Consider the following 72,089-nt stretch of genomic DNA (forward strand, 5'->3'; position numbering starts at 1 on the left):
CCAGTATCTTTGGCCTGTTTTCTAGTAGTGTTATGTGGAAGCCATTTTTTCTAAAACGGACAGAATTTGAGTTAAACAACTAGTATGGATGTGATTGGTAGGCTGCACTAAGGCCAAGCTGGCTTCTATAGTGCAGACCTGTTTGTTCGGTAGGGTGTTTGTGGCCCTTATTAGCCAGACTCCGGTTGTGCAAAAAGGCCTGATACGGCCTGCACTAGCGGGCGCGTTTTCGGCGCTTTTTTCATTTTTATATTAAAAAAAATAAAATTTCAAAAACATATGCCGAATAGGGAAATTTTCAAAAATAGGTGCCTGTCGCCCATTAGGGGGGCGACAGGCACCCTGTCGCCCATGCAGTGGGCGACATGACCTAAATGTAAAAAAATTACATTTTGGTCCTGGCACACAGGGCGCATTAAACAGTAAACTTATAAAATTAATATAAAATCATAGAAAAATCATAAAAATACAAACTCAACTGTTCTGGATTCTATGAAACAATATCTACAACTTTTGTTACATAAAGTTTTTCATTTGATTAAAGTATCTTGCTCTATTTTAAATACCAATTTAATGCATTTTTATTTAAATCTCAAGATGCATCCTTTGGATGCATGTAATATTTGGCCAGAGTGTTGAATATGGTGAGAATAGACTTGTACAAAATTGGTAGGCCCAGAAAACATTTCTAGAATAAGTTTTTAAATTAGATCTTGCAATATGTCTAGTTTAAATAGGTTATTTATCCATGCTGCTATACTGAGTATTAGAAGCCATAACTTTTACAGTACCATTATTTTATTTCCTAAGAGCTATAAAAAAAGTTTGGTAGATTTTAGATAAGTACAACTAGACCAAATGAATTATTTTAGATTTTTCTAGGTACAAGAACTATTTTTCTTGATTTATATACATTGATCAAATGAAAAACTTTATGTAACAAAAGTTGTAGATATTGTTTCATAGAATCCATAACAGTTGGGTTTGTATTTTTCCGATTTTTTTAAGATTTTATATCGATTTTACAAGTTCACTGTTTAATGCGCCCTGAGCGCCAGGACCTAAATATAAATTTTTTTACATTTAGGTCCTATCGCCCACTGGATGGGCGACAGGCACCCTGTCGCCCCACTAATGGGGCGACAGACATCCATTTTTGAAAATTTCCCTAATCGACATATATTTTTGAAATTTTGTTTTTTAAATATAAAAATGAAAAAGGCGCGCGTTTCCAGCAGCGCACCCTGCATTGTGCCCAGGCTGACCATCGTTGTGGGCCCTCTCCTCCTGATGAGTGACTACATACTATGCATTGCATTTGATTTAAAGTATAAGGGAACGGAGAGTTTTTGTTTTAACTGATTTCACAATCCTCCCCCTAGAAATGTGGCGTAAACTTTACTGCGATAATTTTGAAACTATTCAGAATTCTCGAGAATGAGGAGACATTTATCACTTACTTCATTCACGTGAAGTTATTTTATAACTCATATGGGAGTACACTTTACTCATTCCACTTCACGAACTTAACAAAGTCCTTTAATTTATTAGCAATACTTCTGCAGTTCATACTTGCAAATTTTTCTTATCTTTTGTTTTGTATAACACTTTCTTTTTGTCCTGAAACTCATTTTAGGTCAAAATGATGGTACATGAAGGGTTTGAATTATTATTCCCGTTGGTTTCAATTTAGTTGGGAGATAAACATCATAGAAGAGGAAAACAATTATTTTTTAGAAGAAGTTCTATTTTGTAAAAAAAATTGTGTACTCGTATACTCTCTAAATAATTTATTCCATTGGTTCTAAATAAATAGAGATCAAAACTAGTCATAATTCAAAGAAAAAATTTTCTTTTTTTGTTGAGGGGGAAAGAAAAAGTTTTTGAAAAGAATAATACTAATTCTTAGGCTTCACAGTACAAGCAACCCGTTCGCTCCTTCGTGCACACGCGGCCCAGATCCCGCTCGCCTGCCCTGCCCCAGCGGCGCGCTTGGCTCGGTCGGCTCGGCGGCCCACTCGCAACAGTTCGGGTCGGCCCGGCAGCTGCCTCAGCTCCACTGCTCTGAATTAAACCTAGCTAGGTTCTCTGCAGAGAAGGGCGGGCCTGGTGCAGCGGTAGAGCCTACCGTCTGTAACCGGAAGGTTCCGGGTTCGAGCCCCAGCCTCTGCACATTTGTGTGGGTAAGGCTTGGGGCTTAAAAAACAACCCTTCCCCAGACCCCGCACAGTGCGGGAAGCCTACGGCACTTGGTACGCCCTTTAGGTTCTCTGCAGAAGGATTCTAATACCGGTTTAGCTAGGCTATTGCTATGCATAGTACGTACAAAATCCAAGCACACGTTTGTTGTCTTAGCTAGGCTATTGCTAATACAGGTTTAGCTAGGCTATTGCTATATACGTCGTCGTCGTGTTGCAGGCAGCATCAAGCCAACAAAGCTGTCTCCGTGTCTGTGGTTCCAGTGTACCCAATGATAGTAGATTCCAGTGTGGACTTTCAGAATTCAGATTACGGCGCGTCTTGGTTTGCTTCGGCTGGGAGATTCAAGGAGAAGCCACGAAGATCTCACAGATCAGCTGCTATCCTTTGTAATTACAGTAGTGTTTGAAGAGATTTTGTACAACATTTTGATGCAAATCATTTAAATATGATCAAATGAGCTGCAGAGAGTGATATGGGTCATATATTTGTATAGGGAAGCAAGAAGCTTGCATGGGCTAGCTTCACGTACGAGCATGTGGTCCAAAATACACATACTCAAACCTGGTGTCATACAAGTGGAGAAACGGTCGTATGGCCAGCCCGCGCGACAGCCGGCGCGGCCAGGAAAGTTCTAGAAGCATCAGGACGTCCCGAACTCTTTTGCCGTGATGGTGACCCAGTGCATCGGCCCACAACAAAACGAGAGAAGACTACGCGCGCACGGGCTTGGGTTTGGAATGCACGTGCACACATCATCCTTAGCTTATTAGCTTCTCACGCACGTGTGCTAGAGGTTTTCTTGTTCAAGGCCCACGATGCAGCGAGTCCGATGGCCTGCGGATATATCTCAACAAACAGAGGCGGCACTGGATGGAAAACCTAGCGAGCACCTCACGCAGGGTCCGGCCTATATAAAGACCCCGTGCGTCTCAGCCCGGGAGGCCTTCTTTTTCCTCGACGGGAGCAGCCGGGCTAGGAAGCGAGGGGGCGAGTCGCGCCCCAGCCGATCGCCATGCCGACGCCGTGCACCTCCTGCTCGCCTTGACGAGCGGAGAAGACAGGGAGGCCGGCGAGCTCGCCGTCCATCATCAGATCGCCGCCCGCCCCAGAGTCGAGAAATCGCCGGCCGCCGTCGTCCCCATCGAGCTTGCCATCTTATCCAGGGGAGAGGCACACCCCGTCCATCCAAGGTGCAGACGATGGCACCTCCTGCTCGCCCTGATGAGTGGAGAAGAAGAGCCACGGGGGGAAGAGCCACCAAGACGCCATCTACCGCTCGGCCGCCGGGCAGGGCGTCGCAGAGCAAAGGAAGATCGATCTTAAAGCAAAGCCGAGATGCAGGTTGATCTTCTACCCCCCCCCCCTCTCTCTTCTTCACAGATTTCATGCACGGAGAGACGGGTGATAGATGGACTACGACTACGAGGCTGCCATCCACGACTTGCTGGTCGATCGGCACCACACCGGCGACGCCCCCACCATCATCTTCGTCTTCCTCATCGTCTCCACCAAGCCGCCGGCGACCTCGTCCTCCTGTCAAGCCTACAAGCCCGGCCACTGGACCGGCAACGACGGCCGTCGAGGCGCGGCACGACAAGATCAAGTCTGGCGCCAAGCCAACGATGACGGTGTCGCCGCCGCGAAGACGCCGGGATGATGAGCGACGCCGAGTTGGCGAGTGGATGCCAGCACCAGGCTGCCGCAAGACGCCGTCACGCCGATGGCCGAGGGGTTGCGTGCACAAAGCCAAGGAGCCGATCTGCAACTTGGCACGTGAGTACGAGCTTCGTGCCTCCATGCAAGCCTCGGCTGCCATAAGTGCAAGGGCACTTTGCTGTTGGCGAGAAGCTAGGAAGCTACAGGGTGTTTCTTGCCTCCACGGATCGTCCACTTCGTCTACCACCTCAGCTCGGCTGCCGACTCGGTCCGGCGCCACCCCTCTGCATCGACAACCACCTCAGCTCGGCTGCCGGTGGAGCGGCACCACCACTCTGCATCGACAACCACCTCAGCTCGGCAGCCGGCAGAGCGGCGCCACCCCTCTGCATCGACAACCGCCTCAGCTCGGCTGCCAGCAGAGCGGCGCCATCCCTCATCATCGACAGCATCTCAGCTTGGCCGCCGGCGTAGCGGCGGCAACCCTCATCATTGACGACCACTTCGGCTCGCCCGCCGACGTAGCGGCGGCACCCTTCACCGTCACAACAACCGATGCCGGCGACACTGACGTGAAGACGCCGAAGCGCGGCCTGCGATGAGACCGGTGCTATACATCAAACCTGCCGCCGAACCAGGATGACGACGGCTCGGCTGCGAAGACGCCGAGATAAGAAGCGACGTCGAAACGGCGGACGATGCTCGCGGGCTGTTGCAAGACGGCCATAGAGCTATGAACAACCATGGCGCCACTGCAAGGCTATCGGAGGTGCTAAAAAATGTCTAGGCCCATCCATGTCAACAAGCACTAGGTGCTATGTACGAGCTATATACCACAAGCAAACAAAGAAGCAATGTCATGCTGCATGCACGGACGTGCGCGTGCCACAAGCTAACAAGCCGGTTATGAAGCCCTTGCTTCACGACTACCTTGACCACGACCAAGCTCTGCAACGACGTCGACTCGGTCACAGTTTCACGTGACCACGCATCGCCGACGACTTATGAGGCCAGCGCTGGCCTGGAGCCGAACCTCCGCTGACGGCGCCGCCGCGAAGGTGCCCGGGGGGACAAGACGGCGGATGACGCCGACGTCAGGCTGCCGCAAGACGCTACCGCGCCGACGACCCGAGGAGCCGTGCAGAGCCTGAGTAAGGGAGTACGTGCGCCACCTCACCAATCCACGTTAACAAGTGCATCTACGCGACATCCGACACCGGCGAGCGGACGACCCGGGCGAGCGGGTGGCGTTGATGTTCCAACCACGCCACACATGCTCATGGGTTGGCGACACTCCCTCCCTCTTCAACAACAACTTCTACCACCTCGACCGAGCTGCTGCGACATCCACTTGGTCTAGCTTCAAGTCTTCACCAAGCATCGACATCCTACTACTACGACTACAACGCCGTTCGAGACCGACGAGGCCGAACGACATGGGCGGGTGCTGCCGCTACACCGGCTCATGGACACCGATGAGGCCATGGATGACGCCGACGCCCACATCTACACCACCACCATCTTCATGCATGGAGAACGTGAAGCGAAGACTGAAGACGACCATAGCAGCTTAATCGGAGGTACTCTGACAAGCTAGACTTGCTGAGGTAATTAACCGGGAGCTTTCCGAGGCCCCGGGAACCAGAAGATCACTTTCGCCCAAGTTAGATCTGCCCAACGGCGGCAGGCTATGGAGCGCACACTCATGTATGGGAACATGTATTTGTATTTATAAAATATGAATAAAGCTTGTGTTCCCTATCTTTTGTTTCTTTTGTGTATTTTCTATATATATTGGCACGCCCGCATTCTTCTTTATTTTCCACGCAGAGAAAATCCTGTGTGATTTTTCTCTCAAAACAAGTAGATGAATACTCCCTCCGTTCTTAAATATATGACGTTTAGGACAAGCAAATTAGTTTATTTTTTAACTAAATAGGTTGTCCTAAGCGACATATATTTAAAAACGGAGGTAGTACAAAGTAATTCAAGCACGCAGTGCCAATCATCCATGACCTGTAGATTGTCCTGGCCTTAGCACTGGGGACACAATGACATCACTGTAGCTATAACACAGACCATGCATATCTGCCATAACGGACTGCAGCCACAAAATTCAATGTACGCCGTGTTTAGTTTCAAAAATCAAAATTCCAATTTTTTTTTCGGCACCTGCGAGACTTAAATCTAGACGAAATAAAAAACGCATTGCGACTGCTGCCTATAAATCGCGAGACGAATCTAATGAATCTAATTAAGCTGTAATTAGATGCTAAATTGTTACAGTAATACTACAGTAAACAACCTCTAATGACGAATTAATTACGCTCATTAGATTCGTCTCGCGATTTACAGACGAGTTCTGTAATTATTTTTATGATTAGTCTATGTTTAGTACTTCAAATGTAGAAAGATGCCATTTCAAAAACTTTACGGGAGGCAACTAAACACGGCCGTAGTAGATATACAAAAACAAACCACTGCTCCAGAGGTTATCTAGATTCCCATTTATTTAGCACTTGAATATGTATTGACATCAGCCTAGCTATTGCTGGCCCAGGCCCTGCATTTCAATCTATCGTCTCCTGCAGGCATCAGCAGATAATTTTTTAGAAAAAAAAATTGAGGATAATGTAGTGGTTTGGTTTGTGAATTTTTCGTAGATATATGCATATATGTATATGTTTTTATGAATTGAACAGTACTCAGGGAACAATATATTTAAACTAGCACTGCTACTTTATAAATCTTGGTTTCTTTGTACAGTCTTTCTTTTTAGCATGCACTTGAAGACATTATTTAATTTTGACATAGTGTAGGTGTAGCTATAGCAGACCATTTATTTCTATCTCTAACGGTGGCTTGGAAAAATGAACATAGTGGTTTGGTTTCCAAACTCTTTAGTAGATATTCATGTATCTTTATTTCCGATCCATTACTTGAATGTTAGGCCTGTCCCTACTACAGAATACATCATCGCAAACGCCCCATCACCGCCAATTCGAAACAAACCGGCGGTGATAGTCTATCACCGCCGGTTCCAAATGGACCCGGCGGTGATGCTAACATATCACCGCCGGGTCGTATTACGAACCGGCGGTGATATATTAGCATCACCACCAGGTTTTAATATGACCCCGCGGTGATGTGTTCTCCACCTATTTTAATTTTTCTCTTCCTCTCTTTCACTCATCTCCCTTAGATTTTTTTCATCTCTCTCGGACCTTCTCCTCCCGCTGAGCTCCTCCTCTCCCCCGAGGCTCCCTCTCTTCTTCTCACCTCTCCCCTCCCTTCATCCCACCGCCGCCCCCACAGCGCACGCCGCCCCTCTCCCTTCATTCCTTCTCCTCCCTCTCATTCCCCATCTCCTCCCCTCTCCCCTCCTCTCCCTTCTCTCCCCAGTGGCGGGGAGATCCACGTGCGGCCAGCCGGCCGCCGCGAGAGCTCGACCGCGGGCCGGCGTGGGAGCTCGATGCGGGAGATCCACGCGCGGGAGCTCGACTACGGCCGGCGCAGGAGCTCGGCGCACGAGGCCAGATCCACGCCGCGGCCCCTATCCTCCCTTCTTCCTCGGCGCGGTCGCGGCCGCGACCGCGGCGGCAGGCGCACGGGCCGTTCCCCGCCGACCCCTCTCCTCCCTTCTTCCTCGGCGTGGAAGCTCAACGCGCGGGTGGGCTCGGCCGCGGCCGCGGTGGCCGGCACAGGAGCTCGGCGCGGGCGGCCAGATCCATACCGCGGTGGCCGTCACACAGGGCGCCTCTGCCCACTATCCTCCCTTCTTCCTCGGCGCGGTCGCGGCCGCAACCGTGGCGGCCGGCGCACGGGCCGTTCCCCGCCGGCCCCTCTCCTCCCTTCTTCCTCGGCGTGGGAGCTCAGCGCGCGGGTGGGCTCGGCCACGGCCACGGCGGCCGGCACACGGGGTGTCCCCCCGCTGCTCCCTCTCCTCCCTTCTTCCTCGGCATGGGAGCTCGGCCGCCGCCGTGGTGGCCGGCACACGGGGCGTTCCCCACTGCCTCCTCTCCTCCCTCCTTTCTCGGCATGGGAGTGAGTGGCGGTGGGCGTGGAGCTCACCGCCGGCGCCTTTTTTCTTTTTTTTTTTGTTTTGTAACGGGGTCAACACCGCCAGTTGTTGAACCGGCGGTGATGGATTTGGAACATCACCGTCGGGTCGGGAACCGGCGGTGATAGCCTCTTCCATCACTGTCGACTTAAATCCAACGCCCCCCAAAACCGGCGGTGATAGCCATTTTGAACCGACGGTGATGGGGGGTGCTGGAGTAGTGTGTGAACAACTGAACATACACAAACACGAGCACAACTTTACAAACCTCTCTTTCTTTAGATTTAGCACTCAAAAATGGCATCAGTCCTTTTAAAACCAAAATGACACCACTCTAGCAATAGCAGACCATGCATGACAATCTCTAGTGGAAGCAATGCAATGAATTGCAGGGGAAAATTAAAGATGAATGTGGTGGTTTGTGGTTTGGAAAGTCTCTGTAGATATACGTATGTTTATTTGCATGAATTGAATTACCTATAAAAATATATACACAAATATTAGCACTACTATATGACGGACCTCTCTTTCTCTAGATTGTCGTTTTTAGCACTTAAAATGACATCAGTCTAGCTATAGCAGACCATTGCCCATGCATATTTAATTGAATGGTTGAATGTTGTAGCTGTAAGCATATAAAAATACTAGAACTACTTTATGAACCTCTCTTTCTCTAGCTTGCCATTTTTAGCACCTAATAAAATGACATCATCTTAGCTATAGCAGACCATCATGCATGTATATCTCTAGCTGTGGCAATAAACTGGTAACAATTAATGTATTGGTTGTGAAAATCTTCACAGATATTTGTATGCTTGCATGAATTAAATGCCAAATCTGAAAAGATTTCCTCATATCATATTAGCACTACTTTGTAAACCTCATGTTTTAAGATATGAATTAATGCCTTTAATTTCCAGAGCATATATCATTTCTAATCTGACAAGCAACACATTATTGCAACCAGCAGTGACGTATATCTGTTCTGTTGGTGAATTTTCTCAGCTCCTTTCGTGCCTTGCTCTCCTTGTCACTAGGGAAACACTCTTGACACGCCTCGCCGTCGAATCGATCAAAAAAAGTTCAAAACAGATGTTGGACGTATGTGCACGAACCTAAACACAATGCTTGTCAGTGTGAGGGTGAACTTTAATAGAGTACAAGAAAAGGAGTTATTTGCTAGCTAAAAGACACCAACAGACCAACAGAAAAAAGCAAGCAAAGTCTAGGAGTTATCTATCTCTAGCAGACCATGCATGTCTATCTCTAGCAGCCACAATGGACTGTAACCAGAAAATCAATGCAGCTGTGTTTAATTTGGTTTGTGAAATCTTGGTGGATATTCTTATATTTGCATGAGTCAAATGAGATCTATTTATAAGATATGCAATAAAAACTCTCCATATATAAGATCGGTTTATTTAGATTTACTTTTATTTAGCACTTGAATATATTTTGGCATATCTCTAACGTTGGCAATCAATAGTATAAAAAATAATGCATTGGTTGTGAAAATCTTCATAGATATATGTATGCTTGCATGAATTAAATGCCAAATCTGCAAAGATATGCTCATACTATCAATTAATACCCATGTAAACCTATGTGTTTTCAAGATATGAATTATTGATGCATTCCATAGTCCATATCATTTCTAATATATGACAAGCAACACATAATTGTCATTGAAAAAAAAATCTTGATATATACACCTCACCACCACATCAAGCAAAAGTCAAAACAGCCGTTACACATACTTGCTGTATGAACCTAGACACAATGCATGTCAGTGTGAGGTTTAAGTTAAACAGAGCAGGAGAAAAAAGAGAAATACTTTGTAGCTAAAAGACACTAACCAACAAAGAGAAAACGGCTGGCAAAGTTTAGGAGTTGTTGAATAGGAGTTACTGCTGCTAGTAGAAGACATTAACAGACTAACAACAAAAGGAGAGCAAAGTTTAGGCAGGAGCCTAAAAACTCCAAAACACCATAATTGAGTGAGAATCTTTCACAAAAAAACAATAATGGAGTGATAAGTTAATGAGCCCAACTCATCACCATCCTCCTCCTTTACCTCACTAACTGACGCACAAGACATGCAGGCCGCGCTCTCCCGCAGGCTGCACTGGATGAAGTGGGAGGTCTGCACCGGCTGGACGAGGCCTGCATCCACCTCCACAATGGCACCATGCCAACCGCGTCTCTAGTGACGCAACCGCGTCTCCAAGGACACAAGAGGACGATGATGGTTAGGGGGTGCTTGGACTGTAGCAAATTACCATGGGCTGCAGCTTTGTGTATCCATTCTCTAGATTTTTGCACCCAGACCCCTCTTTGCAAGGTTATTTCTTAGCAGGTTTCTTGGTTAACCTATTCACTGAATAGGGTTGGGGGGAAAACCCTGGTTGATAGCATAAGGATGGGTAACAGCGTTTGTGATCACATAGGAGCTTTGCCAAAATATTTCCATGCCAAGAGAGATGCTTCCACCTCTTTCTGATCCATTTTCCATCAAATTTAGCTGAATTATTTTGAGAACATGTTAACAGGTATTTATGCATTTTTCAATGATATGAGTTGGCAAATCTATCGCCTTTGACCGCTCATTGTCGTGTACTAGATAAAATAATTCTTCTCAATGATTGAGTGGTAACAACAACGGCGTGTCACTCTTATGACTTTAAATCCATGATTTGGTCGTTGTCGTGTATCGAGCCTATAGCGCGAGCATGTAACGTATATGCTTTGCCAATTTTGGCAATTTTGCGGAACATATAGCTAGCATGTCCCACGTGTATATGTACGGGTACCGCGCATTGCTGCGATCACTGACCATAGCATGCGATGACGACAATTAACTCGCCTCCATGTGCTCTCATCAAATAGGATTAGTAACACAGCGAATTGAATGTGTTAATGCATCGAGCTTAACAAACTTGTATATTACATTATTATTATGGGGACCGTGCATTAAGTTGCATGTTTTCCGTGCTAAGATATAACGTCCTCCGATCCATAAAACGACACGGCGAAATTCTTACGTGGCATTTATTTCCATGTAAGAGGTTTTTTACTAAACACGTACGTAGCGACACAACATAATTATTACGTTGCATGGTTTTTTCCATGCAAGATGTAATATTTTGCATGGAACGTGTAACGACGCTGCATGATCTCTACGTAGATGAATATCTATAGCTTCTGCCTTCTGCTTACCTTGTGGAACACGTAGTACTGTTGTATAGTTTTCCTATTCGTAAAGTTTAGCCCATGTGTGTTGGAATTTAACACTAAAATGCTACATTTTACTTTCTTTTTTAGTAGAAATGATAGTCACTGGTTGTTCCCATCAAATTATTTGGACAAATCCATCATTTGCTTAACAGAATATTCCCTGTTGAACAGTTACGTTATTTGCAGAGCCCAAAGAAATCACTAACTGTGTGTAAGTCACAGAGGGACTGATATATAAAATTAGAATTTTGAAAAGAGAACAAAGGAAAACTGACATGGGTAAGCACAATACTTCACAAGTTCTACACCTTCCTGACTAGTGGCATAGCCTATTTAAAGGCCCCTTGGGCTAGTCTTTTTTCACAACACCATTTCACAAATCTTCTGAAGAAGAAAGGCAAAGGCTGTAGCTTCCAGGGCCGTAGGCGACCTGAAGGGAAAAAGGGGGGGGGGGGGGGGTAAGCATAGACTCCTCCATGTGCTTACCTTGAGTTGGTAGATATATAGAGATAGGGAGAAAATTTCTCTTCTTCCTCGTACCTCCATTTTTTTTTGTCTCCAGGACCAACTGCAGGCTCTTAGAAGCCTTGCTCGTGGTTTTCTGCAAATACAAACTCTAACGGGGTTGTTGACTACTTGAAAGGACAGTGTTTTGTTGGTAGATTTATTATTTGTGTGATTATGTGATTGGACATTATTTTGTTAGTAGATTTATTATTTGTGTGTATGTGAAGGACATTATTTTTTTTGAAGGGTCAACGGAAGGGGAGAGAATCTCCCACCTGATAAAGGACAGTATTTTGTTGGTAGATTTATTATTATTTGCGTGATTATGTGAATGGACAGTATTTTGTTAGTAGATTTATTATGTGTGATTTTGTGAATGGTCAGTATTTTGTTGTTAGATTTATTATTTCTGTGATTATGTGAATATAGATAGTATTTTGTTGCAAGCCCAAAGTCCTCTCTCTCTCTCTCTCTCTCTCTCACGCTGTTTTCTCAGAGACGGGGGTGAGAAATGTCTTCCTGATTTGAGTGCTCTCACACCCGATCTGAAGCCTCTCTCTGTTTTTGTTGTTTTTTGAAACGTTGATCTGAAGCTAGCCTCTCGTGCTTTTATATTTGGCGATTGCAGGCTGCGGCATTTTTGAGGTGGTCAGGATGATCACGGACGGCATCCTCAGGGTGAAGGTGAGTTTGTTTTGCGTCTTCTCAACTCCATGCAACGCGCACACATTCAATGTTCCGTCTTCTCGTGTTCGATGCAGGCGATCTGATTTCATATCATCGATTCGCCGTGCATGTCTTTTCAATTTCAGTGACAATTTCTGTTTGTTCCTAGACCTGCGTGCTGAAGGTGGGGATCCACTGTGATGGCTGCGCGAAGAAGGTTACAAAGGTCCTCAACAAGATTGAAGGTAAGAAATAAAGCTTTTTTAAACGCAAACTGTTTCAATTTTTTGTTTACTTTAAATTTTCACTGTCAGGTCAGTCTGTTCAGTGCTCTACTTTTTCTCCCTAAGAGACTAAGAGATGTGCTGGATTGATGTGCAGGTGTGTACCTAATCAGCATAGAGAAGCTGGAGGGGAAGGTGACGGTGACCGGTCAGATGGATCTGGACACTGTCTTCGTGAAGCTGAAAAAGGCCGGCAAGCCCGCGCGGCTGTGGGGCGCCAAGCCAGGGCCAACAGCTCCAGCTCGGCGGCGGCGGCGAGGACCAGCTGCCCAAGGGTGGAGCGGGTGCTGCAAGCAGCAGCAGCGGTGGAGGAATGGCGATGCCGCAACCGACTCCGGAGCAGCTTCGCGAGCAGCTGCATCAGCAGCTGATGCAGGCGGGGATTAACCTTCCTCCTCAGCTTATGGGCATGGGCGGCAAGATGCCGCTCCCGGCGGCTGCGGCGCCGGCGAACCTCCCCAAGGCTGTCAGGTTCAACGTTCCCAACGACGGCGGCGACTCCGGCGATGAGGCCGTCGACGAAGAGGATTTCGAGGATGACGGCGCCGACGACGACACTACTAAGATGATGAAGCGTATGGCCATGCCGCCGGCCGCCGGTGGGGCCGGAGGCAGCGGTGTCAAGAAAGGCGGCATCGGCAACGTGATGCCGGTGCAGATCAAGGGAGGCGCCGGCGGCAGCGGCAAGAACGGCAAGGGCGGCGCCCCAGGCGGTGGGAAGTCCTCCGGCGCCGGTGGCCCGTCCGCAGGTGTCGGCGGCCCGATGATGGGCATGGGCGGCATGGCGCCGCCTCAGCCGCAGGCGGCCATGACGACGAGGCCGCCGAACATGATGGGCGGCGCAGCCGGCTACCCCGGTGCGGGAGGACAGATGGGCGGCATGCCGATGGGGCACCCCCACATGGCTGCGGCCAAGGGCATGCAGCCGGGGGGTGTCAACGGCATGCAGCCGGAAGGCGGCGCCGGCATGCAGATGGTCCACCCCAACATGGCCGGCAATGGCATGCCGCAGTCGGGAGGTGTCCATGGCATGCAGCCGGGAGGTGTCGCCGGCGGCATGCCGATGGGCCACCCCAACATGGCTGGCAACGGCATGCAGCCGGGAGCGGGAGGTAGCGCCGGCATGCAGGCCGGCGGCAAGCCGATGGGCTACCACGCCCACATGGGTGGCAACAGCAACGGCATGCAGACGGGCGGCGGTGGTGGCGCCGGCACGACGCTTGCGCCTGGATTCTATCATGGCGGCCATGCCGGCGGCGGCTATGGCGGAGGCATGCCTTACGGGCAGGAGATGATGCAGGCGGCCGGGAACCAGCATGTCTATGGCGGCGGCGGCGGCGGGTACATGCCCATGATGCAGCAGCAGCAGCAGCAGCCACAGATGATGATGAACGGCGGCGGCTATGGCTCCCAGGGCTACTACGGCGGCGACTATGGCTCCCAGGGCTACTACGGCGGCGACCATGTCCATGGCGGCGGCGGGTACTACCAGCAGCAGCAGATGGGGTACGGGAGCAGCAGCAGCAGCTACGGGTACGGGTACGGCGGGCAGCACCAGCAGCTGCCCTACCCGTCCTACTACCCGCGCCACCCGCATGACAACATGTTCAGCGACGAGAACCCCAACAGCTACTGCTCGGTGATGTGAGGCGCCAAGGCCGCCGCCGCCGGCCAAGCTCTCTCCTGCTGCTGAAGCTTTCAACAATGTCGACCAGAAGGAAGAAGGTGGTGGTCATCCGGCAGCGTCGTCGTCACCATGATCGAAGTAACAACCAGTAGTAGTCAGAGTATGCATAAGAATTAAACCAGTAGCAGCTTGAACCCTATCGTACACCCCCACCTCCACCCTCACCCCACCCCACCCCACCCTACCCTCATTTTATTTCGTATCGTAGCTTGTTTAATTTTCACCTCTTTATTTCGTTGGACAAAAAAAAACCTTCCTTGACGAGGAAGGTAGTTATCGTAAGTTCGTAATGTAGTGGTCGTAAGGAGTCTAAGATTTCAAGAGTCAAGAAGGTGATGCTGGTAGCTTCCCTTCTTGCTCCGTGGTGTGATGGGTAGAAGAATGCATGTGCCAAACAAGGCTAACCTCAGTGTGTGCCTTTTCCATATCTGTGGATTATTTATGAATGAAAATGAATGGTAAGGATATGGTGATGCTGATGATGGCAGAAAAGGAGGGTGACCATCAAGATTGTGGTGGTGGTTTGTAGAAAAAAAATGGTATGCACTGGTTGTGAAACCTTCATAGCTAGGTATGTGTTTGCCAACATGAATTAAATGGTATGCAGAACATATCTGGATTATTAATAGCAAACAGCAGGGACGCGTTTGTACGTCTTCTCTGCGTTTGACTGAATTTTGGGGCTACCACACCTTGTATGTGCAATCCATGGACCGACCGTTGGATCTGTGTGTTTGCGCTTGATGGCGATGCGCTAGACTGGCTCAGCTCAGCTGACATCACCGCGCGTCTCCATTGTTTTTCATGCGGTGATAGTTGATCTTCATTGTACACTCGTTCCAAATATTATATCCAAATTAGTTTACATTTTCTTTCTTTGCATTTCCGCTATAACAGAAACTTAAACAGTAAGTCTTAACAAAACCACTAGATAATCTATTGGCCAAATAAAGGCGAGTGATGTGTTCATTCTCTCCCTTCTTTTTAAGGTTACCACAGCAACATAACGCTGCTAAGAAATCTATTATCTTATTATTTGGCCAACAAACGAGCCACCACATTCGCTCTCAAGGCCTAGAAATTCTCACGTTAATCGGAAAAAATAAGAGAAATTTAAATTACTCACCACTGCCAGTATAATAAAATTAGTCAAAAATACTCCTTATCTTATTAGTCATGAATTGAAGGGGCCCATCGTCGGCTCACAAAGTCCAAATGAAGGCATAGCATAAAACAATATTTGGAAACAGAGTAAATCATTTCTTTCCCCAATTAAATTATGAACTTCATTTTTTGTGTAGCCACGCAGGGATTCCACTAATACGTAATTTGTAATATATTATGTTATAAATTCTTTGCAAACAGAAGCACCTTCCATATTTAAAACATCTTGAAGGGTATGATGTTACAATAGGCTGGTAAGATAAATAGGCTCTTCCTCTCAGATTCCCGATATAGATGAGCTAACTACGCTTCAGAAAATTCAGGCTCTTCCTCTCAGATTCCCGATATAGATGAGCTAACTACGCTTCAGAAAATTCAACGACTACCATTGCAAAAAAAAACAGGGGGTATCAATTGGGACAACTAAGGGATATGAACGAGATTGCTGGTGGTTAAAAAAATAGAAATCTTGAAAATGTTATAGGAAAGAATGCTCGCTGGACCAAACAAATGCCATAGGTCGCCACGAAGAAGCTCCTCCTACATGCTTGCCGCATCCAGATTCCCGGCCATGCTTCCTGCCCCTGCTTGTCGCGCTTCCTCGCTGCACGTGTTGTGGCCGCTCGCCACATCTTACAGCACCCGCTCAGCACACAAGCCTCCTCGCCCGCAAACCAGCCTGCCATTAGCTGCTGGACTGAGAATAAAAAATAAGACTACGGGATGCCAACGGGATAAGGTACTGGAAGACAAGGACAAATTGATGCTACTGCAGGAGTAAAATGAGCTGCAGTGGCATACTTCCCAATTTTTCTATCTGCAGTGGGGTAGAGGAGCTCCTCTATTTGTCACGCGGCCCGCCCTAGTCACCGACTGCCCCGGCTGCGCGCCACGCCGGCCGGCCCGGACGCCGCCTGACCCGGCCGTCGCGCGGCCCGCCCCGGCCGCCGTCAGGGTCCTCCGCCGCCGCATCCTGGGAGGAGCTCCGCCCGCCGGCCTCCAATGCTGCCCCCGTGCTGCCCGGAGCTACCGCCGGGGATGGACTGGGTGAAGAGGGAGAAGAGAAGAAAGCAAAGGAGAGGAGAAAATGAGAGGAGAGGAGAACGGGGAGAGGAAATGAGGTGGGGAGAAAATAGGAAAAGAAAAAGAAATAAAGGAAAAGAGAAAAGAGAAAGAAACCATTATTTTTTATTAAAAAGTTGTATTACTAAACATATTAAAATTAAAAATTATACGTAAAAAATATAGTTTGTACAAAAAGCTTAAAAAGCACAAAGTTAGAATACAAAATAAAAGATGTAACCTTATATAATATGTAGCCGCGCAAATGTTCGGGTGGCCCACCTAGTTATGTTTAAATCGCGGGTCATGATACTTAATGTAATTGTCATATAAGCTAAACCAAAGAATCTATGTTGGTGAGTTAGTTCGTAATCCTTGTGCATAGAAGATTTCATCTGAGTATCCATCCATAGACTAATGAAAGCCTCAGATAAATAAAAGAAGGAACTGCTGCTAAATCTCATTTTCCTTCTCTTTTTGTAAGGTTCAAATGGAAATTAAAGCTGTATGAAAAGATGACTGTGGGGAGAATGGTCGGTAAGGTTATTCAGTTTTGTGGCTAGTGCTACATCTAGATTTATCTTCTGGTCATCTATCTTGACGTCTGTCAGTGCTGGACATACAATTATTCACACTCGAACCTGAATATTCAGCTAGTTCTGAATCTGAATATTCAGCAAGAGAGACATGGACTTCCTTATCAGCAAGACGCCATGAAGTAGCCTTGCACAGTTGCACATGTAGAGCGACCACCATTGAGCACCAATGAATATGATTCAAGTGACGGATAGATAATTGAGAAGGACAGTGATTAGCTTATTAATAGCTGGCTCATCAGTAGTGATGCCTCGCCGGCCGCAGCCTTCACTATCGCGAGCTCGACTGGTCATCATCATCCGATCCGTCACTGTGTGGAAACACCAAGGTCCAAGGACAACCTGCAGTGCTGCTCTGTCTCTCGACGCCTGCAGAAGCTGTGCACCGACCATCCCTGCCGACGGCCGCCGGCGGCGAGCGCCGGAGCAACCAACCAGCCGAGGCAATGCTGCGCGCCAGGCTACGGGCCTCAACGAGGTGATGGGCTCAGGGAACTAGGCCTTCACTTGGCGCGGCCCAAACCAAAAGCGTCCGCTCCAGCCCGCCAGGTCCGATCCGAGCCGCACATGCGCCATCTGACGGCTAAAAATCGCTCCAGCCCGGACGGTAAACCATGCACCGTCCAGCCCAGACGTGGAACGAAATACCGTCCACCGTCCACCCCTGGTCGGGCCGGAGACGCCGTCGCACACGGCCGGCCGGCCGGCGGCGGCACGGCACGGCACGACGACGGCGCCCTGCTCCCCCGCGAACGTCTCGTACCCGCATTGCCGCAAGCTCCCGTTTCGTCGCGGCGGGGGCTCGACGACGGCTGCTGCCCGGCCCGGCCGATTTCTTTGCTTGCCGCCGCGCGCCCCGTCGCCGTGGCGAGGCTAGAAGCCGCGCGACCGACGAGGAGAGCGCCGCCACCGAGCCCGCGCTCCGGTGTCCACCTCCTACAGTCCTACCCAGAGTATCTCGGCTGAATCCTCTCCTGAATTCCATCATAACTTTGTTAAAGTTGAAAATCCTTGGGCAACTGTGTCGATTCGGGCTGCCGCGCGCCGCCGGCACTGGTCGGCGTGGGAGGAAGTACGGCAACCTGTGGCCCTGCGGAGCCTGGACGCGACGTGTGGTTTCCGTCGACGGTGAGGCCTTGGTTCTCGCGGCTGTCAAGGCCTCGGCACTTGCTTGCTGTCTGCCTGGCCACAAGGCTGCCTTGTTTCAGCTGCCGTTCTGTGTCTAAACTCTGAAAATCCTTGTGTTTCTTTCTTTCCATATCTGCCGCCAATTTTCCTGCTCTGTAGGTTGGTGTGGACCAATTCTCTTGGTTGTGCAGTCACTGTGGGGAACGCGAAGGGCAATCTGCAGTGCTTAGTTGTGCAGTGGGCGCCGGCGTTTGTTCGTGCCGACGGGCGCCGGCGGCGAGCGCTGGAGCAACCAGTCGAGGACTAGGCATGGCTGCGCGCCAGGCTACGGGCCTCAACGAGGTGTGGGCCCAGGGATGAGCGAATTGGGCCTTCACTTGGCCCGGCCCAAACCAACGCTCCGCCCCAGGCCTTTTTTATATATTTTTTAAAAATATTTTTTACAAAAATATATTTTTGGTTTCACAATTTACAATTTTATACCACTACCGCCCCCTGCCGGGCGGTAGGGACGTATATGTAATTAAAATTTGATTGCTATCACATGGAGGCCCCTACCGCCCGGTGGAGGGGCGGCAGACAGGCCGACCGCTCGGCAGGGGGCGGTAGGCTCCCCCAATATAAAAGCTGAGGTCCCCTCCCCCCACCTGCATTTGCAGCAAAACAACATCCATAGAGGGAAAAAGAAGAGACGTGGGGTGAGGGAGGGAGTTGCAACAGTGAAGCCCTGCCGGATTCCGCACTTGTGATCTGCAGGTAAGTTACGTATGAATCCATTAATATTGTAAAGCAATTTAATTTAATTAATGCTATAGTATTAAAATTTCAGTTTATTACAGACTTGTTTCTAAATTAATTATAAATTAAAATAGAATTAAGTTTTGGATAGTGAAATATAGTATTAAATTTATTTCTAAATATTGCAGCATAAGACAATGGCTGCCTCCAATTTTGGAGGATTTTCATGGACCGAAGAAAAATCTAGTATAATACTTGAGATCACAAGTGCGGAATCCGGCAGGGTTTCGCTGTTGCAACTCTCTCCCTCACCCCACGTCTATCTTTTTTCCCTCTATGGATGTTGTTTGCTGCAAATGCAGGTGGGGTGACCTCTGCTTTTATATTGGGTGGAGCCTGCCGCCCCCCTGCCGGGCGGTCGGCCTGGCTGCTGCCCCTCCACCGGGCGGTAGGGGCCTCCATGCGATAGCACTCAAATTTTAATTACATATAGGTGCCTACCGCCCGGCAAGGGGCCGGCAGCCCCGCAGACGGGCGGTAGGCCCCCTGCCGCCCTTCTGCCGGACGGTAGGGGTATAAAACTGTAAATTGTGAAACTAAAAATATATTTCTGTAAAAAATGTTTTTAAAAATATAAAAATAGAAAAAACGCCCCGCTCCAGCTCGAGAAGACCGATCCCAGCTGCACAGGTGCCATCTTGTGGCTCCAAAATCACTCGAGCCCGGACGGTATATGAAATACGGTCCTCCCCTGGTTGGTCGGGAGGGTCCTGTTCCACGTAACACGCGTTACTGGTGGAGGGATTAATTTGTGAATTCTTCTTGGGCCGGAATTTTTCATTGGGCCCATTTAGTTTCTCTACCCCGCCCCATTCCCGTTCTCAATTTATATTCAGGCAAAATATGTTGGCTCTGAACAAATAAATAAATGAAATTGTTTAATAGAAACAAAACAACATTGTGGCCGTGGAACATAAAAAATGTTTACTTGAAAAAAATTGAGTTTGTTTTCCAAAATACGGTTTATAACATAAATTTGTTTGGTAAAAATAATTGTTTAATTGAAACAAATCATCTATGTTGCCGTGGAACAAAAAGTTATTAACTTGGAACATAATAAAGTTTGATCAAAAATAAAATTTGTTCCCTCTAAACAAACAAATGAATAAAATTATTTATAATAGAAAAAACAACATTGTTACCGTGGGACATAAAAACGGGAGACGAGAAAGAAGTAGGGGGCTTACGTAAAGTTTTGGGCCGAAACTGTGGACCGCAATAAATAAAAGCAATCGAGCAGGCCGCACACGGAAAACCTCTTTTGCGACCAAACAGCAGCCACTCACGCGCGTGACTGCGAAGATTAGCGGGTCGGGACGCCGCGCGGCGGTGTGTCTCGCGACTCGCCGTGCCCGTGGCGAGGCGAGAAGCCGCGCGGCCGAAGAGCACGGCGTCGCCGCCGTCGACCCCGCGCGTCCTGGCCAGCCTCATCGCATCCTCCCTGCTCTGCATGACGCCACCGCATTGATGGCCGGGGAAGCCAGCGGCCCAGCGCAGCTGGCCGGCACGGTGGCACCGCCCGGGGCTTGTGGCTTCCTCCTCTGCTCGGGGCTCACCGTGGCTGGGCCCGCGGGCGCCCGGCGCCCGGCGCCTATTGCCTCTCCACAGGCCAGTGGGCGCTCCATGGCGAGGAATTACATCCTTCAATCTCGTGTCATATATTCAGGGGGAAATTAGCCGCTGGACACGGTTAAAAGGTGTCTTTTGCTCCAGGCCACTAAAAAATTATGACTTTGCTGGGACACATTAAAATTTTATGGTAATTTGCTACGGGACACTAGATCACTTATAATATTCAATTTTAATAAAAGGCTACTGGAACGGACTCATCTACCCTTCCCAATCTTCTTCCTGGGCTTAATGCTTGACTCAATTCCATCTCCCACCGGCCTATTCGACGGTAGCCTGAAGGAGCCCCCTCCGGAATCGAGCGCCGCGGCCGCCGGGAACAGGCTCCACTGCAGGAATCGAGCGCCGCGGCCGCCGGGAACAGGCTCCACTGCCGGAATCGAGCGCCGCGGCCGCCGGGAAAAGGCTCTATTGTCGGAATCGAGCACCGCGGCCGCCGGGAGCAGACCCCACTGCTGGGATCGAGCGCCACGGCAAGCTCGATCGGGCGCCGCATGGAGGGTCGTGGGCAAACCACCAGCGGCCAATCCCCTCTCCCCAAAACCTCTCCGCTTCATTCGTGAACTGCGCGTGTGTGTGTCGCTGGACGCCGCGCCGCGCCCCGTGAGTGCGTGTGCATCCTAGGAGGAGGCGGACGGGGGAGTCTTACCGGCCGATCCATCGATTCATCGATGGCGAAGGGCGGGCTGCGGTGCATGATCCGAAGGTGGCACTCGTCCAGCCGCATCGCGCGCGGGCCGTCGTCGTTCGGCGAGGAGGAGGTCGCCGGCGGCGGCGAGCGCGGGCCCGGCGCGTCGTTCCACGGTGCGGACGAGGTGCCCAAGGGCCTGCACCCGGTCTACGTCGGCAAGTCGCGCCGCCGGTACCTCATCGCCGAGGAGCTCATGGGCCACCCGCTGTTCTAGTCCCTCGTCCACCGCGCCAGCGGCGGCGCCGAGGCCGGCTGCACCGTCGTCGGCTGCGAGCTCCTCTGGATGGCCCTGTCCTCCTCACTCGCGCCGGTGCTAGCCGAGCCCTCCCGCGCCCGCGGATGGGCTCGAACTGCGGTCAGGGCTGGCTGCGGTGCGCGAGAGCGCCGGCCATGGCAGCGGCAAGGGTATACTTGTCCTATATGATTGTTTTGTGACTCATTTGGTTAGAAAAAAGGGTCAGTTGGATCCATGCCACTACAATTTCACGAAGTTGGATTTCATGTTGAAATCCATGCCATTGAGTGGCATGATTTTCAACGTGAAACCCAATTTCACGGAGTTGTGGTGGCATGAATCGAATTTTCCCTAGAAAATACTATTATATACACTATAGTGTCCGGTAGCAAACTACCATAGAATTTCAATGTGTCTCAGCAAAGTCATAATTTTTTAGTGGCCTAGAGCAAAAGACACCTTTTAACGGTGTCTAGCGGCCAATTTTCCCATTCAGGGGCAGTTAGAGCAACTCTAACAGATTGATTTTTCTCTTTTTACTTTTTCACCATATAGAGAAATCCCCTTTCTCAATTTCAACATGTATAGAAGAAGTGCTCCAGCAGATTGATTTTCCTCCCTTTTCATGGAAAGGGAGATGTGATGTCTCCCATTTCTATTGGGGATTGGAGAAAAATTATTGGGGATTGAGAAAAAATAAAAGAAAAAGAGAGATGAAAAATCAATCTGGTGGAGTAGTTTTTTTAACATCAATATCTTATATTGAGAAAAAATAGAAAGAGGAAAGGGGAAGATCAATCTATTGAAGTTGCTCTTAAGAATATATCATTTTAGAATTCCTCTTCCTCTGCTGCTGGAACATATGGAAACACCGAAACAGCGTGGTTACTACAAGCCTCGATCTCGTGTCAAACATACATAGAGAATATTCAACTGCAGGTCAGAATACATCGTTTCAGAATTCCTGCTATATATTTAAACATTATGAACTTTTCTCATCGATAAATGAAGAAGGGCGTAGGTTGACAATAACATAAATGAAGAACTCCGCGTGCCGCTGCTCTATTCGTATTTGCAATGCTGGCGGCGCTCCGTCGCTGCAGCCTGCAGGCGTGCGTCGACGATGAGAGCGGCGCCAACAATGGCGTCGCCGGCGCTCCGGCCTCCACCTCCTACCCAGCCTTCTTCAGAAGGCGAACGGCCGGCCAGTTCCGTGATGCTTCCTGGCATGCCGAAGCTAGATAGCGACGCCGCGCCGCGCGTTCCTCTGTGTGAGTACGTGGCTCGCGTGTTCTGCAACTGCCGGAAACGCGGCGGCTCTCCGGCAGTGGCGGACGAGGCGAGCAGGCCGCGAACGAAGCAGACAAGCTGCATGTGCTGGTATCGATGCTGAACAATTACCGACGCTGGATAAGCCGTGCGATCGACGAGGAGAGCGGCGCCTCGGAGCGCGGCGGCGGCGGGCGAGACGAGTCGGCCACGGATGAAGCAGACGAGCTGCGACCAGTGGCTCGCGTGTACGGAGCACCGATGCAGAACTGAACTGAAATGACACGGACACATGAACGCTGGCCCCCAAGCGGAAGGTGGACATGTCTGAGCTGGTCGCCTCGACCTCCTCGCCACGGACGCCTCCCTCCTTGCTGCGAGCTCATCCCCGCCATGACGACGCCGGCGGCGAGCAACCAGGGCGGTCGCGGAGGGGAACGCTGCTCGGGAGTAGGCTTCGGGCCTCACTGAGGCAAATGGGCTGAGGAAACTGGGCCGTCACTTGGCGCAGCCCAAACCAACAACGCACTCGGGCTCCAGCACGCCAGGTCCTCCGCCGATCCCCAGCCGCAGAGATCCCATCGTACGGCTCAGAATCAATCCAGCCCGGACGGGAAATGAAATACCGTCCTCCCTGGACGGTGAACCGAATGCCCGTCCACCCCCTGGCCCGGTTGTGGACGCCCGCGCACGCGGTCGGCAGGCGGCAGCGCCGCAGCGGCACGACGACGGCGCCCGCGCAGGCATGGCGTCCTCCTCCGCGCCGCGCGCGGCTGGACGAGACCCCTTTGTTTTCTCTATTCGTACTTGCATTGTTGACGGCGCTCCGTCGCTGCAGGGAGCCAGGGGCGACGACGGGCGCTGGCTTGCGGGCTGCCGGTGGTGAGCCACGATCGAAGAAGAGAGAGCGGCGCCACCGATCGCGCCGCGCGAGTCCCTGCCGGCTCCGGCCTCCATCTCCTACCCTGCCTTCACTGAACGGGCAGTTGCGTGATGCCCGCATGCGTGCGCTTCGTCGCGGCGGGGAACAGTGCTGGCCTGGACCGCCGATTGTGAAGGCGTCGGCTCATACGGTGCGCCGACTCTCGGCAGAACGCGCTCGCCGTGGCGAGGCGAGATGCTGCGGGACTCGGGGAGCGCCGCCGACCGCTGGCCATCGCGCCGGAACAAGGCGATGGGCCGAGCACGTGCACTTCGCTGCTGCTCCAGGGACGTTGTGTGGGTGGGTCGTGGGCGCGGTCCGCGAGGACTGGCAGACAGCTAACATCTTGGTTGTAACGTCGGCATGCACGTCGCGCTCTAGCGCGCGATCGTTGTACTGGATTCTCGATGACAATATAATGGCGTCTCACGGTGTCAACCTCCGCGCGCGGCTCATCGATTCGTATTGCAATGCTGGCGACGCTCCGTCGCGGCAGCCGGCAGGAAGCCAGGGATGACGATGGGCGCTGGCCGGCGTGCGTCCACGAGGAGAGCGCGGCGCCACCAATGGCGTCGCCGGCTCCGGCCTCCACCTCCTACCCAGCCTTCATCAGAAGGCGAACGGCCGGCCAGTTCCGCGATGCTTCCTGGCATGCCGGCCACCTCCACCTCCACCAATGTGTGAGTACGTGGCGCGCGTGTTCTGCAGCTGCCGGAAACGCGGCGTCTCTCCGGCGGTGGCGGACGAGGCGAGCAGGCCGCGAACGAAGCAGACGAGCTGCATGTGCTGACGTGCTGTGCTGGTATCGATGCTGAACAACTACAGATCGGATGATGTGCACGAACCTAGCTAATGGAGCAGTGTGATGCGAACCTGTGCGCCGGCCGCGCTGGCGTTGGTCGCTGACCGGGAGCCATTCATCCTCGGCGACGACCTACGAGCGCCGGAGCGACCACGGCGGCCGCCGCTGAGGCAACAACGTTCCCACGCCAGGAGACTACAGGCCGCCTCAGCGAGGTAGTCGTGGGCTCAGCGAACCGGGCCGAGCACTTGACGCAGCCCAAACAAAAAACGTCCACTCCAGCCCGCCAGGTCCGATCCCAGCCGCACAGGCACCATCCGACGGCTCAAAATCGCTCCAGGCCCGGACGGTAAACCAAGTACCGTCCAGCCCGGACGTCGAACGAATACCGTCCACGGTCCGCCCATGGCCGGGCCGGCGACGCCGCGGCGCACACGGCTGGCCGGCACGCACGACGACGGTGCTCTGCTCCTCCGCGAACGGCTCGTACCCGCATTGCCGCACGCTCCCGTTTCGTCGCGCCAGAGGGCGGCTGGACGCTGGGTGCTGCCTGGCCGGGTGGGTCGCCGGCCGGTTTCTTGGTTGCCGCCGTGCGCCCCATCGCCGTGGCTAGGCGAGAAGCCGCGCGACCGACGCGGAGAGCGCCGCCGCCGAGCCCGCGCGTCCCGGCCTGTCTCGTCGCGTCCTCCCTGTTCTGCAGCCAGTTCGTTCCGTGATGGCATGCCGGACCTTGACGGCGAGCACATTGCCGGAGCGCGCGTGTTCTTCGACTGGCGGGACGGGCTCTTGCTGCGCGGCGGGAAACCAACGAAAGAAACGGACGAAGCGTCCTCGCCGGCCGCCGCGTTGCTGGCCGGGGACGCCAGCGGCCCAGCGCAGCTGGCCGGCGCAGTGGCGCCGCCCGCGACGCTAGGATTCCTCCTCTGCTCGGGGCTCGCCGTGGCTGGGCCCCACGCGCGCCCATCGCGCGCCTATCGCTTCTCCGCGCGCGCCCCATGGCGAGGGATTACATCCTTCGTTGGTCGGCGGAGCAGCTTGAGGATGCTGGATGGACAGGCATGGAAAATTGTACTACCTCTGTCCCAAAATGGCAAAATATAAGCATGTTTAGGTTTGATCAAAGTTAAATTTGTACTACAACTTTGACCATCAATATTTTTATGAATGAATTATTTTAAATAAACACACTTATATATATTATAATAATTGCTTTCATAACGAATCTAGTTATTTTATTTTTGTCTTATAGATCTTTATAAATTATTTACTATTTATAGTCAAAGTTGAACAAATTTGATTTTGACCAAACCTAGAAATGGTTATATTATGGGACGGAGGGAGTAACAGATCCAGTCTTATCTAACGCAATGATACGTTCAGATCGGTGCAGCATTGTGCTTCGTGACGCATAGTATGGAGTAGCAAGAAATTGAAGACATGCGTGTGAATGTGATGGCCTAGCTAGACTTGGAAAAATGCAATGCCAATTCATCCATGTTGTGTAAACATAACTTACCGTATGGATCAGTACATTTACCGTATGTCGATCCTAATCTAGCTAGTTACTACAAGCCTCCATCTCGTGTCACTCGTGCATACACAATATTCAGCTGCAGTTCAGAATACATCGTTATAGAATTCCTGCTATTCGAACAATATGAACTTTTGTCATTGATAAATGAGTTCAAGAAGGGCGTAGGTTGACAATGTAATAGCATAGTTTTAATAACACAGGAAAAATTGAGAAGTAGCTACTGCTACTGCTGGTGCATCATTAGCTCTACGGGTTCAGAGATAATGCTGTATAGAAGTTATGGCATCATTAGCTCTCGTGATGCAATAGCGCAGCACGGCAGCACTGACACTGACAGGACCCCGCAAGAAGTAATAGATATGATATGATGATGATAACGAAGAGCTATCGTTAGTGCTCTATCCTCTATGGCACAAGCTTGGATAGCTTATTAATGGCTACCTCATGCCTGCCACCAAAGTTCAGAGGATCATCGAACTGAACTGAAATGAAATGACACGGATACATGAACGCTGAGCCGCAAGCGGAAGGTGGAGACGCCTGAGCTAGTCGCCTCGGCCTCCTCGCCACCGGACTCTTCCCTCCTTGCTGCGAGTTCATCCCTTCCATGACGACGCCGGCGGCGAGCAGCCAGGGCGGTCGCGGAGGGGAACGCTGCCCGGGAGGAGGCTTCGGGCCTCACGGAGGCAAATGGGCTGAGGGAACTGGGCCGTCACTTGGCGCAGCCCAACCCAACGCGCCGGGCTCCAGCACGCCAGCTCCGATTTCCAGCCGCAGAGATCCGGCCCTTTTTCATTTTTATATTTAAAAAAACAAAATTTCAAAAATATATGTCGAATAGGGAAATTTTCAAAAATAGGTGTGGGCGACAGGACATAAATGTAAAAAAATTTACATTTAGATCATGGTGCCCAGGACGCATTAAATAGTGATCTTGTAAAATCGATATAAAATCATAGAAAAATAAAAAAATACAAACTAAACTATTCTGGATTCTATGAAATAATATCTACAACTTTTGTTACATAAAGTTTTTCATTTGATCAATTTATCTAAATCAAAAAAATAGTTCTTGTACCTAAAAAAATCTAAAATAATTCATTTGGTCTAGTTGTGCTTATCTAAAATTACCAAACTTTTTTTTATAGCTCTTAGGAAATAAAATAGTGGTAGTGTAAAAGTTATGGCTTCTAATACTCAGTATAGCAGCATGGATAAATAACACATTTAAACTAGACATATTGCAAAATCTAATTTAAAAACTTATTCTAGAAATATTTTCTAGGCCTACCAATTTTGTACAAACCTATGCTCACCATATGCAACACTCTGGCCAAAGATGACATGCATCCAAAGGATGGATCTTGAGATTTAAATAAAAGTGCATTAAACTGATATTTAAAATAGAGCAAGATACATTGATCAAATGAAAAACTTTATGTAACAAAAGTTGTAGATATTGTTTCATAGAATCCTGAACAGTTGAGTTTGTATTTTTTTTATTTTTCTATGATTTTATATCAATTTTACAACTTTACTGTTCAATGGGCACTAGGCGCCAGGACCTAAATGTAAATTTTTTTTTACATTTAGATCCTGTCGCCCACTGGATGGGCGACAGTCACTCTGTCGCCTATTAAGAGGGCGACAGACACCCATTTTTGAAAATTTCTCTATTCAGCATATATTTTTGAAATTTTGTTTTTTATTAAATATAAAAATGAAAAAAGCGCCAAAGATCCCATCGGACGGCTCAGAATCAGTCCAGCCCGAGCCCGGAAGGGAAATGAAATACCATCCGCACTGGACGGTGAACCGAATGCCGTCCACCCCTGGGCCGGTCGTGGACGCACGCGCACGCGGCCGGCAGCCGGCCGCGCCGGAACAATGCAGAGCCAAGCACTTCGCTGCTGCATGCTCTGTTCCGTGGTGAATCTTGTACTAGGTTTGGAAGCCCCTGGACGGTGATCGGCCATGACGGCCCCTGGACGGAAGCCCCTCAACAACGTGATGGGCTCAGGGAATTGGGCCTTCACTTGGCGCGGCCCAAACCAACGTTCCCGCTCCAGCTGGAGAGGACCGATCCCAGCCGCACAGCATCCATCCTACGGCTCAAAATCACTCGAGCCCGGACAGGACGGTAAATGAAACACCGTCCGCCCCTCTGGTCGGTCGGGGACGCCGGCGCACGTGGCCGGCACGGCGCGGACGCCAGCGGCGCTGTGTCGCCATGGCGAGGCGAGAAGCCGCGCGTCCGAAGAGGAGAACGCCGCCGCGGAACGCGTACGTCTCTGCTCTGCAGAACGGTCAGCAGCTTAGCTTCCTCGCTGTTCCGTGATGGCATGCCGGAGCTTGACGGCAAGGACATGCACGGGCGCGCGTGTTCCGCGACTGGCGGGACGCGCGCGCGCCGGCTGTTGCAGCGAGGCAAGAAAGATACGAGCAGAACATAGAGGAGGCGGCGCATTGCTGGCCGGGGACGCCAGCGGCCAGCGCAGCCGGACGGCCGGCACGGCGTCTGGCTTCCTCCTCTGCTCGGGGCTCGCCGTGGCCGGGCCCGCGCACCCGTCGCCTATTGCATCTCCACGGGCCAATGCGTTGGTCGGCGAAGCTGCTTGAGCATGCTGGATGGACATGCATGGAAACCTTATCTCAACCTAGTGGCATGGGCGCGCCGTCGGTCGCCCGAAGCGGCCAGGTGGCTGACCTCCCTCCTCACTACAGATCAAGTTCCGTTCAGCGCGCGGTGGCCAACTGGCCATGGCGGCATGGCCTGCTTGGTTGCGTTTGTGCAGGGTCATGGCCACGGAGACGTCGGAGTCGGTGGAGGCAGTGGCGGAGCTTGATCTTGAATTTCAGACAAACGAGGAGGGGCCACTCTTTTGCGACAGTAATGAACAGTATCCATTTTATTATTCACATAGTGGGAATTTTCATTGGCCAGGGGGGCCAAGGCCCCTTGGCCCCAATGAAGCTCCGCCCTTGGGTGGAGGCCTCCGTGGCGATGCTGTTGGGGCTGGGCTCCGGCCGGCGCGCTCTGGCTGGCAGCTATACTGAATGTGGTTGTGACTGAGTGAGAATATGAGATGTGCAGTTGTGCACAATGCATGTTCAGAAGTTCTCAAAATTAAATTGACATTGTAGATTATATTTAGATGGATTCTGAATGCTCAAACGAATGCGGAGTGCCTGAATGATTATTGGATGGATTCTGAATGTTTTCCTGTTGGGTTCCGTATACTCAAATGGGGAAAAAAATCTCCTGCAAAATGATGCTATGCTTGGACAGTGAACTCTGAACATAAGAATGTGCCGCAGTCTTTCATGCAAAATGATACTTGGACAGTGAATTATTTAAGGCTGTGATGATACCAGAATGTTTGCTTGCAAAATGGCAAAAGCAAAACATATATGCATCACTGATTGACTGAGTGCTTGCAGTCCTCTATGCAAAGAAAAGAAAAACATGAGTAAGAGACTAGTATTATTATTAAAAAAAAAAGACAAGTATGAGCGTCGAGAAAATATTAACAACACTTCTACTGAACAAAAAAGACAAGATATATGTCCATTTGTAATTGAAAAATGTCTGACTAAGAAACCAATTTATGAATTGATTTCTTCTGTCCTTTTCTTTTATTTTCATTACATAGCATGCTCTAGGCATCCAGGGATTAATATACTTTGTGCTCAAGCATACTGTGGAAACTTTTACTCTCTAAATTTAATTTGCAATCGTCTAATTGACTCTTTAAAAATGTGGTTAGTGTTAGAAATGTCTTCTGCAATGATACTGAATATAAGTTTAGTGGTCTTAAGAGCAACTAGACAGGAAATTCTGTTTTTTTTTCTCTCTACCGGTGATTTTAAACCTACCAACAATAAATTCAGGCAGGTATCTCTGAATGAAACTAGGGACTTCTTCTATCTTGATTCATGGAAGCTTAGGTTGTAGACACCATCTGGCAATACAAATATCATTTTACAACGGAGTGCAAATTCATTCTGCAAGCATCGTACTCACTTGCCGGTTAAAACTTAAACATGTACACCCTGTACAGGATGATGCACCAGCAGCTTAAGGTGTCCCATGCTGTGCTGGCTGCAGTGTGCTTAAGGTGTCTAATTGACTGCTCGTATTGGACTTCCAGCAAAAGACTGCATCTGTATAGTCTGAATCTGAAATGCCTGAGGCAGCATGTCTTCAAATGTCTCCTGTCCATGAAATTTCTCATTCCTTTTCCATAGCATTTTGAGCAGTTCCGGCCGGAGCTTCAGTCTACGTCTTTCATTCATGTCTTGCTATATTTTCTCTTGCCATACCTTTATGACAGTACCCCGCAAGAAGGAATAGATATGATGATGATGATAACGAAGAGCTATTGTTAGTGCTCTATCCTCTATGGCACAAGCTTAATTGGATAGCTTATTAATGGCTACCTCATGCCTGTCACCAAAGTTCAGAGGATCATCGGACTGAACTGAAACGACATGGATACATGAACGATGAGCCCCAAGCGGAAGGTGGAGATGCCTGAGCTATTCGCCTCGGCCTCCTCGCCACCGGACTCCTCCCTCCTTGCTGCGAGCTCATCCCCGCCATGACGACGCCGGCGGCGAGCAACCAGGGCGGTCGCGGCGGAGGGGAACGAACGCGGCACGGCAGGAGGCTTCGGGCCTCATGGAGGCAAATGGGCTGAGGGAACTGGGCCGTCATTTGGCGCAAGCCCAAACCAATGGCTCCGGGCTCCAGCACGCCAGGTCCATCCATTCCCAGCCGCATAGATCCCATCGGACGGCTGAGAATCAGTCCAGCCCGGACGGTAAATGAAATACCGTCCCCCCTGGACGGTGAACCGAACGCCGTCCGCCCCCCCTGGTCAGTCGGGGACGCCCGCCGCGGCACGGCGACGGTGCTCGCGCGGCGTCCTCCGCGCATGGCTGGCCGAGACCCTTGCTTGCTCTGTTCGTATTTGCATTGCTGGCGGCGCTCCGTGGGGAGGCGGGATAAGCCGCGCGGCCGACGAGAGAGCGGCGCCACCGATGGCGTCGCCGGCACCGGCCTCCACCTCCTCCTACCCCGCCTTCACTGAACGGCCGGTTCCGTGATGCCCGCATCCGTGCGCGGAGGATAACGCCGCCGCGGAACGCGTGCGTCCCGGCCGGCCTCGTCGCAGCCTCTCTGCTCTGCTGCAGAATGGCCGGCAGCTTAGCTTCCTCGCTGTTCCGTGATGGCATGCCGGAGCTTGACGGCGAGGACATGCACGGGCGCGCGTGTTCCGCGACTGGCGGGACGCGCGGGCGCCGTCTGTTGCAGCGAGTCAAGAAAGATACGAACAGAACATAGAGGAGGCGGCGCATTGCTGGCCGGGGACGCCAGCGACCAGCGCAGCACGGCGGCGGCGCCCGCGGCGTCTGGCTTCCTCCTCTGCTCGGGGCTCGCCGTGGCCGGGCCCTGCGCGCCCGTCGCCTATTGCTTCTCCACGGGCCAATGCGTTGGTCGGCGAAGCTGCTTGAGGATGCTGGATGGACATGCACGGAAACCTTATCTCATCCAAAGTAGGGGGAGTTGTACTGAGCTTCGAGGAGCAACATTTTCTCTGAATAAGATTCAGAGATAATGCTGTATAGAAGTTATGCTACGCTAGAAATTGCTGCTGCACGTCATGTGTTTAACTAGAGTTACGAATTGTGGTGCTATCTATCTCTAGCAGACCATGCATGTCTATCTCTAGCAGCCACAATGGACTGTAACCAGAAAATCAATGCAGCTGTGTTTAATTTGGTTTGTGAAATCTTGGTGGATATTCTTATATTTGCATGAGTCAAATGAGATCTATTTATAAGATATGCAATAAAAACTCTCCATATATAAGATCGGTTTATTTAGATTTCCTTTTATTTAGCACTTGAATATATTTTGGCATATCTCTAACGTTGGCAATCAATAGTATAAAAAATAATGCATTGGTTGTGAAAATCTTCATAGATATCTGTATGCTTGCATGAATTAAATGCCAAATCTGCAAAGATATGCTCATACTATCAATTAATACCCATGTAAACCTATGTGTTTTCAAGATATGAATTATTGATGCATTCCATAGTCCATATCATTTCTAATATATGACAAGCAACACATAATTGTCATTGAAAAAAAAATCTTGATATATACACCTCACCACCGCATCAAGCAAAAGTCAAAACAGCTGTTACACATACTTGCTGTATGAACCTAGACACAATGCCTGTCAGTGTGAGGTTTAAGTTAAACAGAGCAGGAGACAAAAGAGAAATACTTTGTAGCTAAAAGACACTAACCAACAAAGAGAAAACGGCTGGCAAAGTTTAGGAGTTGTTGAATAGGAGTTACTGCTGCTAGTAGAAGACATTAACAGACTAACAACAAAAGGAGAGCAAAGTTTAGGCAGGAGCCTAAAAACTCCAAAACACCATAATTGGGTGAGAATCTTTCACAAAAAAACAATAATGGAGTGATAAGTTAATGAGCCCAACTCATCACCATCCTCCTCCTTTGCCTCACTAACTGACGCACAAGACATGCAGGCCGCGCTCTCCCGCGGGCTGCACTGGATGCTGTGGGAGGTCTGCACCGGCTGGACAAGGCCTGCATCCACCTCTACAATGGCACCACGCCAACCGCGTCTCTAGTGACGCAACCGCGTCTCCAAGGACACAAGAGGACGATGATGGTTAGGGGGTGCTTGGACTGTAGCAAATTACCATGGGCTGCAGCTTTGTGTATCCATTCTCTAGATTTTTGCACCCAGACCCCTCTTTGCAAGATTATTTCTAAGCAGGTTTCTTGGTTAACCTATTCACTGAATAGGGTTGGGGGGAAAACCCTGGTTGACAGCATAAGGATGGGTAACAGCATTTGTGATCACATAGGAGCTTTGCCAAAATATTTCCATGCCAAGAGAGATGCTTCCACCTCTTTCTGATCCATTTTCCATCAAATTTAGCTGAATTATTTTGAGAACATGTTAACAGGTATTTATGCATTTTTCAATGATATGAGTTGGCAAATCTATCGCCTTTGACCGCTCATTGTCGTGTACTAGATAAAATAATTCTTCTCAATGATTGAGTGGTAACAACAACAGCATGTCACTCTTATGACTTTAAATCCATGATTTGGTCGTTGTCGTGTATCGAGCCTATAGCGCGAGCATGTAACGTATATGCTTTGCCAATTTTGGCAATTTTGCGGAACATATAGCTAGCATGTCCCACGTGTATATGTACGGGTACCGCGCATTGCTGCGATCACTGACCATAGCATGCGATGACGACAATTAACTCGCCTCCATGTGCTCTCATCAAATAGGATTAGTAACACAGCGAATTGAATGCGTTAATGAATCGAGCTTAACAAACTTGTATATTACATTATTATTATGGGTACCGTGCATTAAGTTGCATGTTTTCCGTGCTAAGATATAACGTCCTCCGATCCATAAAACGACACGGCAAAATTCTTACGTGGCATTTATTTCCATGTAAGAGGTTTTTTACTAACCACGTACGTAGCGACACAACATAATTATTACGTTGCATGGTTTTTTCCATGCAAGATGTAATATTTTGCATGGAACGTGTAACGACGCTGCATGATCTCTACGTAGATGAATATCTATAGGTTCTGCCTTCTGCTTACCTTGTGGAACACGTAGTACCGTTGTATAGTTTTCCTATTCGTAAAGTTTAGCCCATGTGTGTTGGAATTTAACACTAAAATGCTACATTTTACTTTCTTTTTTTAGTAGAAATGATAGTCACTGGTTGTTCCCATCAAATTATTTGGACAAATCCGTCATTTGCTTAACAGAATATTCCCTGTTGAACAGTTACGTTATTTGCAGAGCCCAAAGAAATCACTAACTGGGTGTAAGTCACAGAGGGACTGATATATAAAATTAGAATTTTGAAAAGAGAACAAAGGAAAACTGACATTGGTAAGCACAATACTTCACAAGTTCTACACCTTCCTGACTAGTGGCATAGCCTATTTAAAGGCCCCTTGGGCTAGTCTTTTTTCACAACACCATTTCACAAATCTTCTGAAGAAGAAAGGCAAAGGCTGTAGCTTCCAGGGCCGTAGGCGACCTGAAGGGAAAAAAAGGGGGGGGGGGGGGGGTAAGCATAGACTCCTCCATGTGCTTACCTTGAGTTGGTAGATATATAGAGATAGGGAGAAGATTTCTCTTCTTCCTCGTACCTCCATTTTTTTTTTGTCTCCAGGACCAACTGCAGGCTCTTAGTAGCCTTGCTCGTGGTTTTCTGCAAATACAAACTCTAACGGGGTTGTTGACTACTTGAAAGGACAGTGTTTTGTTGGTAGATTTATTATTTGTGTGATTATGTGATTGGACATTATTTTGTTAGTAGATTTATTATTTGTGTGTATGTGAAGGACAGTTTTTTTTTTTTGAAGGGTCAACGGAAGGGGAGAGAATCTCCCACCTGATAAAGGACAGTATTGTGTTGGTAGATTTATTATTATTTGCGTGATTATGTGAATGGACAGTATTTTGTTAGTAGATTTATTATGTGTGATTTTGTGAATGATCAGTATTTTGTTGTTAGATTTATTATTTCTGTGATTATGTGAATATAGATAGTATTTTGTTGCAAGCCCAAAGTCCTCTCTCTCTCTCTCTCTCTCTCTCACGCTGTTTTCTCAGAGACGGGGGTGATGAGTGCTCTCACACCCGATCTGAAGCCTCTCTCTGTTTTTGTTGTTTTTTGAAACGTTGATCTGAAGCTAGCCTCTCGTGCTTTTATATTTGGCGATTGCAGGCTGCGGCATTTTTTAGGTGGTCAGGATGATCACGGACGGCATCCTCAGGGTGAAGGTGAGTTTGTTTTGCGTCTTCTCAACTCCATGCAACGCGCACACATTCCATGTTCCGTCTTCTCGTGTTCGATGCAGGCGATCTGATTTCATATCATCGATTCGCCGTGCATGTCTTTTCAATTTCAGTGACAATTTCTGTTTGTTCCTAGACCTGCGTGCTGAAGGTGGGGATCCACTGTGATGGCTGCGCGAAGAAGGTTACAAAGGTCCTCAACAAGATTGAAGGTAAGAAAGAAAGCTTTTTTAAACGCAAACTGTTTGAATTTTTTGTTTACTTTAAATTTTCACTGTCAGGTCAGTCTGTTCAGTGCTCTACTTTTTCTCCCTAAGAGACTAAGAGATGTGCTGGATTGATGTGCAGGTGTGTACCTAATCAGCATAGAGAAGCTGGAGGGGAAGGTGACGGTGACCGGTCAGATGGATCTGGACACTGTCTTCGTGAAGCTGAAAAAGGCCGGCAAGCCCGCGCGGCTGTGGGGCGCCACCGCCAACCCTGGAGTGCCAAGCCAGGGCCAACAGCTCCAGCTCGGCGGCGGCGGCGAGGACCAGCTGCCCAAGGGTGGAGCGGGTGCTGCAAGCAGCAGCAGCGGTGGAGGAATGGCGATGCCGCAACCGACTCCGGAGCAGCTTCGCGAGCAGCTGCATCAGCAGCTGATGCAGGCGGGGATTAACCTTCCTCCTCAGCTTATGGGCATGGGCGGCAAGATGCCGCTCCCGGCGGCTGCGGCGCCGGCGAACCTCCCCAAGGCTGTCAGGTTCAACGTTCCCAACGACGGCGGCGACTCCGGCGATGAGGCCGTCGACGAAGAGGATTTCGAGGATGACGGCGCCGACGACGACACTACTAAGATGATGAAGCGTATGGCCATGCCGCCGGCCGCCGGTGGGGCCGGAGGCAGCGGTGTCAAGAAAGGCGGCATCGGCAACGTGATGCCGGTGCAGATCAAGGGAGGCGCCGGCGGCAGCGGCAAGAACGTCAAGGGCGGCGCCCCAGGCGGTGGGAACCTGCAGCCCGGACAGGGCAGGAAGGCCTCCGGCGCCGGTGGCCCGTCCGCAGGTGTCGGCGGCCCGATGATGGGCATGGGCGGCATGGCGCCGCCTCAGCCGCAGGCGGCCATGACGACGAGGCCGCCGAACATGATGGGCGGCATGCCGATGGGGCACCCCCACATGGCTGCGGCCAAGGGCATGCAGCCGGGAGGTGTCAACGGCATGCAGCCGGAAGGCGGCGCCGGCATGCAGATGGTCCACCCCAACATGGCCGGCAATGGCATGCCGCAGTCGGGAGGTGTCCATGGCATGCAGCCGGGAGGTGTCGCCGGCGGCATGCCGATGGGCCACCCCAACATGGCTGGCAACGGCATGCAGCCGGGAGCGGGAGGTAGCGCCGGCATGCAGGCCGGCGGCAAGCCGATGGGCTACCACGCCCACATGGGTGGCAACAGCAACGGCATGCAGACGGGCGGCGGTGGTGGCGCCGGCACGACGCTTGCGCCTGGATTCTATCATGCCGGCCATACCGGCGGCGGCTATGGCGGAGGCATGCCTTACGGGCAGGAGATGATGCAGGCGGCCGGGAACCAGCATGTCTATGGCGGCGGCGGCGGCGGGTACAGGCCCATGATGCAGCAGCAGCAGCAGCCACAGATGATGATGAACGGCGGCGGCTATGGCTCCCAGGGCTACTACGGCGGCGACTATGGCTCCCAGGGCTACTACGGCGGCGACCATGTCCATGGCGGCGGCGGGTACTACCAGCAGCAGCAGATGGGGTACGGGAGCAGCAACAGCTACGGGTACGGGTACGTCGGGCAGCAGCAGCAGCTGCCCTACCCGTCCTACTACCCGCGCCACCCGCATGACAACATGTTCAGCGACGAGAACCCCAACAGCTACTGCTCGGTGATGTGAGGCGCCAAGGCCGCCGCCGCCGGCCAAGCTCTCTCCTGCTGCTGAAGCTTTCAACAATGTCGACCAGAAGGAAGAAGGAGGGGAGCCAGCTCTGGTCACAGGTGGTGGTCATCCGACAGCGCCGTCGTCACCATGATCGAAGTAACAACCAGTAGTAGTCAGTATGCATAAGAATTAAACCAGTAGCAGCTTGAACCCTATCGTACACCCCCACCTCCACCCTCACCCCACCCCCGCCCCACCCTACCCTCATTTTATTTCGTTAGCTTGTTTAATTTTCACCTCCCTTTATTTCGTTGGACAAAAAAAAAACTTCCTTGACGAGGAAGGTAGTTATCCTAAGTTCGTAATGTAGTGGTCGTAAGGAGTCTAAGATTTCAAGAGTCAAGAAGGTGATGCTGGTAGCTTCCCTTCTTGCTCCGTGGTGTGATGGGTAGAAGAATGCATGTGCCAAACAAGGCTAACCTCAGTGTGTGCCTTTTCCATATCTGTGGATTATTTATGAATGAAAATGAATGGTTGAGCTGCATATCTTTGAAATGCCTGTGGAATGTTGTCAACTGAAAATGCAGTACTGTATCTAAATGGTAAGGAGATGGTGATGCTGATGATGGCAGAAAAGGAGGGTGACCATCAAGATTGTGGTATGCACTGGTTGTGAAACCTTCATAGCTAGGTATGTGTTTGCCTACATGAATTAAATGCAGGAGCTGCACAGATATGCACATATTATTTAGCACTATACTCTGGAAACATCTGTTTTTCTAAGACATAAATTAATGCCTTCCATAGCATATATCTTTTCTACAATACTAGTATATGGCAAGCAGAACACAATTGGATTATTAATAGCAAACAGCAGGGACGCGTTTCTCTTCTCTGCGTTTGACTAAATTTTGGGGCTACCACACCTTCTATGTGCAATGCATGGACCGACCGTTGGATCTGTGTGTTTGCGCTTGATGGCGACGCGCTAGACTGGCTCAGCTGACATCACCGCGCGTCTCCATTGTTTTTCATGCGGTAATAGTTGATCTTCATTGTACACTCCACTACTGGAGAAAGGCACATCAGTGTCGGTCACAGGACGGTTTAGTGCCGGTCCCTGTGGCCGGCACTAAATGGCCGGCACTAACGTGACAGATGTTAGTGCTGACTACTCTGACCGGCACTAACGTGCGTATGTTAGTGCCGGTCCGTAATACCAGCCGGCACTAACGTGCCCGACCCCGCCCGAGTCCTGACAGCAAGGTTAGTGCCGGCTGGTATAACTAGCCGGCACTAAATGTTTTTTCTTCTTTATGTTTCTTTTCTTTTCGTTTTTATACGTATGGCTATGCATATTACTTCTTGGGCGACGCTTATACGGAGATCGCCATGAAATTCGCCCTTAGGATTTATGACTTCATCGAGTAGAAATCCGCATATAGCTTCTTGAATTGCCCTGATCCGAGCGATTTCAATGAGTTCTTCTTTCATCCGCCAACGCTGTCACATTTTTCGATAAAAACATGAGAATAAAAAATAATGAATTAAAATAATGAGCAGATGTGATTGTGCTCACGTACATTGAATGCCTCCACTGTCATTTGCCCTTTTTCACTTGCAAAAGAGTTGATCCACTCGCATATGTAGTATCCACATAAGTTGTTTCCTTGTCCCTGTCTCCAACACTATGAACAAATGTGGGTTACGATATAGAATTTTTCTGATGTTTATTGCGAATGACATTAGTAGCGAGAGTATATTCATACCGGAAAATCAGTCGAAAATTATCATGATATTAGGTAACTTATTGACTGAAATATTCATAAGAGTTTTTAGCTGGAGCACGACTGCTGACACAAAGACTGAAATCATCAACAAAGCTAGCAACATAACACAAATAGTTCGCAGCTGGGCCGCATGTGTCACAAACAATATCTTGCTCCTAACATATATATTGAGAAAACGTTTATCCTGATGCCTGAAAGAATCACTAAACTTTTATACCTCGGCTTCCTCGACATTTTCTTCTTCCTCCCCACTAATATCTTGGCCCTCGTCGCCATGATAATGCAAGTTTAAAAATTGGCTGCCATCGTTCTCGTCCTCATCAAACTCTGGAGCTTCGTACGCAGTACTATCACGAATGAGGTCGTGCATTAACTCGTCTTGGTTGTCCGTAGGATCCATTTCCAGTAACTGAAACAATAAAAAAACAGCAAGTAAATAATATAATGAATCAAAGGTTATCCTGTTTCTTCCTTTTGATTCCTATTTTAGTAAACTAAGCATAAAGCAAGTAAATAATATAATGAATAGTCGTGTTGTATTATAGAAGAGATAAGAGAGAAAACACTCAGATAGTTAGATTCAATTCAGTCAAGCAGTATTTGTATATTTGCACATCTTAATTTTCAAGGTTCAGGTCATGAATTTTTCCTCTTGTTTTTTTTTTGTCCTTTAGGTTTGCAAATGTGAAAGCATCTTATTCCATACCGTACAAAGCTACCAACAGATCTGAGCTTCATTTCAAGTTTAAATTAAAATAACAACTAGAAATAGGTATGTTTTTTTCGACAGACGTCGCACACCATGTAATCAACTAATGATAGTTTAGGTGATTTTGAATAACTAGTGCCTGCAAGCCAGTGCTAGCGTGGAGCATATATAGCAGCCAGGCCACGTTTGTCGATTGGTCGGACTCAACTAGTACTAGTACTCTTTGATACCTATGATAAATATTATTTTGCACATAGCTGTAAGCCATAAACTAAAATGACAGAGTCTGTAATTTCGGAGAAAAAAATATCACAAGGCCTCCTGCACAATTAAACTACCATTCTTTAATGTTATAGTGTGGCTTATGTGCAAGATATTGTTTGCTGACCAGAAAAAAATCATCTAAAACATTTCTCAGTCCTTCAGTAAAACACTGACCATAGTTTCCACAATCAGTGAATGTACTTCAATAACAAATTTCCATACTGCTATGACTTGCAAGATATTGTCAAGGAGCTACTATAGAGTACTACATAAACACAGAACCTCTAATCAAAGCCCATGGCTGCCTAAAACATTGGTAATGTGGTCTCCCTGTGCCAATTGATGGGCACCACACCAACAAATTTCCATACTGCTATGACTTGCAAGCACCGCTGCTAAAGAAGTTTCTATACACAAATCAATGAGTAGGCGTCATCATGACATTGTGCTAAGAAAATATCAGCTTATGCTCATACATTTAGCAATTGTTGACAATATGTTTGCAAACTGGTTTTGGACCGAACCATTCCCAGGTTGAAGTCTGAGTGAGCTGATATGCACCATAGTTTCCACAATCAGTGAGTGTACTTCAATAACAAAGACAGCATTCCAGTACACAGCAGTAAGGTAGATACTTTGAACTATTGGAAAGAGAGAAGTACAGCTCTGCATAGCCTCTGCTAGAAGATGCTAAATTGCTTATACACTAAGTATGAATATGTTCAAATAAATTGAGATTATTTTTAATAACATATGGATTTAATTTCACACAAGTTTCAGTTAAAACTACACGTGTGATCATGCAAGTATAAATATGTGAATTGACTATTTTCCCTAAATATTTAGTGGACACAATAGTTATGCTCCCCAACCAAAAACCATTAATAGCTCACCAAATCCCTTATCAGTTACACCATTAGTTGCCTTCCATTTCAGCATCTCCAGCGTGGTACCCAACTTCTTTTGCTCCGGTTTGCAATTAGGGAACAACGGCCTTTTGTGATCCTCCAACATCTTCTCGAACTTTAATGCCTCCTTCACAGTCTCACTGTCTTTCTGTGCATCAAGCAACGCCTGACCTAGCTCGTCAGGTGGCTCCTCTTGTGCAACATTTGCTTCACCCTCGTCCATTGGTTCATCTTGAAAGCCACCTGCTTCATGAACCCATGCCCAATCTGGAAGATTGTTATCACCATCGTCATCTTCTTCATTATCTTTCATCATAACTCCAACTTTGCCGTGCTTAGTCCAAAGGCTATAGTTACTCATGAAACCATTCAATGCCAGGTGATTCCATAGAGTATCTCTTTTTCGGAATTCCTTTTTATTTTCGCAAACACTGCATGGACAACACATTAAACCCTTTGGCGACCTATTTGCCATTGCCGCCTTGAGAAAAGAATCTAAACCCTGAATCCACGCCGAGGTGCTCCGGCTTCCGTGCATCCATTGCCGGTCCATCTGTACAAATTAAAAAAAAAATCATGCTCATTATCCCTAAAAACATGTTACTATGATGTAATTCAAAAAAAATGTAAATGTGTCATAGACCACCTATCTAGTAAATTTAAACTAAATAGCAAAATAAATTGGCACAATAACATATACACATGTCACCATGAAATAATTCAAAAAAACTCATTCTAAATGTGTGATAGTCAAACTATATAGTAATCATTTTCTAAAAAGCAACAAATCAATTCTACCTTGCTCAATTTAATGAACAAATTAATAAATCATGCTTATTTTTCCTCATCCTTAAAATCCTTAAAATTTTGCATAATAACATATACACATGTCCCCGTGAAATAATTCAAAAAAATTACTCTAAATGTGTCATAGTAAAACTATCTAGAAAACCTTCTCTAAAAAGTAACAAATCGATTCTATTTTACTCAAATTAATGAATAAATTGGAAAATTATGCTCATTTTTCCTCAACCTTAAAATCACTATTTTCTTTATCTAGAAAGCATGAAACAAAGAATAAACACCGTGAAAAATGAGTGGAAGAAGTTACTAACCTTTGGTGCACTTGGATGGGTGAAATCCTCACAAATTTGGGGGGAAATGGGCAGCACCTCCCCTCTAACACGCCATGAGAGAGAGGAGGAGCTCGGCCAAATGAAATGGTCGGGCTGGGGAAGAAGGAGTGCCTGGCTTATACGGGGCAAGTTAGTGCCGGTTGGTGGCTTTAGCCGGCACTAAGTGTGGATGTTTAGTGCCGGCTAGAACTACCAGCCGGCACTAACATGCAATTGACCAAATTAGTGCCGGCTAGCATTCCCAGCCGGCACTAACGTGTCTTTTAACCGTTGTGGCAGACGGGCTGACCGTTGGGGGATGGCATGTTAGTGCTGGCTGGAGTTTCTAGCCGGCACTAATGTGCCCGTTTTGTACGGTTCATGCACGTTAGTGCCAGCTCCTATTTGACCGGCACTAACGTGCTGGTACCAATGTACCATTCTCCAACAGTGCTCGTTCCAAATATTATATCCAAATTAGTTTACATTTTCTTTTTTTGCATTTCCGCTATAACAGAAACTTAAACAGTAAGTCTTAACAAAACCACTAGATAATCTATTGGCCAAATAAAGGCGAGTGATGTGTTCATTCTCTCCCTTCTTTTTAAGGTTACCACAACAACATGACGCTGCTAAGAAATCTATTATCTTATTATTTGGCCAACAAACGGAGTCTCCACATTCGCTCTCAAGGCCTAGAAATTCCCATGTTAATCGGAGAAAATAAGAGAAATTTAAACTACCCACCACTGCCATTATAATAAAATTAGTCAAAAATATTCCTTATCTTATTAGTCATGAATTGAAGGGGCCCATCGTCAGCTCACAAAGTCCAAATGAAGGCAGAACACACTACCACAAAACGTGGCTTTAGTACCGGGCGCAAAGCCCTCTTAGTACCGGGCGAAAATGTTACAAGAAAGAATGCTGGTTGGACCAAACAAATGCCATAGGTCGCCACAAAGAAGTTCCTTACACCTGCTTGCCGCATCCAGATTCCCATCCATGCTTCCTGCCCCTGCTTGCCGCGCTTCCTCACTACACGTGCTGTGGCCGCTCTCGCCACATCTTACACCACCCGCTCAGCATACAAGCCTCCTCGCCCGCAAACCAGCCTGCCATTAGCTGCCGGACTGAGAATCAGAAACGAGACTACGGGATGCCAACGGGATAAGGTACTGGAAGACAAGGACAAATTGACGCTACTGCAGTTTGGGAGTAAAACGAGCTGCAGTGGCATACTTTCCTATTTCTCTAGAGGGGTAGAGGAGCTCCTCTATTTGTCGCGCGGCCCGCCCCGGCTGCCGACTGCCCCGGCCGCTCACCACGCCGGCCGGCTCGGTCGCCGCCTGACCCGGCCGTCGCGCGGCTCGCCCCGACCGCCGTCGGGGTCCTCCGCCGCCACGTCCTGGGAGGAGCTCCACCCGCCGGCCTCCGACGCCGCCCCCGTGCCGCCCGGAGCTACCGACGGGATGGACTGGGTGAAGAGGGAGAATAGAAGAAAACAGGGGAGGAGAAAATGAGAGGAGAGGAGAGTGCCGGGGAGAGGAAATGAGGTGAGAAAATAGGAAAAGAAAAAATAAAGGGTAGCAGAAAAAAGAGAAAAAAAGAGAAAAGAGAAAGAAACTATTGTAATTTAATTAAAAAGTTGTATTACTAAACAAATTAAAATTAAAAAATTACATGTGAAAAATATAGTTTGTACTGAAAGCTTAAAAAGCACAAAGTTAGAATACAAAATAAAGGATGTAACCTTATGTTTATATCGCGGGTCATGATACTTATTGTTATTGTCATATAAGCTAAACAAAAGAATCTATGTTGGTGAGTTAGTTCGTAATCCTTGTGCATAGAAGATTTCATATGAGTATCCATCCATAGACTAATGAAAGGCTCAGATAAATAAAAGAAGGAGCTGCTGTGGGCCATGCTGATTTACAGGCGCCCGTAAATTGCTTTCGGCGCGGTCGATTTCGGACCAAAGTGAATCATCATGACGTTCCGCGCCCGCCAGCTGACTTCCGTTGGCTCAAACCAGGCCAACTGATAGATTTCTGATTCCCGCAAGGCCGCAACCCATCAAAATTCTGATGCACTAACTTAAACACAAGAAAAACTATACTGATGGTGAAGCTTATATATAATAAAAAATAATTCAGAAAAGTTCTGCGATTTTTTTTAACAATAAAATGAAAATATAATTTCAGAACAAAAGTTGATAGAAAAATGAACGTAGCAATAGTTGTACTAAAAAATTTTGAAAACAAAATTTGTGATAAAAGTTTGAATAAAAAAATTTGAAAAGAAAAAAGTTCAGAATTATTTGAAAACAAAAAATTAGAAGTCAACATTATGAACAAAAGATTAAAATTAAAAAACATTATTGCAGAAAACATTGGAAACAAAAAAGTTAATATTAAGAAAGGGATAAAATTTGGAAACTAAATTTTGGAAGAGAAAAATATTGGAGAGAAACTTTGGAAGAAAAAAAATTGCAGAACAAAATTTTTAGATAGAACTAAACAAAAAAAATAGAAATGTTGTTGGAGACCGTGAGTGAGAGAGAGAAAGAGAGAAGCACACGCAAGATGGAATAGGAGGAGCAATTGAAAAGTAAATGGAATGCTGGGCCCACCATGTGGGGACGGGGTTATATGTGCCCATGCGTGAGTCAAACCGGTGGTGGGTAGGGGTCTGTGCGTAATCAACCGTGAGTTTTAAAACTTGTGGTCGATTATAGAATTAGGATTGAGTGCTAAATCTCAGTTTCCTTCTCTTTTTGTAAGGTTCAAATGGAAATTAAAGCTGTATGAAAAGATGACTGTGGGGAGAATGGTCGGTAAGGTTATTCAGTTTTGTGGCTAGTGCTAAATCTAGATTTATTATCTGGTCATCTATCTTGACGTCTGTCAGTGCCGGACATACAATTATTCACACTCGAACCAGAATATTCAGCTAGTTCTGAATCTGAATATTCTCCAAGAAAGACATGGACTTCCTATCAGCAAGACGCCATGAAGTAGCCTTGCACAGCTGCACATGTAGAGCGACCACCATTGAGCACCAATGAATATGATTCATTGATTCAAGTGACGGATAGATAATTGATGCCTTCACTATCGCGAGCTCGACTGGTCATCATCATCCGATCCGTCACGGATAGACAACCTGCGCTGCTCTGTCTCTCGACGCCTGCAGAAGCTGTGCACCGACCATCCCTGCCGACGGGCGCCGGCGGCGAGCGCCGGAGCAACCAACCAGCCGAGGCAATGCTGCGCGCCAGGCTACGGGCCTCAATGATGTGATGGGCTCAGGGAATTGGGCCTTCACTTGGCGCGGCCCAAACCAACGCTCCCCCTTCAACCCGCGAGGATCGATCCCAGCCGCACAGGTGCCATCCTACGAAATTCGATTACCGTCCACCCCTGGTCCGGTCGGGGACCCCGCGCGGCGCGGACGCGGCGCTGTGCCGCCGTGGCGAGGCGAGAAGCCGCGCGGCCGAAGAGGAGAGCGTCGCCGCCGTCGACCCCGCGCGTCCCGGCCGGCCTCGTCGCGTCCTCCCTGCTCTGAAGAACGGCCAGCTCCTTCCGTGGTGGCATGCCCGGAGCTTGACGGCAAGCACATGCGCGAGCTCAGCTAGCGGCCTAGCGCGCGCGTTCTCCGACTGGCGGGACGCGCGGCGAGGCAAGAAAGCTACGAAAGGAAGAGAGGAGGTGTCCTCGCCGGTCCTCGCCGCGTTGCTGGCCAGCGGCCGAACGGCCAACCCAACCGGTCGGCACGGCGCCGGCGCCGGCGCCGGTAGCGTCCTGCTTCCTCTCCTGCGCTGGGGGGCCGGGGGGCTCATCGTGGTCGTGGCTGTGCCCCGCGCATCGGCGCCAGCGGAAGGTGGAGACGACGCACTAGTGCCTACCGGACGGGAAGCGCTTGTACAACTTCTGGGCCAGTCGTCTTAGCCTCGTCACCGGCCGGCGGCAGCCACCCACCTTGCCGCGAGTTCATTCCCACCATGACGGCGCCGGCGGCGAGCAACCGGGGCGGTCGCAGAGGCAACGCTGCACGGCCGAAGGGAGGTAAAGGGGTCAAGAAACTGGTCCTTCACTTGGTGCAGCCCAATCGAACGCCACCGAGTCTTTCGATTCCCAGCCGCAGAGATCCAATGGTACGGCTCAGAATCATCAGTCCACCCGCGGACGGGAAATGAAATACCGTCCCCTGGACGGTGAACCGAATGCCGTCCACCCCCACCTGGCAACTGCTGCCGGCGGCGCCGCAACGGCACGACGACGGCAACTGCGCAGGCGCGGCGTCAACCTCAGCGCGCGGCTGGCCAAGACCCTCGCTTGCTCTATTCGCGGCAGGGAGCCGGGGGCGACGATGGGCGCTGGCCGGTGTGCGTCGCCGCCCATCGTCGCCGTGACGCCGTGGGGTGGGGAGGCGGGATGAGCCGCGCGACCGACGAGGAGAGTCGTGCGTGTCCCGGCCGGCTCCGGCGTTCACCACCTACCCAGCCTTCCTCTGTTCGAGTACGTGGCGCGCGTGTTCTGCAACTGCCGGAAATGCGGCGCCTCTCCGGCGGCGGCCGGCGAGGCAAGCAGGCCACGGTCGAAGCAGAGCAGCTGAATGTACTGGGACCGATACTGAACAACTACAGATCGGATGTGCGCGAACCTAGCTAATGGAGCCAAAATGTCGATGTGAATCTGCATCCCTTTGCTGCTCTGTAGCTCGACGCGGGCAGCAGCTGTGCGCCGGCCGCACTGGCGTTGGTCGCTGACCTATGAGCGCTTGGAGCGAGAGCGACCATGGCGGCCGCCGCAGGCCGCTGGAGTCTACTACGGGCCGCCTCGGCGAGGTAATGGTCTCAGCGAACCGGGCCTTCACTTGGCGCAGCCCAAACCAAAAGCGTCCGCTCCAACCCGCCAAGTCCGATCCCAGCCGGACATGCGCCATCTGACGGCTCAAAATCGCTCCAGCCCGGACGGTAAACCAAGCACCGTCCAGCCCTGACGTGGAACGAAATACCGTCCACCGTCCACCCCTGGTCGGGCCGGAAACGCCGTCGGTCGCACACGGCCGGCCGGCGGGCGGCGGCACGGCACGGCACAACGACGGCGCCCTGCTCCCCCGCGAACGTCTCGTACCCCGCATTGACACAAGCTCTCGTTTCGTCGTGGCAGGGGCTGGAAGACGGCTGCTGCCCAGCCGGTTTCTTGCTTGCCGCCGCGCGCCCCCGTCGCCATGGCGAGGCGAGAAGCCGCGCGACCGACGAGGAGAGCGCCGCCACCGAGCCCGCGCTCCGGTGTCCACCTCCTACCCGGAGTCTCTCGGCTGAATCCTCTCCTGAATTACGGCACTGGTCGGCGCGGGAGGAAGTACAGCAACCTGAGGCCCTGCGGAGCCTGGATGCGACGTGTGGTTTCCGTCGACGGTGAGGCCTTGGTTCTCGCGGCTGTCAAGGCCTCGGCACTTGCTTGCTGTCTGCCAGGCCACATGGCTGCCTTGCTGTTTCAGCTGCCGTTCTGTGTCTGAAGATCCTTGTGTTTCTTTCTTTCTTCCCATAGCTGCCGGGTGGCGCCGCCCGCGGCTTGTGGCTTCCTGCTCTGCTCGGGGCTCGCCGTGGCTGGGCCCCGCGCGCGCCCGGCGCCCGTCGCCTATTGCCTCTCCACAGGCCATCCTTCGATCATACATACTAGAAAGAGTTACTCTACTATAAAATATTCAGCTGCAGTTAAGAATACATCAATTTAGAATTCCTGCTATTCAAACTCAAACACTATGAACTTTTCTCATCGATAAATGAAGAAGGCCGGCAACCATACCAGAGAAGCACTTCTCCGTCTTCCTCTTCCTCTGCTGCTGGAACATATGGAAACACCGAAACAGGGTGGTTACTACAAGCCTCGATCTCGTGTCAAACATACATAGAGAATATTCAGTTGCAGGTCAGAATTGAGGAATGTTGAGTACTCTATCTTGCTTGTGATGAGTGAATTGTCAACCGTGCGGTGTGATCGTGCGCTTGGTCTTTGGATTGCAGGTACACGGGCGTCGAGTGTCGACGGGGAGCGGCCGTGGAGGTGCTGTGCCCGATGGACCGTGCGGTGGACGGCGGTGAAGGGCAGCCGGGACCGAAGCTCGGACCGGGCGGCAGCTGTGGCGTCCACTCCTGGATCGAGGGTGCAAGCGGCGACGGAAGGCGGGTTTCTAGGTTTACACAACAAAACCAAGGAGGCGGACGGCGGTTGAAGACGCCGAGTCGTGGAGGCACGGGCGTCGACGGCGTCCAGGGCCTCGCTGCGGGCGAGGAGGTGACGGGCGTCGGGCGGCGTCTAGGGCCGTCAGAAGGCCGAGGCAGAAACGGCGTCTAGGGCCACGGCGCGGAGGCGGGAATCTTCCCGCGCGTGAGGTTTTGGCGGTTTTCTCAAAACCGGCCACCTACCCGGGTTTCGCGGACCCTCCAAAACCGCGGACTGGATCTTCATCAAGACGACGGCATCGCGGAGAAGGCTTCGTTTCGAAGAAAGAACCTCGGCCGTCGGATGAGATCGTGTACAGGGGGTGCTGCAGGCCAACCGGTCTGACCGGTCCCTGGCACCGATCTGACCGGTCTAATCAACTGGTCTGACCGGTCTAGTGTACCGGTCTGACCGGTCCCGCGGGTATAAATACCCCTTCACTTGTGTTAGGTCAAGTGCGGCTTTTGTAATCTACTCGTTGACACCTCTGTTCTCCAGGCCGCCGCCCCTGTGTTCCTCTCCCCCTGTTCCTCTCTTTAGAGTAGATTTGTCCATGGATTTGTGAGACTTTGTATTGGATGTGATTGGGAAAGGATGCCCCATTCTCCTTGTGCCCTCTGGGCTTTTGAATCAATCCAATTCTGTCTCTCTTGTGCTTTTTGTGATGGATTTTCGTTTCGATTTTGATGCACTTGATTGTGATGTTTCGTAGAGCTCTTTGGAGTGATTCCCGTGCTTCTAGCTGCGTGCCAAATCTTCTGGAATCACGAGCTCATCAGAATTGAAGTTTTTGAGTATTTGAGAAAACCCCAATCCCTTTTGATCTCCCAAGTTTCATCGATTTTCATGGTCGTTTGGTCGAGATTCACCGTTTGAATCAAAGATATTCGAGGTTTTCTGGGTGCCACCGGTCAGACCGGTAGGCAAGACCGGTCAGACCGGTCTGCTGGATTTTGAACAGACTCGACCGGTCAGACCGGTCCAGGGCACCGGTCAGACCGGTCCAGGCAGATCAGTGCTGCAGTTTTTCCGATTTGCTTCGTGGTTTCGCTCGCTCGTTCGAGGCCTTTTGTGTTGGGTTAGCTTTTCAATAGCTACTCCAAACTTTGGTCAGAACGCTTGAGGGCTTGGTCGATTTTGGGACATAGGCCGATGATTCGAATTTCGAAGAAATTTTGATCGGCTTCCATTCACCCCCCTCTGGTCGCCGCCTTCGGTCCCACAATTGGTATCAAAGCCTGGTTGAGGTTTTCAATACCTTAACCGGTTCGAAAATCACTTGGCGACCATGGCGAGTCTTGGTAAGATCCCGGTGTTTTCCGGCGAGGACTATGCCTACTGAAAGGTTCGCATGAGAGCCTTCTTGCAGAGCATGGGAGACGAGGTCTGGGAGATTACCAAGAACCAGCTTTACGAGGTGCTGGCTGTTCGGACCATGCCTTTTCAGGTGACCCAGCACGAGGCTAACGCCAAGGCCGTCAATGCCTTGTTCACTGGCGTTTCTCGTGCGGAGTTCTCACGCGTCTAGGGTTTTCAGGAAGCCCACAAAATTTGGGCGTGCCTTGAGAACTACCACGAGGGTACACCTCAGGTGAAGGCCAGACTGTTCGAGACTCACCGGCGTGAGTACGAGAACTTCACATAGGAGCCGGGTGAGAGCATTGATCTGATATTCAGTCGTTTTCAGTCGATTGTGAACAAGGTCAATGCGAACAGATCTGCTGGTGCCCTTGAGTACACAGAGCACGAGAAGGCTCTCAAGTTGCTCTATGCACTTGACCGCTCTGTGTGGGATCTCAAGGTGAACACGATCATTGAGTTTGCTGGCTATGAGACTCTAACCGTCAATGAGCTTTTCAGCAAGCTCAAGGCCACGGAGGTGGATAACCAGACACGAGCCAAGCTCAATGGTGCCCCTCCTTCCAAGAGCGTCGCTCTTGTGACTGGCCTAGGAGGATCGAGCTTTAACGCTAACTCTGCTCTTGACTTTTCTCTTGCCTCTTTGCCTTCTGTTTCAGATGAGCAGCTGGAGACGCTGGGCGACGACGACTTGTGCCTCCTCATCAGCAAGTTCTAGCGCGTCTACCACAATAGGCAGAGGAAGAAGAACCCCGGGTGCTACAACTGCGGCGATTTGAACCACTTCATCGCCGATTGCCCCAAGAAGTCCGGCAGTGGCCAAAACAACTCCTTCGACTACTACCGCCACCGCAACCGTGACGAGGGAGGCTCCAACAAGGAGCGTCGGCGCCACAAGCACTGCAGTCGTGACCGGGGAGGACGCTTCGACAAGGAGTCGCTCAAGAAGCGCTTCCAGTACAAGGCCAATAAGCGGGAGAAGGCCTTCCTGGCGCAGCTCAGCGACCTCGACAAAAGCTCCAACACCGACCGCTCTTCTTCACCGACCTCCGACGACGACGACAAGAAGAAGAAGAAGCGGGACATGGAAGCCACCGGCTTCATCGGCCTTTGCTTGGCGGCCGGTCGGCGCAAGAGCTTCTGCACCATGGCGGGCGAAGCCGATGGTGCTCGTGCGTCTTCGGGTGGACACGCTACACCGACGCACTCCAGCTCTTCTCCTGGATCCGAGAGCGATTCAGAGGTAAACTCCACGATCGACCTGCTAGATACAGACGTTAGGGAGTTGTACGCCGCTCTCGACAACCAGACGAGGCTGCTTAAGGAAGCAGCTAGAGAGCGTAGAAAGATTAGTGCTGAGCTGGCTTGTGCTAGGGAGAAATCTAGTGAGGATGAGTGCGCTGGCTGCATATCTCACATGAATGATCTTGTTGCTCTCCGTGCCAGGCATGATGAGAACGTCGCGAACTTAGATGTTGCTAAGACTTTGCTTTCTGACGTGTCTCACGAGCTCGCTAAGGCCAAGCATGAACTAGAACTGGTTAAGGATGCTCCTATTGTTAGCGATGTGCTTGAATGTGATGAGTGTCCTATCTTGAAGTCCGATCTAGCTTCGTTGCAGTCCAAGTTTGCTACTGTTGTGTGCGAGCTAGAGGAGATGAAGTCTAGGCCAGTTTTGCTTGGTGCTTGTAAGCTTTGTCCCACGCTTAGGTTGGAGCTAGAGGAGAAGAACGCTTTGATCAAGTCTTTTGGAAAGACTAAGGTCGTAGAGTCTAGCCCACCTATTGACTGCTCTGTTTGCCCTGGTTTGATCTCTGATTTGGATAATCTTGCGGTAGAGAAAGCCAACCTGGAGAATGAGAATACCTATCTTAGGGCGATTCTTAGTTGGGTTTCTGCTAGTGAGCCGCAGTTGGGCATGATGATCAAGCAGTTCAAGCGTGGTGATGGGTTTGGGGTCGGTTACACATACACGAAGTCAGACTTTGACAGGTTGTACGGTAAGATTGGCAAGGCTGCTGGAAACACTGCTAGCTCGAGCACGCAGCCTTCGCTTGTTGACCCCGCGGATGGTGTGCTTAAAGAACCACCGAAAGCACCTCCGCAGAAGTAGGTTTGGGTTCCAAAGCCCAATGAGCTGAGGAACTCCCTCGACACGCTCCCTGCTGCCACAGCCCAGGTTGCCCAGAAGAAGAGGGCTGCTCCTCCCCGTCCGCAGGCTAGGCCTCCACCTCCCAAGCGTGAGGTGAGGTACCACTGCGAGTTCTGTGACAGGGAAGGTCACCTGGAGGAGTTTTGCTTCAGGAGGAAGTGGGCTGTGAGGAGAGAGCAGGAGAGATGGAACGCGGACATGTACTCTGCTCGGGTGCATGGTCCTTCTCGGCGTGGTGACAGGCGAGATGCTAGGGCGCGCCGTGTAGGTGGAGGTCAGGGAGACGGTGGTGGTTACCGTGCTCCAGCGGGTGGTCGCTTTGCCGGCCGTGCTCCTGGTCGTTTTCAGTACGGCTATGGACCACGGGACCGAGGCTTTGGAGGAGGTTTTGAGGCTCCACGCTTTCCTCGGGGTGGTGTTCGTCAGTCACGCGGTAGACGGGACGGGGGATACGCTTTGTCTGGTTTTGCTAACCCTTCTGTAGAGCAAATGGCTCGACACTGGTTTGCTTCTCACTTTGCTAACCCCAGTGTTGAGACATTTGCTCACCCTTTGTCTCACTACTGATGTGCAGGTCGGAGGCTTGGAGAACAGGTGGATCATGGACTCCGGTTGTTCGCGCCACATGACCGGGAATGACAAATGGTTCTCCAGCCTCACCCCGATGCGCTCAAAGGAGTACATTGTGTTAGGGGATAATGGAAGAGGAAAGGTATGTGGACTTGGCGCTGTTCGGGTTTCTGATCGTTTTACCCTGAGAGAAGTTGCTTTGGTTTCGAACCTTGGTTTTAATTTGCTCTCTGTTTCGCAACTTCTTGATGAGGGGTTTGAGGTTCGCTTTAAGGAGGGCTGTCCACGTGTTCTTGATTTCAGAGGGGATTTGGTTTGCCGGATTACACCTCGCGATCGAGTTTTCTTGGTTGACTTCTCTGGAACTCCTTTTGGCCCTTCTCATTGCTTGATGGGTGGTCCTTCTTCTAATTTGTGGAAGTGGCATATGAGACTTGGACATTTGAGCTTCGATTTATTGTCGAGACTGAGCTCACTTGGCCTGATCCGAGGATTGCCCAAGTTGAAGTATGAAAAGGACCTTGTTTGCCATCCGTGTCGCCACGGGAAGATGATTGCCGCTTCTCATCCGCCTGTTAATCAGGTGATGACCGCTCACCCTTGAGAGTTGCTACACATGGACACAGTTGGTCCTTCTAGGGTGATGTCTGTTGGTGGGAAGTGGTACGTGCTTGTGATTGTGGACGACTTTTCTCGCTATTCTTGGGTCTTTTTCATGAGAACCAAGGATGAGGCTTTCGAGTTTGTTCGAGACTTGATCTTGAGGTTGAAAAACGAGCTACCCCAGGCCATGCGAGCGATTCGCAGTGATAATGGCACAGAATTCAAAAACGCTCGTTTTGACGCCTTTTGCAGTGATCAAGGGCTTGAACATCAGTATTCTTCTCCCTACACTCCACAGCAGAATGGAGTTGTAGAGCGGAAGAATCGGACGCTGGTTGAGATGGCGAGGACGATGCTCGATGAGCATAGGACTCCTCGCAAATATTGGGCTGAGGCGGTAAACACCGCTTGTTACGTGTCCAACCGCATTTTCTTGCGTGCTTTCATGCACAGGACTTCTTATGAGTTGCGGTTTGGACACCAGCCCCGTGTTGATCATCTCAGAGTTTTTGGTTGCTGGTGCTTTGTGCTGAAAGATGGAAATCTTGATAAGTTTGAGTCTCGCTCGTCTGACGGTATTTTTCTCGGTTATGCTTCTCACTCTAGAGCGTACCATGTGCTGATTATTGATACTAACATCGTCAGAGAGACTTGTGAAGTCACTTTCGACGAGACTGCACCGTGCAATTCTTCTGTCTTTGAAGTTGCAGGAGATGATGAGCTCGGAACCTCCATCTTTGAAGATGAGGAGGAAGAAGCTGCAGATGGCGAGGCTGAGGCTACCACGCGTGCTGTGGACCCAGCTATCTCTGCTACGAGCTCGGACGATGACGACGGCCCCGACCTCACTACGTCTACTTCCCGGGGGCTGTTCGAGGAGGTGACTCAGGCTACACCAGCTGCACCTGAGGAGACACCAGCTTTGGTTGAGGAGAAGGCGACTTCGACACGGGAAGCACCGCGACACATTCAGCGTCGCCATCCACCTCAACAGATGCTTGGTGATCTCAACGAGCGAGTCACCAGGTCCAAGATAACAAGTATCGCTGGCTTTGCTCATTCAGCGTTTGTTGCCTCTTTTGAGCCCAAAGATATTGGACACGCTCTTTCTGATTCTAATTGGGTCAATGCCATGCATGAGGAACTTGAAAATTTTGAAAGAAACCAAGTTTGGGTTTTGATCGAGCCTCCACCTGCTTGTAATCCCATCGGAATGAAGTGGGTTTTCAAAAACAAGCAGGCTGAGGATGGGTTGGTTGTTCGAAACATGGCTCGTCTTGTTGCCCAGGGGTTTTGCCAAAAAGAGGGTATTGATTTTGAGGAAACTTTTGCCCCTGTTGCTCGGTTGGAAGCTATTCGGATCTTTCTTGCATTTGCTGCTTCCAAGGGTTTTAAAGTTTTCCAAATGGACGTTAAATATGCCTTCTTGAATGGTTTTATTGAAGAAGAGGTTTATGTGAAGCAACCCCCTGGTTTCGAAAATCCCAAGTTTCCAAACCGTGTTTATAAACTTCAGATAGCTCTTTACGGTTTGAAACAGGCACCTAGAGCTTGGTATGATAGATTGAAAACCTTTTTGCTGGCTCAGGGTTTTAAAATGGAATGTGTTGATAAAACTTTGTTCCTCATGCGATCTGGCACTGATTTTCTATTAGTTCAGATATACGTGGAAGATATTATCTTTGGTGGCTCTTCTCACGCTCTTGTCTCCAAGTTTTCTGAGCAGATGTCCAGAGAGTTCGAGATGAGCATGATGGGTGAGTTGCAGTTCTTCCTCGTGCTGCAGATCAAGCAAACTCCTCAGGGCACTTTTGTCCATCAAGCCAAGTACACTAGAGACTTGCTACGGAAGTTCGATATGAGTGACTTGTCTCCTCAGCCGACTCCGGTCAGCACATCTACAGCGCTTGATGAGGACTTGGACGGCGAGGCGGTGGACCAGAAGGAATACAGGAGTATGATCGGCTCTCTCTTGTACCTGACGACGACGCGACCGGACATCCAGTTCGGCGTCTGCCTCTGCGCGCGGTATCAGGCTTCGCCGCGCACCTCCCACAGGCAGGTGGTGAAACGCATCTTCAGGTATCTTAAATTCACCCCTGAATTTGGTTTTTGGTACTCTGCAGACTTTTCTCTGGTTTTGGTGGGCTTTTCTGATGCCGATTTCGGTGGGTGTCGGTTGGATCGCAAGTCGACATCCGGCACTTGTCAATTTCTCGGTACATCTTTGGTGTCTTGGTCCTCTCGCAAGCAGGCTAGCGTAGCGCTTTCTTCCACAGAAGCAGAGTATGTTGCCGCTGCTAGCTGCTGCTCCCAGATACTTTGGATGAAACAAACCTTGTAGAATTATGGATTGAGTTTTGGTAGGGTTCCCATCTCTGTAGACAACATGTCAGCCATTAGCATTGCAAAGAACCCTGTCCTACACTCCAGAATCAAACACATAGATATCAGATTTCATTTCCTGCGAGATAATCATGAGAGAGGACACATAGACTTGATCCATGTCCCTTCAGAGAGGCAAACTGCAGATATCCTAACCAAACCGCTAGAGCAGGACACCTTTGCTCGCTTGCGAGGGGAGCTTGGGGTTTGTTACCCCTTTTGATCGCTGGCTTTTGTTTTGGATAGCTTGGTAGGTCTTTGTTTTGCTTCTCTTAGTTTTCTAGGTTTGGTAGTTGCATTGTGCATATGCATTGTACATGTTTGCATTTTGCATTGTCTCACTTGCACTAGCATTCTTGTATACATTGTTATGATCTTCTAGTGCCTGCTAGTGTGAGTTGATAAACTTGATCATGTATAGCTTGCTCCATTGTGTATATGACATCATCTGAGTTAAGTTATTTTGATTTGAAAATCTGAAAACATGATCACCCTGTCTTGGCTACTAGCATGTTAGGGAGTGTTGATATGCTTTGCTATCTTATTCATGCTAGTGTAGGTTTTCGTTCAGCAATTCATACTTGAAATAATCTAAATCTGATAAAATTGCTTGAACTGTTCTAGAAATTGATTGAAAAGATCCAGGTGGGATTGCTTGTCGCACTGATCAAGCTTTCGGAACGGCTCACTTTGCACTTGTGAGAACCCGGGCAAGGCTGTGCATGACTGAAATGAGTGCTTTAAGCTTCTGATTGTCTTTGACGTAGGCTTGGCCTCGTTGCTAAGTAAAGCATGACAAGCTTTCAACCCCTGGCATTAAGAATCACTTCATATAATTTTGGTTGAAAAATTAATGTGTGCAATATGCTTTTGGCTGGTTTGGCTCACCTGTATGGGTTTGAGTAGCACTGCTTTCCATTTCCTACTTGTTGGTGCTAGATCATGGGTGATGCTTTTATTTCTCCTAAACTGAACTTGCCTAGCTCTAGACTGATTTGATATACCTTGCTGAGCTAGATGCAGGTCTTGTTTATGGATGCACACGTGCTTGTGACTAGATGTCGCTCATATCCTTGTATCCCTGAATGCTTTCACTTACACCTCCTGCATTGCATTCATTGCATAGCATCTGTTCAGGGGGAGTTTCAGCTTCAGGGGGAGCTTTAGGTCTTTTTAGGCTTGATGTGTGCATGTGCCAACAAGGGGGAGAATTTTGGAGAAGTGATCGAACAAGGGGGAGTCTTGTTTGATTTTTTGAAAAACTTGTTGTGCATAAGGCTTTGAGAGTGCATCATTTTGGGCGAGTTGCACTTGTGAGAGGGAAAAACTTTGCTTGGGGAGTTTCTGTTTTGGCTCCTGGTTTCCTCGTTTTCCCTCTGCTTCTTGCATGACTGCGTCGAGCGTTACCTCTGTCTTTGAGGAGTCATGTTTTGGCTTCTGATCGATTGCGTCGAGCCGTTGCCCTTGTCTTAGGGGATCGATCTCTGCTTGAGTAAGTGACTGTTTCTGCCTTTCTGAGCTTTTTGTCACTTGCTTGAGTTCTTCACTTCTTGCTTCTTCTTTTTTATCACTTCTCTGCTTTCAAGTGGTGTGTTGACAATGCACTCATCAAGGGGGAGATTAAGGAATGTTGAGTACTCTATCCTGCTTGTGATGAGTGAATTGTCAACCGTGCGGTGTGATCGTGCGCTTGGTCTTTGGATTGCAGGTACACGGGCGTCGAGTGTCGACGGGGAGCTGCCGTGGAGGTGCTGTGGCCAATGGACCGTGCGGTGGACAACGGTGAAGGGCCGCCGGGACCGGAGCTCGGACCGGGCGGCAGCTGTGGCGTCCACTCCTGGATCGAGGGCGCAAGCGGCGATGAAAGATGAGTTTCTTGGTTTGCGCCACAAAACCAAGGAGGCGGACGGCGGTTGAAGACGCCGAGTCGTGGAGGCACGGGCGTCGACGGCGTCCAGGGCCTCGCTGCGGGCGAGGAGGTGACGGGCGTCGGGCGGCGTCTAGGGCCGTCAGAAGGCCGAGGCAGAAACGGCGTCTAGGGCCACGGCGCGGAGGCGGGAATCTTCCCGCGCGTGAGGTTTTGGCGGTTTTCTCAAAACCGGGCACCTACCCGGGTTTCGCGGACCCTCCAAAACCGCAGACTGGATCTTCATCAAGACGACGGCATCGCGGAGAAGACTTCGTTTCGAAGAAAGAACCTCGGCCGTCGGATGAGATCGTGTATAGGGGGTGTTGCAGGCCAACCGGTCTGACCGGTCCCTGGCTCCGGTCTGACCGGTCTAATCAACTGGTCTGACCGGTCCAGCGTACCGGTCTGACCGGTCCCGCGGGTATAAATACCCCTTCACTTGTGTTAGGTCAAGTGCGGCTTTTGTAATCTACTCGTGGACACCTCTGTTCTCCAGGCCGCCGCCCCTGTGTTCCTCTCCCCCATGTTCCTCTCTTTAGAGTAGATTTGTCCATGGATTTGTGAGACTTTGTATTGGATGTGATTGGGAAAGGAGGCCCCATCCTCCTTGTGCCCTCTGGCTTTTGAATCAATCCAATTCTGTCTCTCTTGTGCTTTTTGTGATGGATTTTCGTTTTGATTTTGATGCACTTGATTGCGACGTTTCGTAGAGCTCTTTGGAGTGATTCCCGTGCTTCTAGCTGCGTGCCAAATCTTCTGGAATCGCGAGCTTATCAGAATTGAAGTTTTTGAGTATTTGAGAAAACCCCAATCCCTTTTGATCTCCCCCACAATTCTCAAGATTCGTTGATCTTTAGGCCGAGATCTTTTGGGGATATGATCACGGGGTAGGGCGAAGCAATCCCCCAAGTTTCATCGATTTTCATGGTCGTTTGGTCGAGATTCACCGTTTGAATCAAAGATTTTCGGGGTTTTCTGGGTGCCACCGGTCAGACCGGTAGGCAAGACCGGTCAGACCGGTCTGCTGGATTTTGAACAGACTCGACCGGTCAGACCGGTCCAGTGCACCGGTCAAACCGGTACAGGCAGATCAGTGCTGCAGTTTTTCCGATTTGCTTCGTGGTTTCGCTCGCTCTTTCGAGGCCTTTTGTGTTGGGTTAGCTTTTCAATAGCTACTCCAAACTTTAGTCAGAACGCTTGAGGGCTTGGGCGATTTTGGGACATAGGCCGATGATTCGAATTTCGAAGAAATTTTGATCGGCTCCCATTCACCCCCTCTGGTCGCCGGCTTCGGTCCCACAAGAATACATCGTTTTAGAATTCCTACTATACATTTAAATATTATGAACTTTTCTCATGGATAAATGAAGAAGGGCGTAGGTTGGCAATGTAACATAAAATTTTAATAACACAGGAAAAATTTAGAAGTAGCTGTAGTGCTACTGCTAGTGCGTCAGCAGCTCTATGGGTTAGAGATGATGCGGTATAGAAGTTACAAGCCGGTGGCGGAAGAGTGGCGGCGCGGTGGGGGACGGAAGAGGGAGAGAGAGAAGGGAGGGAGAGGGCGCAAAAAAATGAACCAGGCACACACGATTAGCTCACCGGACAAGAGGCCTCCCGCGGCATGTTCCTCGCATCGCGTACGACCAACGCGAAGTACGGATGGCTGCCAGCGACGCATGGAGAACAGGTGTGCAGCAAGGACGCGCCGAGCGCCGGATGGGCTCCCTCTCTGTCAAAGCTGGGCATACAATTATTCACACTCGAACCAGAATATTCAGCTAGTTCTGAATCTGAATATTCCTATCAGCAAGACGCCATGAAGTAGCCTTGCACAGTTGCACATGTAGAGCGACCACCATTGAGCATCAATGAATATGATTCATTGATTCAAGTGACGGATAGATAAATGAGGACAGTGATTAGCTTATTAATAGCTGGCTCATCAGTAGTGATGCCTCGCCGGCCGCCGCCTTCACTGTCGCGAGCTCGACTGGTCATCATCATCCGATCCGTCACTGTTAGGAAACACAAAGGTCCAACGACAACCTGCAGTGCAGCTCTGTCTTTCGACGCCTGCAGAAGCTGTGCACCGACCATCCCTGCCGACGGGCGCTGGCGGCGAGCACCGGAGCAACCAACCAGCCGAGGCAATGCTGCGCGCCAGGCTACGGGCCTCAATGATGTGATGGGCTCAGGGAATTGGGCCTTCACTTGGCGCGGCCCAAACCAACGCTCCCCCTTCAGCCCGCGAGGATCGATCCCAGCCGCACAGATGCCATCCTACGGCTCGAAATCACTCAAGCCCGGACGGTAATTCGATTACCATCCCCCCCTGGTCCGGTCGGAGACGCCGCGCGGCGCGGACGCGGCGCTGTGTCGCCGTGGCGAGGCGAGAAGCCGCGCGGCCGAAGAGGAGAGCGTCGCCGCCGTCGACCCCGCGCGTTCCGGCTGGCCTCGTAGCGTCCTCCCTGCTCTGAAGAATGGCCAGCTCCTTCCGTGGTGGCATGCCCGGAGCTTGACGGCGAGCACATGCGCGAGCACAGCTAGCGCGCGAGTTCTCCGACTGGCGGGACGCGCGGCGAGGCAAGAAAGCTACGAACGGAAGAGAGGAGGCGTCCTCGCCTGTCCTCGCCGCGTTGCTGGCCAGCGGCCCAACGGCCAGCGCAACTGGTCAGCACGGCGCTGACGCCGGCAGCGTCTTGCTTCCTCTCCACTGCTGCGGGGCCGGGGCTCGTCGTGGTCGTGGCTGTGCCCCGTAACCGGCCGGCGGCCGCCACCCACCTTGCCGCGAGCTCATTCCCACCATGACGGCGCCGGCAGCGAGCAGCCGGGGGCGGTCGCGGAGGCAACGCTGCACGGCCGAAGGGAGGTAAAGGGGTGAGGAAACTGGTCCTTCACTTGGCGCAGCCCAATCGAACGCCGCCGGGCTCCAGCACGCCGGGTCCTTCGATTCCCAGCCGCAGAGATGCAATCGTACGGCTCAGAATCAGTCCACCACCCCGGGCGGGAAATGAAATACCGTCCCCCCTGGTCCCTGGACGGTGAACCGAATGCCGTCCACCCCCGCCTGGCTAGTCGGGGACGCCGGCGCACGCGGCCGGCGGCGCCGCAGCGGCACCACGACGGTGACCGCGCAGGCGCGGCGTCAACCTCCGCGCGCGGCTGGCCAAGACCCTCGCTTGCTCTATTCGCGGCAGGGAGCCTGGGGCGACGATGGGCGCTGGCCGGCGTGCGTCGCCGTGGGGAGGCGGGATGAGCCGCGCCACCGACGAGGAGAGTCGCGCGTGTCCCGGCCGGCTTCGGCGTTCACCACCTACCCAGCCTTCTTCTGAAGGCGAACGGCCGGCCCGTTCCGTGATGCTTCCTGGCATGCCGAGCGAGACAGCGACGCCGCGCGCGCGTTCCTCTGTGCGAGTACGTGGTGCGCGTGTTCTGCGCCGCCTCTCCGGCGGCGGCCGGCGAGGTAATGGGCTCAGCGAACCGGGCCTTCACTTGGCGCAGCCCAAACCAAAAGCGTCTGCTCCAGCCCGCCAGGATCGATCCCAGCCGCACATGCACCATCTGACGGCTACAAATCGCTCCAGCCCGGACGGTAAACCAAGCACCGTCCAGCCCGGACGTGGAACGAAATAGTACCGCCCACCGTCCACCCCTGGTCGGGCCGGAGACGCCGTCGCACACGGCCGGCCGGCGGGCGGCGGCACGGCACGGCACGACGATGGCGCCCTGATCCCCCGCGAACGCCTCGTACCCTGCATTGCCGCAAGCTCCCGTTTTGTCGCGGCAGGGGTCGGACGACGGCTGCTGCCCGGCCGGTTTCTTGCTTGCCGCCGTGTAAGACCCGCCCGATTTGGATTCGATTTAGACAGAATTATTGGTCATTTGATTAAGATGAGAGCTAGCACGTGTCCATCTCTTGACACGCCATGTGCTAATACACATCTAGATGCACTTGACCAACACAAATCGCCTAAAACGAAAGCAAATCCGGTAGTCCCGGTATGTGCTCCACAATATGCCCAAGATCAAGCACAATACTGTTTACAAAAGATACATCACCAAAAAAACTATAAAGAGTAATTTTAAACATAAAGAAGTACAACAATTAATTATTACAAGTTCATCATAGGAGGGTTCAAATTACAAGTCTTGGGCTCATGAATGACATAAAGAATAAATAAAATTAAAGTTTAGTGTTTCAACATACTCTCACAAAAGATAAACTATGCGGAGGATAAATTGATAAAACCGTAACAAAGCAATGGTGTCTTGCTCAAGAGTATCATTGTGGCCACATCAACCGAACGCAACTTTCGGCTCACCTGCAACTTAGTTTAAAAGGCAAGATGAGTACAAAAGGTACTCGCAAGTCTTACGCAATTTAAATAAACAAGGAGTATGCAAGGGCTCAAACAATAAGACTTTAAGGTTAAGTAATTATTGCATAAGCGTTAGCTTTCTAAATCAACATCTAGCTCACTAGCAAAATTAATTATCTTGCCCAACCCACAACTCAAGTTTTAGTTGATTATGAGTAAACCAAGTAATTGATGATAAAAAGTAACATGAAACATACCACCATAAATGATACTTTGATACGAAGAATTCAACGGATAAATAGCTTGCTTATAACCGAGAGCGCGGCAATTTGAATTGATTTAAACCTTGCAAGGGTGTACTACTTTACCCACACGACGCAAGAACCATGCGGCTCACCCAACCGATCACATTAGATGAGGGGGTACTCGCGACAACCGTTCCCAACAAGGCTCAACCCTTGAACATCACGCCTAGCTTACGCGGAGAGTCACCTAGGTCCACCGGAGACATCCCTAAACCTCTCTACATAGCACCCTTGGCCACGTATTTAGGACCATATATCAAAGACCAAGTCTAGAAGGTATTTGGCTCACCCTTTCCATTATTTCGGATATGTGGTAGCACGATAAGTTACTCAAAACCGACGTCATCCACGGACGGTTCTTAATCGATTCAAGTGGACTACGCCTCCGAGACTCCTTTCTTTGGGCCTGTAAGGATCACCGGGGTGTCCGACCCTAGAGGGGGAGGGGGTGAATAGGGTCGCTAATTCGCTTTCTAACCTAGGGCTCAATCTACTTGCATAAGATAAGCCTAACACGTCCTACACATGCTAGTTATGACTAAGGTTTATCTATGCTACTCTCTACTTACCCTAAAAGACTTGCAACATATAGCCAATCCTAATCAAACCAACTAGGAAAGTAAAGACACGCAAGATAGAGTAAATGCGGAAATGTAATATGGTAAGTAAAGAGGTAAGGGAGAGAATATGCAAACTCCCGTGAAGACACCAAGACACACGATTTAACGTGGTCCGATTAGGACATCAAGTCCCTCCCTACGTCCACGGCCACTTGTCCAACAAGAACAAGTGTGATGCCGAGTCTCTTCGCTTGATCACCATCTTGCGTTCGCCACCAAGGCTTCCGGCAAGCAAAGGCTAAGTGACCCCAAGTCACCAAGACACGGCCACCGCCACCGTCTCTCTCGAAGCGTCACCAACGGCACCGTCTTCACTATCGGAGCTTCTCACCAAGAGTGGTCTCCTTCCCCGCACAAAGTGTCGTTGTCTCTCCACACCAAGTCGGAGGGTCACACGACGAGTACACAAGATGCTTGCCACAGCAAGGCTTTCACTCAAGCTAGTTCTCTCAAGAACTAAGACTAATCAAGCACTAAGCACTCTTACAAGTGTGCTTAAACCTATATGATATACAAAGAAGCTCTAAGGTAGTTGGAGAGGATCTTCAACTCTTTTATGCTTCCTTAGTCTCCAGCCATCTCAAATGAGGCGTGGGGTGGCATATATATAGCCCAACCCCTCAAACTAGCTGTTGGGAAAAGGCTGACAAAATTCCTTAACGCCGGTTGATGCGACGCTCAGTTAACCGGTGAATGCTTTTTCCCAGTAACTAGCCGTTACTGCTCCAACGACTAATTGATCAATTGCACCGACACTCTTGAAAAGCACCGTCGGTTTAACCGGTGTATGTAAGCTCAGAAACCCCCAAAAACGGAGTCTCTGGACAACTACACCGACGCTTGTCTTCAGGCATCGTCGGTTCAACCGACGCCAAACCCTAGCCTCAGCTTCTGGGTCCATTGCACCGACACCATCATTTTTCCCATCGTCGATTCATCCGGTGCACTCTGCTGATTGAGTCTTCTTTGAGCTCATTGCACCGGTGTATGTAATTTGCCTCACGACGGTTTAACCGGTGAGTGCAAATTACCTCTGTCTTGGTCCTTTCAACCTGATTTCTTCGGGGTTTTGTATCTTTTCATCCCTTGGACCTATAAGCCTGATAATGATAATCTTAACACATATATTAGTCCAAGTGTTGTGTGTGTCATCAATTGCCAAAACATTATATTGAAATATGGCATGAGAGGTCATTTTCGCTACAGGGCCCCAACATTCCGCCCATATCACGAAACCAACTTTCTAACATAACCAACCTTTCCAACATATCCTAAACCAAAGATGTGTGATCAAGGATAACCAAGTGGGCGTAGTGTGTTTCTAATCCAAGAATTCGTTACAAGTTCTAGATAACTCTAAGCATAGCTAAGCATCTAGTCGAATTAATTAGATAATCATACTATTATGCAACAAGGATATGGATAAACAAATCAAGGAAGTGCAATGCATAAAAATAGGTACAAGAATGCAATAGATAACATATTATATATATAACCCAATAATACCCAAATAAAATAACTAAATTGCATCAATTTAAATGGGTGTAAGGGATCATGCTTAGCTGCTTGCCTTGGTTCTCTTCCGACTCAACAAGGAACTCAACACCGGGCTCGGGCTCAACGGACTCGGCGGGCTCAATGGTCTCGTTCTCCGGTGTTTCGGTCACTATAATGCATGAATAAGATGTGTGCATTAGTATGATGTGGTGACATAAAAATAACATGGTATGAGTGAACATGGATGAAACACTATACAAAGGCACACAACCTGACACATTTGATCAAAACAATCAACACTAATGCATAACGGCCTCCAAACCTAAGATAAGAATTAAGAAACATAATTTAAACAGAAAGCATAAATTATGAACTAAATTGAGCATGCAGAGAACATTACAAGGAACCCATAAAACATAGATTTGTAGAAAAATCATTTTTTTCTGGAATTAAGCATAAATATATCAATTTCAGTCACTCTAAACAAGATAAATAAAAAAGGACATGCAAAATTAAATGAAAAAATATAGGAAAATTACCACAGAAATTAGGCACGAATAAAAAGCTGACAAAATAGGTTTCACCATATTATCACTTTCCAGTAAAAAATTCTACACTAAACTATTTTCAGATAGAGCATAAAAAACACACTATAACCCTAACAAACAGCAGGGAAACATTAAAAAAAGTTGTAGTACTAGAAAGAGCATTTCACAAGGAATCTAACAAAATTTAGTTTGATATTTTTAAAGTAGTACACAATTAACTAAGCATTTAGCTTCCTTTTGCAACATTAAATCATAAATAAATGTACAGCAAGAGAACATGCGAAACAATATTTTTTTCAGAGTAGATCTAAGCATTACGAACCCAACAAAACAAGTTTCACATTTTTCAGAGCTATACACGAATTTACACACATTTTCCAAAATTGCTACACAACAAAAGCTCATAAAAACGCTAGATCCACCCAACTCCATGGCCCTGGCACCGACAGGTGGGCCCAGGACGTCAGGCAGCGCCCAGGCCGGGTCAACATGGCCTGCCGGCGACCTTTGACCGGCGATTCCTCACCGGCGGCGAGGTTCCGGCGAGGGGAAATCAGCCAGCGAGCATCCCCGAGGCGAGGGACATCCGTTTTATACCTTGTATTGAGAAAGGGCGCAACCGGCGAGGCTTCCCGGCAAACAGCGGCGGACGATGGCAGAGCAGGAGCTCGGGAGGTTGGGCAGAACGGGAACCGACGAGCTGGGGAGCGATGCAAGTTTGGGGGTTTGAGATGCGGTTGAGAAGCAGGTTGGGAAGGCGAGTGTGGCGGGGAGCAGCGGGAAGCGCCGGTGACGAGCTCAGTTTAAGCAGCAATGGTGGCGGCCTATGTTACACAGATACCGGTACGGGTATCCGATACGATACGTATCAGATACGCGGATACGCACTTCCCAAAAAACACCGATACGGGGATACGGCTAGAATAATTAATAATTATATATAAATATCACATAGATATTCAGCAAGTGAGATTTTACTATTGAGTAACTTCCACTATACTCGGATGTGCAATACTTACACGTCCATACAACATTACCTCCAGAACTAGGCTTCTCTAAAAGCACACCGTGATTCCACAAGGGGTTCTTCGGTTGCTGCTCATCTAGTTCTATTGCCGCGCGTTCATCATTCCGTGCCATCTCTTACTACCAAAACAGCAAAAGAAAGGAGAAGGGGGAGTACTAGTAGTCTCAAATCTGAACTTGGGTGGACTAAATGGGCAGACTACTACTTTGGGCCATATCCCATCTGGCCCAAACGTATGGGATACGTGTATCCAAGCCAATATGTATCTGTTTTTTCAGGATACGGCTGGAAACGTATTCGAGGCGTATCCGGGGCATATCCATATCCGATACGTATCGGATACGGATACGCCACCCCTAGGAGTATCCGTGTAACAGAGGTGGCGGCGGCAGTGGAGGAAAAGAGAGTTGCTAGGCTTTGGGGCTGGCGGCTTCAGCTTAAAAGGAGGAGGGAGGCGAGGGTATGGAGGGCATTTCGCGTGCCCGGGACTTCACCGGCCGGTGAGGCGCGGCGACGTGGCGCGCGGCACCTGTACGCCCAACCAGTGGAGGAGAGAGGAGCTGGAGGTGGGAGAAGACGCTGACGAGTGGGGCCAGCACGTAAGTGAAACGGTTTGAAAATTAAACTCAAAAATTTTGCTCCAAAATAAATAGTTTCCGAAGTCTAAAAATCATCCAAAATTTATATAAGCAAGATAAAACTACGAAGATCATTTTGCAACAAGAATCACTCAAAAATATTTTGTAGTTTGGTTACAGAAAAAAGAACAAAATGACTGTTTTTGAAATTTCCAAGAATTTTGTATCTCGGCTCAAAGGTTATAAAATTCTGTAAAAATATTTTTAAATCGTAATTTGAAATATAGTATTTAAATAAAAATTTTGGAGTCATAGTTGCATAACAAAAATAGAACTTACTTCACAAGCATACATTCAAGCAAACACAAAAATTAATCAAACATATGCAAACATGTGCACATGATGCTTCATTATGCTTTGATAATGCTCATGATGTTGTTAACTAAATGTTAATTATGTTTAAAATTTTTGGGTTGTGACACGCCGTGCGCCCCGTCGTCGTGGCGAGGCGAGAAGCCGCGCGACCGACGAGGAGAGCGCCGCCACCGAGCCCGCGCTCCGGTGTCCACCTCCTACCCAGAGTCGCTCGGCTGAATCCTCTCCTGAATTTCATCATAGCTTTGTTAAAGTTGAAGATCCTTGTGCAACTGTGTCGATTCGGGCTGCCGGCGCCGGCGCTGGCCGGCGCGGGAGGAAGTACGGCAACCTGAGGCCCTGCGGAGCCTGGATGCGACGTGTGGTTTCCGTCGACGGTGAGGCCTTGGTTCTCGCGGCTGTCAAGGCCTCGGCACTTGCTTGCTGTCTGCCTGGCCACGTGGAACGCGAAGGGCAATCTGCAGCGCTGAGTTGTGCAGCGAACGCCGGCGTTTGTCCGTGCCGACGGGCGCCGGTGGCGAGCGCTGGAGCAACCAGTCGAGGACTAGGCAGGGCTGCGCGTCAGGCTACGGGCCTCAACGAGGTGTGGGCTCAGGGATGAGGGAACTGGGCCTTCACTTGGCCCGGCCCAAACCAACGCTCCCGCTCCAGCTCGAGAAGACCGATCCCAGCCGCACAGGTGCCATCGTGCGGCTCCAAAATCACTCGAGCCCGGACGGTATATGAAATACCGTCCTCCCCTGGTTGGTCAGGGACGCCGCGCGGCGCGGACGCGGCGCTGTGTCTCGCCGTGCCCGTGGCGAGGCGAGAAGCCGCGCGGCCGAAGAGGACGGCGTCGCCGCCGTCGACCCCGCGCGTCGTGGCCGGCCTCATCGCGTCCTCTCTACTCTGCAGAACGGCCAGTTCCGTGATGGCATGCCGGACCTTGACGGCGAGCGCATACCCGAGCGCGTGTGTTCTGCGACTTGCAGGACGGGCTCTTGCGGCGAGGCAGGAAACCTAGTAACCTACGAACGAAACAGAGGAGGCGCATCGCCGGCCGCCGCATTGCTGCCCGGCGACGCCAGCGGCCCAGCGCAGCCGGCCGGCGTGGTGGCGCCGCCCGCGACGTTAGGATTCCTCCTCTGCGCGGGGCTCGCCGTGGCTCTGGCCCCGCGGGCGCCCGTCGCCTATTGGTTCTCCACAGGCCAGTGGGCCCCCCATGGCGAGGGATTACATCCTTCGTTCCTGGGGCAGACGAGGGCGTTGGTCGGCGAAGCAGCTTGAGGACGCTGCATGGACAGGCATGGGAACCTTATGTGACACAAAATAGGAGGAGCTGTAATGATCTTCGTTGCGTCTTATCTGACGCACTAATACATTCAGATCCCTGCAGAATTATGCTTCCTGAGCAAATTTGCTCTACACAAACTGGCACCGTGAACAATTGAAGACATGCATGCGTGTGTGGATGTGATGACGTTGACTAGGAAAAATGCAATGCCAATTGATCCATCTTGCATTGTGTATACGTAGCTTGCCGTATGGATCAGTACATATACCGTATCCGTATGTCGATCCTAATCTGACTAGTTACTACAAGCCTCGATCTCGTGTCATACATAGAGAATATTCAGCTGCAGTTCAGAATACATCGTTTTAGAATTCTGGCTGTATATTCAAACATTATGAACTTTTTTCTCATCAATAAATGAAGATGGGCGTAGGTTCACAATGTAACATAGATTTTTAATAACACAGGAAAAATTGAGAAGTAGCTACTGCTAGTGCATCATCAGCTCTATGGATTCAGAGATGATGCGGTATAGAAGTTATGTGCCACGCCAGAAATTGCTGGTGCACATCATGTGTTTAACAGTTAAACTTTAACTAGAGGTACGAATTGTGGTGCTATCCGGTCTCGTACAAACTATGGTATAACAGCATAGCCATTTATCTTGACGTCTACCTGTCCTAATTATATAATATACAGACGCTCTAGGGATGACAAACAGACGCTCTAGGAATGACAAACAGCTGCGATATTGTCAGTGTTGCATATACAAAAAAATAATTCGACGAACCACATGCACGTTCAAGTAGTTTTCAATCTGAATGTTCACCAAAAGGGATGACATAGGTTATTAGAGTACGACTTCCTATCAGCAAAGCTGTCCTGAAGTAGCCTTGTACCACAGAACTACCATCATTCAACACAAACAATCAGTACTGCTTGATTATAATTGGTGAAAAATTCAAAAGGTCCGCGATTAGCATCTAGTGATGGCATGATGCAACAGCGCAGCACTGCATCACTGACAGTACCCCCCAAGAAGGAATATATATGATGATAACGAAGAGCTATTGTTAGTGCTCTATCCTCTATGGCACAAGCTTGGATAGCTTATTAATGGCTACCTCATGCCTGCCAAAGTTCAGAGGATCATCGGATTTCACTGAAACGACATGGATACATGAACGATCGAGCCGCAAGCGGAAGGTTGAGATGTCTAAACTAGTCGCCTCGACCTCCTTGCCACCGGACGCCTCCCTCCTTGCCAAATGGGTTCACGCCGTCTATGCTCATAGGGAACCGAATGTTCCTACAATCATCTTCAAACCAAGGAAAGTGGGCATCAATGTTACCCCACTGCGCTGCATCCGCGGGGTGTCTAAGCTTGCCATCGTCCGTCTTCTTTCAGCCTTCCTTATGCCAACGCAAGAGTTGGGTCTCCTTTTGTGTGGCAAACATGCGTTTCAAGCAGGGAATGATGGGAAAATACCATGCCACCCTCACAGGACCCCCTCTGTTACCCTTCCTGCCTCTGATCTCTTCGGGCTCGTTCCCGTCCTCAGCATTATTTTCTCCGCAATCTTTTGTCCTCTTGAAATGATTGAACCCACACTTAGGGCAATTGTCGAGGTCCTCATACTCTCCACAGAACAACACACATCTGTTCTTACATGCATGGATTCTTTCGATCTCTAACCCCAAAGGACAGATTATCTTCTTAGCCTCATAGACAGACCCGACCACTTGGTTTCCCTCTGGTAGCATGTCTTTTAGCAGATCCAATAGTTGTTTGAAACTTTTGTCGGTTCAACCATGACTTGCCTTCAGCTGCAAAAGTTTGAGATCACCAGAAAGACGAGAATACTTGTGACAACCAGGGTACAGGGGTTTCTTTGAATCTTTGACGAATTGTTTCAGCCTCGATAATTCTGAAGATGTGTACACACCCTGAAACTCAACATCTCTCAACATTTGATCAATATTATTCACACGAGGTAGCAAATCATCATCGTTGAAAACCCGTAACCTCTTGGTCAGTCATATCCTCAGGACGCATCACGCTGGGTGGGAATGCTTCATATTCCTCAAAGTTGTTGCCACATTCTTTTTCCCCTATAATAATGACAAATCAAGGAGCTAAGCCATTATGTTTTACCCTGTAACAATGAGAAATCAATGAGTTAAGTCAATAGGCACTCGTTTCACCTTCATTAAGGGCTTCAGTATGGCGTCGCGGTGCCCCTTCATTAAGGCCTTGAGCATGGCGTCGCGCTTCACCTTCGTTAAGACAGCCTTCTTCAACTTCATTAAGGCCTTCCTCACCATGCTTGTTCCAACACAGGTAGTTCTCTTTGAATCCATGTGTGATCAAATGGTGAAAAATGTTGTCCAGCTGTCCGAACTTCTTCTGATTGAGACAATCAAGACAAGAGCAATACACTGTGGGCACACCCCGATTTCTCATGTCTGCCCCTGCTTGAGCTAGAAAACCATTGACCTTACTTAGGAATGTCTCCCAAACTCGAGGCTGTCTGTACATCCAAGCCCGATTAGCCGCCATCTACAAGTTCAACAAATAAATTATTTTGAAAGAAATAATATATATTCATAATCTAATACAAAGAGGAGAAGGGATAGCATTTCACTCTGTTTCTAACTTTCTTCAATTTATTATGCCCACATGGTGTTTCTCGGATTGTCTGAGTCCATGGTTATGTTGTGACAGATTTCATATTTGAAGCAAAGTTAAACTATGTGGTTCCTCTGGAAAGCTCGGAATGAGCTCAGATTCAACAGAAAAGAGTGGAAAGTTTCAAATGTCCATGCTGTTAAGGCAGTTTCAAATCCATATCTCACACACTATCACACAGGACCTGCAAAATCAATCTTCTGCACCCACCCAGCCGCAAAATACAGCACCACCACACAACAACACACTCCCACCTTTTTCAGGAACAAGATGCTATGTCAAGCTGGCCTTGGAATATTAATCCAAGGAGCACAACAAGCTACAAGCTGAGACACAAGCCATAATGCTAGCTTCAGCAATCATCAAGACCTTAGAGATTAATCAAGTGCAATACTTGACAGATTCTAAGCTACTTGCAACAACGCTAGCATACACCTTGATGCTAGGCAGTAGACCAGAGGTGATGATGATGAAAATTCATACCTTGATGATGAAGCGAGGGTGGAGCCGCGCGATTGCGGTCAGCGACGATGGTCGACGGGCGGCGCAGCTGCGGTGACGATGAGTGGAGCACGCTGCTGCGCTGCAGAAGGCGCAGTGTAGGCAGAGCCGGGTGGAGCCGCGTGCTCGTGCAGAACGGCGAGCAGAGGCACCGGAGTAGGTGACAGTCGAAGGTGGAGGCGCAAACAGACGAAGGAGGCGGCAATCGCGGCGGCGAACGACCGGAGCAACGGGGAATTAAGGCTGCGACAGCGCCAGGAGGACGCCCGCCGGCTTGAGGGTGCTGGAGAGACGACGGCCGACGGGACCGGCGGCGATGACGACCACGTACGCGCGCAGAAGGCGCCAAGTGCAGCCGGAGGGTGGTGGAGCCGCGATTGAGGGTCATGGAGGAGGCAGAGGGGCGTGCAGAGGCGGCAGTCACAGCGGCAAAGGACCGCTGGCTGCCGCAGCCTCTCGCAGCGGGAGGACGAGGACGACGCTGCTACAGTGATGCTACAGTGCTCCACTCAATTATTGCTACAGTACCAATAACGGGCATTAAGTGGGTATATGTAACAGCTACTTACTCACGTTACCAGAACAGAACATCAGTAAGGGGCTTTAAAGTCCGTTACTCATAGTTGTACTATTAGTAACGGTCATAAACCAACCGTTACAGTTATTAGTACTTTTTGTAACGGACGTTAAGAGACCGTTACTAATGATGACTTTATTCGTAACGGTTGTATTTAAGAACTATTACGGGCTACTGCCAAGTAACGGGATCATCAAACGCCTGTTACCATTGTGACTTAACAGTAACGGGCATTGTGGCGTGGTCGGGCTCGGGCCTGCCAGGATTATTGGTAACGCGCGTTGTTTCGAGCCCGTTACAGTTGTCCTTCTCTGTAACGGACTTCTAGCGCCCGTTACTAATGCCGTGTTACCTATTTGAGGTTTTCATGTAGTGGAAAGACCACAACTGCATGCTGTGCAGAGACGGAAAACCCCATTGCAGCATCGTGTGCAGCTCAATATCGGAGTATTAATTTCCACAACAAGAATTTACACGCAGTTAGTTGTTGGAACCAGAGACTAGTTTGTTGTTGCTCGTCTCGGCTGGCTTGTCTCCCAAGAGACCGTCGACGCTGTTCACTACTCCTTCCATCGGGACACTACTTTGTTGGTAGCAATGCGGTTGTCAACGGCAACCACGTCCACATCGACCCGACGCTGACCAGCGGATCCGGAGCTTACCTGTGCACTGCTGCAATGGAGACGAGAACAAGAACAAGAACAAGAAGGAGCGGCTATGGTATTTTGCTATATTCATATATTTTGCTATGTATCTAGACATATGTTATATTTAGATGCATATCAAATACTATGAATTTAGAAAAGCCAAAATGACCTACATTCTGATACGGAGGGAGTATATGTGTTGTCTATGCCTGCCTGGTGGTTCTTCT

General features: G+C 49.8%; 1 protein-coding gene and 2 pseudogenes across 1 annotated transcript; all 3 read left to right on the forward strand.

The window, feature by feature from the left end:
* The first annotated feature begins 12,313 nt into the window (after positions 1 to 12,313).
* Positions 12,314 to 14,275, forward strand: LOC120646092 (annotated as a pseudogene).
* Positions 14,276 to 21,344: 7,069 nt separating this feature from the next.
* LOC120646502 lies at positions 21,345 to 22,124 on the forward strand (annotated as a pseudogene).
* A 3,188-nt stretch (positions 22,125 to 25,312) lies between these two features.
* LOC120646503 (heavy metal-associated isoprenylated plant protein 33-like) lies at positions 25,313 to 37,105 on the forward strand. The gene is made up of 4 exons (XM_039923059.1): positions 25,313 to 25,648; positions 34,967 to 35,005; positions 35,157 to 35,232; positions 35,369 to 37,105. Exons 1-4 carry the CDS (start codon positions 25,313 to 25,315, stop codon positions 36,916 to 36,918), a joined length of 2,001 nt encoding a protein of 666 aa, XP_039778993.1. The 3' UTR covers positions 36,919 to 37,105.
* The last annotated feature ends 34,984 nt before the right edge of the window (positions 37,106 to 72,089 follow it).

This window comes from Panicum virgatum, chromosome 8K, assembly GCF_016808335.1.
Source record: "Panicum virgatum strain AP13 chromosome 8K, P.virgatum_v5, whole genome shotgun sequence".
Lineage (NCBI taxonomy): Eukaryota > Viridiplantae > Streptophyta > Magnoliopsida > Poales > Poaceae > Panicum > Panicum virgatum.

What these genes read in the sequence shown, in the direction of transcription:
- LOC120646503 (XM_039923059.1), top strand. Translation starts at nt 25,313, where the DNA reads ATGCCGGACCTTGACGGCGAGCACATTGCCGGAGCGCGCGTGTTCTTC. An exon ending in TGAGGATGCTGGATGGACAG is followed by an intron (nt 25,649 to 34,966) that starts GCATGGAAAATT and finishes GGCATTTTTTAG; the next exon opens with GTGGTCAGGATGATCACGGA. An exon ending in ACGGCATCCTCAGGGTGAAG is followed by an intron (nt 35,006 to 35,156) that starts GTGAGTTTGTTT and finishes GTTTGTTCCTAG; the next exon opens with ACCTGCGTGCTGAAGGTGGG.